The following is a 72,089-nucleotide window of genomic DNA, read 5'->3' on the forward strand; positions in this document are numbered from 1 at the left end:
AAGTCGTAAAAAATAATAATATAAAAGAAAACATTAACTAGTTTTTATTACAATTTTAAGCCTATTCAATGTCTAATAGTTAGCTGCGAATGTATAATCCATAACTTTTCTGTAATCCTTAAATCTTAATGTTATGATTACGAATAAAAAAATCGATCATTGCACAGTATATTAAACAATTTTTATCTACAATTAGGAGTAATTGTGTATTTAAAAGTTGAAGTTTAAGATAATTTTTTTCAATATATGAAAAAAGTTAATAACAACCATTATTTATACTTGTTACATTATTACAGCTCAGTGTTCTCTTTTTTTTTAATGTTTAACCACCACAATTCTTTATTTGACTCCTCGAGTACTTCCACGATGAAAACAGTTATCATAGTATCTCAACTACATTTATTCCGCCATACCCATTACCGAAATACATTTTCCTTCACTTGAGATTCTACTTGTAAAAATAAACTTCGATACTTCCTTGTTTTATCATAACTATGTCGCTTCACCAGGAGACAGCGTTCCCACAATAAGTTTTACGATGATGCTGCCATCTCGCGTAAGCAAATAACAGCATACAGTTTCACATCTCGGTACGTTTTATTTCGTACGAGTAAAATGTGTACAACTTCTTTATTCCAGCAGAGGGCGTCGTACACCTGCTTTGTGAGATCATTCTCATGAAAGTTACCTTTGAACAATATTACCGATTTGAATACTCCATGCCTTTACTTCAACTTATAATACGACATAAGATAGTGTTTTAGATAAAGACTTTACGATTGTCACTGGGCAAATTTATCAAATTGTGCTTCAAAATCCATCAAAATAATTTAAAACTCATATTTAATTTTCAGCGTGATTTAGTCTTATCTGGTTTTTAAATATCAACAGTAATACTAACATAAAGTTATGAATAATCATTGTGTCCTATCACACGATCTAAAGTGCAACATTAAAAATAATGCAACTACGTAAAAATACATATGAATAATAACTTAATACGAGCAATTACGTCGTCCAATAATTTTAAACTTATTAACTTGCATTATTTATACTTTGTACACAGACTATTTGTAAGCTACAATAAATTTTTTTAATTCACAAAATTTCTTTACCCTGTAAAACAAAAACATGAACTTACAGGTATTAAAGCTTCCGTTTCGTTAGTTGTATACTGTATAAAGATAGGAGTTTTTTGGAAAGTTGTCTTTTAAGTTGTTACTTTTTTCATCATTGGGAATATATGTTAATATGAACAACGTATTGTCATCTTCAAAGCTGAGGTCTCGTAGTGAAATGAAATACTTCTGCAGATTATGCAATGGTCTTTCCAAAATATGTGTAACACTGCTTAGTAATATTTATGTATTTACTGAGATAAATAAGTAATCCCTTGTGCTGCTTTTTATGTAGAATTGTAGAGCATACGATACGTTGTCATACTAATAAGATCATTCATTTTGTTGCTGGTGCACCATTATACGAATCATTTAACTCAAATACACTAGATAAGTACAATTTTACAGAAATTATTTTTTAAAAAAATCTTTCTTGTTCAACCTTAAAAATATGTACAAATTTACTCAATTGTAAATAAATTGTATCTACTGTCTCAACATTTAGCATTCAATAGAATATTCTGAGAATCCTTAACACAAATTATCAGATAAAGTTCATGAATTATTTTACTGAAGTATATTATGCAACTGAAAACAAACATTTTATGCTCTATTTATGAATTTTAGGTTTAAATTAATTTCTTATCTTGTTAATAATTGTACTAATGCAGTTACTGAGATAACCCTCTTAGTTTTAACTTTTTTAACCATTTCTGTTAGGCTTAACTTCGTTTATGAAATTATCAAGTAATTACTAATTTGTAAACCGCTTAATAAGTACGATTTTTATGTCAATGTATTTTTCTCCATTTCAAACTGATGTTAAAATTATTCAACATTATACAAATACATTAAAGCGAGTGTAAAAAATTCTTAGGAATAACACACAGGCCTATTTCGTTCACAAATAAGTGTTTACCTCAATTGACTCTAATTAGAAGTAAATGTACTTCGTATTTGCGAACTTACATTTGTAGTCAACAAAACTATCAGCTTCAGCAACATAATGCTAGAGTATGAAAATGATAGTGACTTTTAAATATCCATTTATTAAATGTATTTTACGAATTTTTATTTAGAATTTAATAATCTTTCACATAAGTCAAATACGAAACAAAAAAATGAACTTAATAAGATATTTATCAAATTGTATGACGGGAAACGCCATCGCAGTGCAAACTTTAGAAGAACCTTGTGTTGTTTGTAATGTAAAGTCATTAATTGTGAAGTAACAAGAGGGGGAAATTTTTAAATTACTGGATGAAGAAGAACTTTTTTTTTGTAATTTATTACTGATTAGTATAACAGATATGCTAGAGTTGGCATTTATTGGAATGTTGATTATTGTTTGATGGAAGACTAAGCCTGGCTGTGACACTGAAACAGTGAAAAGAGAATCTTATCTTTGAAGTTTGAAGATTCGTCGAATCTCAAAAGAACTGATCTGCATGATTTTGCAAAGTGGATAGTTGCATAGGAATAGTATATTTGTTTTGTTTTAGAATTTTAATGCATAATTACAAAATTCAGATCGTGGTTATCATTTCAGTACCATAGAGTCGACTTTCCAGGTTAAATTCTTGAAGTAAAACCCACAGTGATACTAATACGATACTCGTGATGTGAGAACTCTGAAGAATTATTGACTTTGGAAATATTATTTTTAATGTATCATACTTCTACTCTTTGGAAATAGGGTTCGAGAGAAATTTTTTGGAAAACTTGTATCCTTCAGTGTATTGAATGCAATACATTCATCAGGCTTATAACATGAAGTTACTATTATTTCTATTCACCTGCTCATAAAATTGTTTTCATCAGAAGAATTGGAGGCAACAAAAATATTGTAGCAAGGATAGTTTGTAAAATGAAGTGAAGAATAATTTGCTTTGAGTATGTTGTTTACGAAGTGGAAAATCTGGAACCAAAACTGGTCTTGCTGTAGAATAAACAAATACAGTAAATCTTCAATTTAGCTCCTTGAAGTTGTGACAGAGAGTGATCTTCAAGGTGTCACATCTCCAGATCTTCATACCAGTATATTTACCTGATCCATGGGACACAATTTTATTGAAAATGAATTCAATCAAAAATTGCCTATAAGTTTTATGAGCAAAACTTACTGAGTCAAAAATGTCTTCAAAAAGTGGTAATTGTAGTTTTCATAAAAACTGTAAGGAGAATAATTTTTGACCAAAAAAAATTGAGACTTCTAGTTTAATAATTAGATCACCATGCATTTACTCATGGACTAATAAATGTACGAGAAAATGTGACACGCTCAATGATGATCTTGACAGTTTGTGGTTGTTACAGTATTCTTAATATTTATTACATACTTAAGTAGGTGATGGTTATTTAATCATTTTTGTAATATTCTGAGATCATCAAAATTAGCCCTAAGTGACAATGGGAGAGAACGTGCCATAAGTTCTTGCACATATTCTTTCACCCTTGGATGCTAAATTTTAAGTATTAGAATAATTTTGTGATGACTTATTTCATTGATCTTATGCAAGTTATTTTTGTAATACATTGACTTATTAATAGATTGCTACAAGACTTGTACAATGGTACAATATTTGAAAATATTAATTGTTAAATTTTAGTTCTGTTTAACAAAGTGAAAATTAGCTTTAAAATTTTTTATTGTATTTCAGAGCATTAATTTTATGTATTAAGTTGTGTTTTAAAGATAAGTTTTAAAAAAATAAGTATATATTTTCAAGTCATATGTATCAATTCCTCAAAGGGTGTATTTTTTATCAGAGTAGCTTTTATTCAATATTGTGCTGTTGCAGCACATAATTGGATGTTACATACGTTTTCCAGTGTGGCACCTAAAGATATGTGCAAGAAAGTGCGATGTATTTGTTTAACACGTTAACTTGTTGTTAAATTTTGAATGAACTTATGAATTCAGCACCTTGAAGTGTCTTGAAGTGTCTTTTGGCTGTAGCCACTGTTACAGACATCAGAAAATTGAAAATTTATTGATATGTTTTTGTTCTATGGGTGCTGTAAGTATGGAATAAAAAAGCAAATTGTCCTGCATGCACTTGGACCTTGATATTTCTGTTTGTAAAATATAAAGTTTCTTCAATCTCACAAACAATATAGCAGCAGTAGAATGCAGAGTTGCTAGCATGTAGAACCTTCAGCTGTTATGGTCTTAAACCCATTCCTAGAATATCATAGGTTTTTTTGCACTTTATGATCTTATTATGAACTGTAAAAAAAATAATCCTAATTTAGTAGATACCCTCAGTAATTCAGTACACTGATGCAGATTTTTTTTCTATTTATTAATGGTACTTGTATGCTCCAGTTAGTGATACATGCATTTTGGAAATGTTGAAAATATTCTGACTAAATTGAAAATCTGAGTGGCTTGTCTGTATCATTGTAAACATCAGATTATTTAAAAAAGAAAATAGTCTTAGCACAGTTAATGGGAAGGAATATGTGTCAAGCTTCACTCCCTGTAATATTAGTGTTGATCGTTATTTGAAAAAAACAACATAATTGTCTTTAAGAAACTTGTAAATTTTTTATTTCTTAAAAAAGGAAGTTCCTATAATTTTTTGTCATAAATTATTGAAAAATTAAATACTTAAAAACCTGTATAATATATTCCTAATGTAAATATTGGTTTATAATTATTATTTTTTTAAACATGTTTTATGATAGCATGTGGTAAATATTAGGAGTGCATATCTCATCATAGTAGTGAATACGATACGTATCTAGATATCCAAGTCTTCCCAACTGTTTAAGTTTACCAATTGTATGTAGTTTATTATCTATATAACTAATATTGTCTCCTTTAAGTACTCCACACTTTATGGTGCTTTTTCAAATTCTTGGTTTGGTCAACTAAATGAGAACTAGAAAGAGGAGTTAACTACAAATAACTTAATATTTGTACCTGTTTTATTATAAATTTCTTGCTTTGTAATGTGTTTCATAAAATATATGAAGACAACATTCAGTAATCAGTATTCATCTTTATTTATTGAATCGTTAATTTTTAATAAAAATACTTTATTAGAAATTATTTTTTTCCTGTACAAAAGACTTGTTTACTGATAGTCGGTCATATTTTGTGAAGTCACATAAGTCATATCGTATTGGATGATGTATCGATACAATTGTATCATGGCTTCGTAGTACAATACTTTTATTGCTGTATTATAACATTTTTAGTAGATACTATTTCACAAAATACTGTTAAACTTGTATTTTAAAGGTTTTGTGTAATTACATATATAGTTTTTGTTGTAGTTTTTTTGTTTTATTAAGTTGTTTTATCTATATATTATTACTTATTGATGTACCTTTTATTCCATATTGGTGCAGCAATGAATGGGATCCGACCTTTACCTCCAGAGTTTTCTGGTGGAGAAAGAAAAAAGCGTAATTACAAACTTTTGGTAGATCCAGCTCTGAAGAAAGGCAGTGTAAAAGTATACAGATATGAGGGTGTGGTACCAGGGGTATGTGAGATGTTGCTTATTTTAAGTGAATTTAGTGGCCAAGTTTAATAATTGATGAAAGTATGTTTGTTTTTATTCCTGATTGTAGACTTAATTTTGTGTTTCATAACAATAACAAAAATAATTTATTCTGAAAGTTTACATGCCATTAAGTTAAACAAAAATTGATAGAAATGCACCCAGATCTTCTGATATTCTACCTACAATGGCAGTGTATGTATGATGTGGTTTTGCAAGTATGAGGATTTGTTTTTCCTATTGCTGGTGGTGTTTGGGTTTATGCTGGGATACAAAATGAATGAATAAATGGATATTTAAAATATGACTTTTTTTTTGTATTATCAATATTGCCCAATATCAAGATATAAGAATCGGCTTTCGTCAAAAACGTGGTGTCAGCACGTTACCATTTTTGAGTCATTGTTACTTTAAAAACAGTAAGTGCAAACAACTTTTGTGAGCTCCGCTTGATACTAATGTATGTCGTTATGTAAATGTACATTTGTTGGTGTTTATTAGATAAAAGTCTCTTGGAAAAAAGTGAGTTTGTAAACTAAAATGAACCTTAAGGTATTTTTGTCTAATAATACAGAAGTAAGAATCACATCTTTCCATAACTTAGACGTAAAGTGTGTAAATATGAACTTGATTGTGAAAACTATTAAGTTTAGGCTTTGAAAATCCATATACAAATTTGCACTTTGATGGAACCATGTTCTGGATGTAGTAATGTGGAATAATATTTCTGGTTATGTTAAAAAAAAAATCTTGGATATATTCAGGTATGAAATATTAGTGGCTACATTTGATTTAATTTTACAGTACAACCTTGTTAAACATGCTTGGATAACACAGTCAATGTTTGAACTCAAATTTTCCTTTGCTAATTTTGTAAGTAATTGTAAATATTTTGTAGCAAAATTTAATTATCTTGCTAATTTTTCTTTAAAAGGATGAAACTTCTAACATTTGTTTTTGTCAGGATCATTTTTAGTGACATGACCAAAGCCTGCTGCTTCCAAGATGACAGTTAAGCGTATAACAGTTGAACAAAGTAATTCTTATGCAGCCTATTTATCTTCTGGCTTTTTGAGGTGTTTTCCTTAAAACTGTGTGTAGACTTTGATTTTCATAATTTAATCAATACTTTTATTGCATGTGACAGATGTATCCTTTTGTAAATGCACATTGTTTGCTGTTAAAAATAAACTGTATCAAATTTAAAAAATGGCAAATACCAAACTCATATTGCTCATAATCTTGGGATTAGTAAATTTATCCTACTATGTGTTTTAGAAGAAACATCTGGTCTTTAACACAAGATGTTAAAACAGCTGCTGACAAAACTCTGGATTTTGCTTTGTTCCGATGGTTGTTCAGGCATGCTCAGGAGGACATCCCATTTGTGGCATAATTGCTAAGCAGAGGCTGAGAAGTTTAATCTTAACATCCATGGGTAAAGCTCTCAGTTCAAAGCCAGCAACTTCTGGTTGGATAGGTTCAGAAAAACAATACACTATTAGCTAAGATCTTGTGTCAGGCTAACTTCACTTGGAAGATAATTAACAAACACAATAGTGTGGTAATGTTGACATAGGGATATGTTGCTGGGATATAAGAAAAAAGTTATGGTAGAAAGTATGTATACCAAGAACTAGTCAGTATCTTGGGTGTCTTCAAGTGGATGAGAAAACATCTAATGAATAGAGATGCAATACATATTGAAAATGATTTGTGGATATCCCCGAAATAAGGTGACCTCACATTTAATGCATTTCATAGACCCCAACTGTTGTGTTATAATGGATTTGAACAGTATTATGGATTGTTTTTATTACTTTTGTATGTTATGCCAATGTGCCTTACTAGTTTTTTCTGATCTTCCCAAAAGGCAGGTAATGGTTTGAAGGTAATGGAAAAAAGTGAATTAATCACATTCAGAATAACTGGGGCTTCCAATCTTTGTTATACTTCTGATACTCGTGTGTGTGTGTTTTCTACATTACAACCTCGTTTATATTACAATTTTTTTATTTTCGTTATGAGGTGGTTCAACATTCATTCAAAGTGAACATTTGTGGACATCTTTTCATAAAAATCTAATCAAGCTTACTTTTTCAGTTGCCATAATTATATGTTCCCTACGTAATAAACATTGTTGAATAGGCATATTGAGTGTTGTGATGGAAATAATAAATATCAACTTATGATTTATTGATGCTGTAACTCAGTAGTAATGTGAGTTGCTTAATGTCAACATTACATGTCAAAAAGTACTTCTTAGATACGTTTATTTTACAAATATATGAGACGCTTGTGATGAATCAACTTCTGGTCTTCAATATCGGGATGAAACTGATGAGTTAAAAGGAGAAAGTAGAACAAAACATTCCAAATGGAATACAACTAAATGTCTTCATACAGCCATAGAGCCGAGATATTTATGGGTTTTTTCAGTCCTTTCTATTTCACCATATCTAAATTAAATTACATATGTGAATAATATTACTACATTGTGTATGATTTGTTATTCAGTATTATACAGCAGACCAACTGTTTAATTATTTAATTTGTTACCGATTTCTCTTCTTTTTCAGTAGATTCTCTTTTCACTTTCATCTTTGGGATAAAAGAATTCTTTAATTTTTAAATAGTTGGTCTACTATATAGTTTCAAATAATAAATTAGGTGCAATGTCATAACATTATTCACACACCTAAATTTTTCAGGTTACTGTATTGTGAGGTAAAAAGGACTCGGAAACCTCTCAAGTTTTACCTACACATTACCATGGTCTAACTGTATTTCTTTTGTTTGCTGACCCAAGATGTGGCGACAAGCCTTGAGTTGCCAAAACTACAGTCTACAGCATAGGGTACAAGTCAATAAAACCTGTATGCATTAGGTCTCTACATCACAGATTCTCTTTTCAATTTCAGCTTTGATGAAAAAGAGCTGAGTTATTAATGGAATTGCATAGAGTGGTCAAAACAGTAGTAATAAAAAATGCACCTTTCAGTGTGGATTCCTGTACGTGGTGAGGGGACCTGCCAGGGAAGGTTCTGTTCTTTCAGTTTACCTCCTCTGAGATCTAAACATCCACCCACGTGTTTGCTGTGCATGGTGACCTGTGAAGGGGAGGAGAGGATCCTGGTGGTTGAGGGGTCCAATCCTAACACACCACTTTGGCCTTGAATTCCTGTTGACGGGCAACTTGGGGGTGGCCCCCTTGGGTCAGTCGACTGGTCCACTCGGGCTAGGGTCAACCAAGTATTAATGTTGGATGTTCTCAACAGGTGTTGTGGACATTATATCTGATGCTGGTGTTTGGGTTTAGTGCTCACAAAATCCTGACATTGCTGTAATGTCCTTGTTTGACATTGTAGTGCACCCCCTCATAGGGCTTCATGGTGGATGGGGTCAGTGGGTACCAAAATTTCCCTTTCTTTATTATGGATACTCCAATTAAAAATCTTAATAAAAACTGAAAAAACAGTCTATAGGTAAACGACCACATCTTGAAGATTCTAAGCAGCAATCCTCACCATCTGTACCACCTGTTGTACCTCATTTTCTTATATTGCATTAACTTTCAGACAAACTTTTAGGGCAAATGTCTCCCTTTTTCATTCAGAAGGGACTAGAGAGACTTGCTGGCTCTCCAAAGTCAGTAAAGAAGCTTCAATTTGGTGTCATATTGGTGGAAACATCCACGTCTTAACCCAGTGAACTCCTCCTGCATTCAAAGGCAATTGGGGATATGCCTATTGAGGTTACACCTCATGCTACTTTTAATTCATCATGAAGAGTTATTATTGAGAGGGATTTGAACATCTCTGAGTCAGAGATTCTCGCTGGTTTCTCTGCTCAAGGAGTTTCTGCAGTGAGGCATATCTCCACTTGCAAAGATGGAATTACAGTGCCAACCAGTATCTTCATTCTGACATTTAAATCACTACGTTTACTTGCCACCATCAAGGCAGGTTGTCTTAATTGCAGAGTACAACCATACATTCCAAACCCTCTGATGTTTCCAGTGTTAGTGGTTCGGTCACTCAAAGATGTCATTTTGTGGCTCCTTGACTGTTCTTGTTTAGGTGGCAAGGGCCATGATGAGTATGATTGTGAAACAGATCCTCATTGCATCAATTGCAATGGCTCTTACTCGTCCTTTCATTCTTGGCCTAAATGGTTGGAAGAAAAAGAGGTGCAGCATTTGAAAACAATTCATAACATTACTTATCCTAAGGCTCGAAAGTTGCTGTCCACCACTTCATTTCGGACGTATGCTGCTCCACTTTTTCCCACTACTACAGTGAAAGTGCAGACAGATCTCTCCGTGCCTCCAAAAGAATCGTTCTAAAAACAAATGAAAAGTCTTGTGACCTTCATGATCAATAAGTTGATGAATCAACTTCAACACCTATCTCTGTCCCTTATATACATTCCAACAAATTCCAAGATCCACTTCCTTTGGTTCTGGGTACAGGCATTTCTTCAGATACATCTTCTTCTCCAACCCCAAGATGCAAAACGATCATTAGTTCACGTCCTCAGTTACTGGAATCCTCTTCCAACAGCAAAGACCTGCCAATTCAACCCAGGGCAGGATTCATAGAGGTTGATAGTCCTCCTTTAAATAAAGGCAGTAAAGAAAAAAGACATGGTCGAAAACGGAAGGGTTCTCCACCCAGTTTGCCTACACATGAGTAAAAATGGCCTCCTTGATACAATGGAACTGTCATGGTTTACATTATAAACTGGATAACATCAAAACACTGATTGCTTCCTACCATTCTGTATGTCTTTCATTACAAGAAACATTTCTGAAACCTGCCAATACAGTCACCTTTCAGCAGTTTTTTTTTTTTTCTATAGAAATGGCAGGCTGTGTGATGGATGAGTGCATGGAGGGGTGGCACTGTTGGATGATAAGCATGTGCCCACCCTGTCTTTGCAAATCGACAAACCCTTGGAGGCTGTAGCCATCCATGTTTCCTTGGGTCACACCATCACTGTTTGTTCTTTCTACCTGTTGCCTGGAGAGACCTATAATCAGTGAGACCTTGATGCTCTCATTGAACAGTTGCTGCCTCCCTCTTTAATCCTGGGGGACTTTAATTGATATCATCCCCTCTAGGGAAGTGCTGATATTGATGGGAGGGATTGCTCTGTAGAGCATATGCTCTCTGATCACAACCTTTCTCTTTTCAAAAGTGGTTCTTATACTTATTTTCATGCATCTTGCCAATCCTTTACTGCTATTGATCTTTCAGAGTTCTACCCTTTACTATTTTGCCACTTTTCATGGAGAGCTGACAATAACTCACGAGTCAGTGATTATTTTCCTCTAATTTTGAGAGAGACTGGTTGTGGTCATTGCCACTCAACCCACATGATCTGGTGGAAAACTGGCCTTCTTTCATTGCTCTTGCAGAACTTGATCCTGCCATCAATAGAAGATTGTGTGGCAGCAGTAACTGACTATATTATACAGGCAGCTACTCAATATATTTCTAAAACCTCAACATGTTTTCCCCAACATCCTCGTCCGTGGTGGAATCCTTGCTGCCAGTTGGCACAGAAGGCACAAAAACGGGCCTGGGATACTTTTCATAGGTATTCGACACTCGCACCACATCGCTTTCCAGCAGGCCTGTTGAGTAAGACATCAAAGCTAGAAGGAATCTTGGATCAAGTTCACAACCAGCATATCATGTACCACCAGTTCTAAAGTCATATGGGACAAGATTCGAAAGGTCAGTCTGCAGTATAATTCTGTACCCTTCTTGATCTTGCTCTCTGATGGCCAAGAAGTAGGTGATACCCAGAGCACTGTCTATACTCTAGATGAAAGCTTTTGCTGGGTATCTAGCACCTCTGTTTCATTCCCCACAATCTTAGCCATCAAGACTCGGGCAGAGCGTTCACCTCTTTCCTTTCGAGCTGATTGTCTGAATGATTATAATCATCCCTTTACACTGGTGGAACTCAAACTGGCCCTTCATCGGTCTGGCAGTATATTGGTTGGACCTGATGGTATGCACTATGATGTGCTGTGCCATCTATCTCTTTCTTCTCTTGCTATCCTTCTGATTGTTTTTAATGGATCTGGCAGGAGAATGTTTTTCCTTATGCTTGGTGCCAGGCTATTGTCCTACATTTCTCTAAGCCTGGGAAGGATCCCAAGATTCCTTTAAACTACTGTCCAATTGCTTTGACAAGCTGTCTTTGTAAGACCTTAGAGAGGATGGTTAATGCACATCTTGTTTCGTTCCTCGAATCAACCAACCTCCTCCTTCCAACTCAGTGTGGGTTCCAACAACAGCGCTCCACCATGGATCACCTAATTTAACTTGAAACGTCAGTTAAAGAAGCCTTTTTCAAACAACATCATCTTTTATCAATATTCTTTGACATTGAGAATACTCAAATTGCACTATTTATTACTGACTTGCTTAGTTCTCTACTGGCCCTGGAATCGTTTCATGTTAGTTCTCAGCTTGTTCTCGCTGATATTTAAAACTGACTGGCCCATTTCTCTAACATCTACTTCTATCCAGATTTTCTGGATACCAGGCTTCGTTGGTATACACGGGAATGGACTCTCCAATACTGCAGCTAAACCTGTCTGCTCTAGCACTATCGCCACTGTGCCTATTTCAATCATGGACTATGGTACTGTATTCAAGACTCGGCTCTGTGCCAGTTTGCAGTCGACTTGGAGTGAGTAACACGAAGACAAGCTTTGGACTTTGGCCATCTTGCTTCTGTAAGGATTGGAAAGAGGAAGTTGTTCTAACTAGACTACACCTTGGTCACAGTTTTTTAACTCATCATTTTATTTTATCTGGGACTGATGCATCAATGTGTTGTCTGTGTAACACTTAGGTCTCAATAAACCACATTTTACTGTCTTGCCGTTGTTACGACTCTCAACGATGGCACCATTTTAAACATGTTTTGTCCCAAGGTTTATCCGTAACTTTAGTGTTATTGGCGACTGTAACACCGTCCACCTTGGAGATGTTTTTAGTTCTTTAAAGGTCAATAATCTTTTTAATTCTATTTAAGTTTTTAATTTATACATTAGACCTTTTTTAATGTGATTCTCTTTTAAGAATCAAAGTACACGTAGTTCTATTTGACATCTGAAAATGGCCGTAATGTCAAATAACTCAAAACCAGGACTGGAAAGACCAACTTCAGGTGACTAACACTGCTGTTTGAACCACCCATTAGTCATTCTGGCAAGTTATGATAATTACAGTTATACTACAGAAAGTCCTTTACAACTTGTGTTACTGTAGTTTTTCTCTTACTGCTGTAAACTAGATATAAAAATTTGATTTAATGATATTTATGTTTTTAATTCAAAAATTAAACTTTGCCTTGTTTCACCTTGATTTCATTTTATGAATTTTACTAAATTTACTTTAATTTTACATTTTTACTGAATGTTTGGTGCAGACAGCCTAGTTGCTTTGCACCATAAAACATCAAACCAACCAACCAACAAACAAAAATGCCAGTTTTAATTTAAAGCCATGCTTCAAAGTGCTGACTGATTGGAGTAACTTAGATATTAATTGATTAAACTGAACAACCTTGAATTATTCAAAAAAACAATAATGATAAATCATTAGATAGTGCTTGTATTGCTTATATTTTTGAAATAATTGGGTATACTGATTTTGATTAATTATTTTGTGGGACACTCATGGATGCTTATAAACTAGTTAATCAGCTCTGTACATCAGTACAGATTTAAGAAAGAGTAATGTAGCATGTGAGCTTACAGAAAAAAACTCATTTCATGGGATTTAAATTTATGAGAATGGTATAAGTTCAATAGGGGAGGAGTTTGAAGGTTCTTTTTTAGGTTCCCCTTAGTGGCTTTATCAGATAACCTGATGTGGCTTTGCTATAAGAAGACACACACATGTGCACTTTTTCAGGTCTAGTGTTACGTGCAAAAATTATATGGTCATTAAACTTGTTCAGTTGGATTATCCAGTTATGTGTTGTGATGAAATTGTCAGCATTTGCATGGATATGTGTTTGACTGAAGTATTTGAAAAGAGTTGTCTTACATGTGATTTGCCTTTTCTGTTGATGGTTATTTTGTTAGCCCATTCTCAAGACATATCACACCATGTGATCTTAAAAATAATTAATGAATCTTATCTTTCAAAACAGCTGTCGAAATCATTCAAATTTTACTGGATAGAGCATGTTCTGAACTGTTGATGTTGGGTTTCCAGAGATTAAATGGTTTGAGCATTAATTTAAGGTTTTTTGTATAAGGTTTCTAGCTGAAGCTCCTGTAGGAATCTGATGGGAAGTTTAGAAGATTTAGGTACATATCACATATTTGGAAATTTGTTAATTTCTATAGATGTTTATCACAGGATGAAGTTCTTTGTCTGTAGATGATTTAAGTATAAAATAAACACGCTTTGTTTTGTTGCCAATGCTGCTGTAATCTTTCTTGCTCTGAATATCTAACCATTTTCATTTTTGCAACAAAAGTCACAACTGGTTATGTTGTTATTTTGTTATGTGCAACTGAGTTTGTAATAAATTGATTAGTCATATATGTATGTAAATTGTTTGAGTACGATTCCTGCTTGTAATATGTAAAGTTAAATTCTGATATTGCAAGTTGTCCAAAATAGCTCAGTATACATCTAAGGACATATACAACCCCAGAACTATTGGGGTCTACCTGGAATTTTAGACCCCATGGCCATTACATGTGTTACATGAATTTGTTTAGATATGTCTGTCAGAGCTGCTGAAAGTTTCTTACATGATAAAAAATCAGTTAAGCTAAAATAGGGTTGGCAACAACATATTTCAACTTCTTATTTGTTGAACATTTTTGTTATGTTTCTTATATTCAAGCAATGAACACAAAATAACTTATTGAAGAGAAGCCATATTTATTAGGTATCTGAAATGCAGCTATCTGATTAACAATAAAACAAAAAGTGAAGATTTTAAGACAAAATGAAGAGTTTTTAGCATTGTGTGTGTGTGTGTTTTTCAAAACACTTTTACAACATTTTTGGGACTTTACAACCAGTGAAGTAATTAAAAATACAAAATGAAATATTAACGTTTTTAAGCCAAAATTTTATGCAATTTTTTAAGTTTGTGCAAAGTTCCAATATAATGTGACTAAGTATTTATACTGTGAAAATGGGGAAAAAACTGGGTAATATCACTCCACCATGCAAAAAAAATGGTCAATGGATATTTTTCTCTGATTTTAGCAAGAAGGTCTTCCTCCGGTTCAGGTTTGGGACCCTCGTTCTCGTTTGGCAATGCTATGGGCCAAACCTGAGGTTGCTGACTTGCCAATTCCCAAGTTCAAGGTATTTGAGCCATTGTTTAATGTAATTTAACTTGTTTCTTTGGATTTTGTTAGAACTCTAGCAGATTTTTATGGTTTAATGTTTTTGTGTGTAAGTCAATATGCTCTATGATAAAGTGCTTTATTACATAAGCTTTTCTTTATCTGTTAAGCAAAAATGGGAATCTTTTTTTTGAGGTTGGGGATTCCATACATTTGTAATCTTCAGGAAGTAATATTCCAACCAACCTTTCCTGGTCATTCTTATAGTATGTGACAGCTATGCTATAGTGTATGCAGTTCCAAAGAACACTGACTAACTCATTAACATTTTGTATTCATTTTTTTTAAATCTTAAAAGCAGAAAGAATGTGATTGATGATGATGAGAAATCCCACTTCTAGAGAAAAATATATTTGTAAAAGTGGCTGGTATGGGTAGAGAAAGCACTATGTAGAGGAGCAAACAACGTTTCGACCTTCTTTGGTCATTGTCAGGTTCACAAAGAAAGGGTTACCAACCGATAGCAGACCACATGTTTGAAGGCAGTTGTGTAATTAGTGTGGAAATGTAGAGGGCATGCTTAGATGTTGGATATATTAATAATAGGTATAAAGCTGTTCCTTTGTATTGGTTTATTTTAGGTTTAAGTTGTTGTATAAGTAAGGCTTCTTTAATTTTGCTTTTGTTTATGTTTGTTTCTTTATTTAGTATTTGGATATTTTCTATGTAAAAACTACACTGACACAAAATATGACACTCAATTATTACCAAATTTATTCAAAAACCAGGCACAAAACTAAGGTCTGTACTGACAAACACAACACCAACATTATGTATAAAATACAATGTGATAACTGCCACGACTTCTATATTGGAGAAATAAGTAGAAAAATGGAAACCAGATTCAAAGAACACAAAAAGTCACCTTCACACATTTTCCAACACTGCAAATAAAACAAACACAACCACAGAAAACACTGAAATACTAAATAAAGAAACAAACATAAACAAATGCAAAATTAAAGAAGCCTTACTTATACAACAACTCAAGCCCAAAATAAACCAATACAAAGGAACACCTTTTTTCCCATATTAATAAATATATCCAGCATCTGAGCATGCCCTCTACATTCCTACACTCAATTACACAACTGCCTTCAAACATGTGGCCAGCTATCAGTCAGTAGTCTTTTCTTTTTTTGTGAACCTGACAATGACTGAAGAAGGTCGAAATGTTGTTTGCTCCTCTACATACCAACCGTTTTTATGTACGAGGGCTGTTCAAAAAATATGCGGACTGACGTCATAAAACAAAATGTACTTTATTTAGAAGTTACAGGTCTGGGACCCCTTCAAAGTATTCTCCTCCCCAACGCACACACTTATCCCAACGGTGTTTCCACTTGTTGAAACAGTCCTGGTACGCTTCTTTTGTAATGTCTTCCAGCTCCTTCGTCGCATTTGCCTTAATCTCAGGAATCGTCTCAAATCTTCTTCCTTTCAAGGGTCTTTTGAGTTTGGGGAACAAGAAAAAATCGCAAGGAGCAAGGTCAGGTGAGTAGGGGGGGTGGAGAAGAACAGTGATCGAGTGTTTGGCCAGAAACTCACGAGTTCTGAGGGCTGAATTTCGCAGCAACGCGGTGCATCTTCAATTTTTCGGTCAAAATCTCGTAACAAGATCCAACTGATATCCCACACTCTTCAGCAAGCTCCTGACAGTCAGACATCGATTTGCTCGCACCAGGGTGTTGATTTTGTCGGCGTGTGGGTCGTCAGTTGGCGTGGAAGGGCGTCCAGGGCGCTCATCATCTTCAATGGACTGTCGACCATCCTTAAAACGTTCATGCCACTTGAAACATGCCGTACGCTTAATAGCAACATCACCGTAAGCCATGTTAAGCATAGCAAAAGTTTCAGTCGCAGATTTTCCAAGTTTAACACAAAATTTCACAGCAAGTCATTGCTCCTTCAGGTCATTCATTCTGAAATCTGCCAAACAAAAAAATGACACTTCACTTAAAACCGCGTAGCTAATACACAAATGAAGATATCTGCAATCGAGAAATGGCGTCGTAATCAGCTGATTTGTGCAAACCTAGCGACACCAAGCAGATTCCCCTGGAACCAACTGGAGCCGCACAATTCAAACAGTCCACATATTTTTTGAACAGACCTCGTATATAACAAAGAACGTGTTTAAGTTTGAACATTTGCACATTAGCATTTCCATCATGACTATGTTTAAATGTTTTATCAATCTTCACTTCAGATTTAGGATGCCAACAAAACTGAGTCATTTCTCAACTGAAAGTTATCAGTATGAAATCTATGTATTGTAAACAGAATAAAAGATGTAATTCTGTTTTGTTAAAAAAAAAGTAATATGAGGTAAAAGAAAATGGTTATTTTCACATCATGTGGAACATCATTCCTTTTATGCTTTCAGTTAATATTAACACCTAATCCAAAAAGCTGAGGAGAACCTTTTAACCAAAAAAAATGTTCCGATAAATAATGTCAAAAATAATAAACTCACAATGTTAATATAAAAGTTGTGTTAACTTCTGAATGAGTTAAACCACCCATGTAATAAAAATTAATTCAGTAACTAAAAATGCTAATTTTATTAACCTTTCTTGTTTATATTACTTGTATTGCATTCTTTCATCAGTTTGGTATCTTCCTTGTTGGTAATATTTTTTACCATTTCAAGTTTTCGTAGTAATGAGGGGAGCTGCTGATGGGTGAAAACAATGAAAATTTGTACCCACTGTTTTGTATCATCTAAGACAAGTTAGTTAAAATGCTGCCTCTAAAATGGTTTTGAGGTATTTTTTAAACAAATAAAATATTGAAAAAGGAGGGGGGATTAATACAAGTGTACAGGTGATGAAGTATTTTTTGTTGTTTTAAAATTTCTTTAGTGTTTTTTGTTTTTGTTATACCCAGAAAGAGTCAGCATTAAAAAGAAATATTATAGCTGCTCTTACATGATAATAGTACATTTGTCCCCAAAGTATGTTCTCTTATGTCAGGTTTTAAGTATGTACCATAAGGTTATAGTGATCATATCCTAGTTATTGTCACAGTTGTTAGCCTATGCAAGCATACAAGTCTAATTATTACTCAGTTACTATTTTTTTAGATTACTAAATACTAATTAGTTTGTTTCTTATATATGTTTCAACTTGTAATCTGCTCCTGTGTACAATTAAGAGTTGAGAAGGACTGTGTGGTTGCAGAAAGTTAGAATTCCACAGTGGGTCTTGTTAAAAAGGCTGGTGTATTATTCATTATTCTGGATCTCATGGACTGTTTTAATAATTAGACTTGAATATATGGGTTACTAACCCTAACAGACACTTCATTAAAGATGAAATATTTTGCAGGCTTTTGAATTTTTTAAGTATTTTTTTTGTGTAGTCAATAAAATAATTTACTGTACAGTTATGATACATTATAAGACACATTCGTATGGGGGTCTGTCTGGAAGAGAATTTCTTTTTATGTTTCTTCCTTAAACACAAAGTGAAAAACATATTTTGAAAAAAATAATTCTATTCTTTGAAGAATAAAACAAATTTTGTGTAAGGTTTGTGTTATACATTTTCCAGAAAAAAAATAGGCTTAACTGATCTTTGTGCTTTAGTTACTCTACTTTTCTTGTATGATATGGAAGTCTTATTAGAAGATTTGAATATTCTTTTAACTAGGGATTCCTATGTTATTACCTTGTATAAATCCACCCAACTTAAAATGCTTTAGGGGAAGATGGAGTCATGAATCCTCAAAAAACAAACAAACTACACTTTCAAAAGTATCTCTCCTACCCCCAGTAAAAACTGTAATTGTTTTTAGCCATGCAAGACATTGTGTGTAGTTTATTATCAAACAGCTATCTTGTGAGACCAACAAAAGTTCAGGATAGTGTTACTAAGATGGCTGATTTTGAATATTCAGAAACAGTGTTGAAATATTTCATCAAATTATCTGAAAACAGGTTTTGATGGGAATGATTGCTGAAAAGAAATGAAAGAGGGTTTCAAAATGCTAAAAATCATCCTAACCCTTCCCACTGGGGACATTATCCTTGAGGTGATGGCAAAATTTTCAGAGGGTTTCACTAATATTGTTTATATAGTTACTGGAGGTTATTCTCAATATAGTCTTTTTTTTTTTAATAATTGTTAAACATTTTTTTCATGAAGTTGTGAAAAACTCAGAAATGCATGGTTCACAGTAATGTTTTTTTTCTTTTGTTATGGTAGTGAATGTGAGGTTGTTACTTATAAAAGCTAGTTCTCAATTATTGTAATTTCATTATTAGTTTCAGAATAAACTTGTCTGTTCCTAGGACCTTTAGATTTATTTAGTGATACCAGTAAATACTGGCCAGAATCCCTGATGTAAGGATGTGTGCTCTCATGTTTTCAGTCAGGATTGATTCCGTTAATCATAATTAGTCATTCTTTTTCTGAATTTAGTAACAGACACTAAAGCATGCAGAAGTAAAAGTTTGTTTAATAACATTGAAACTTCATGATTAAAAAATTAAGTTACTCAGTATCTTTCTTGAATTGGGTGTGAGTTTGTTGTTTGTGATATCTATCGTTGTGTTAAAGAACTACCAATAATATGTCACCTTCTAATGCAGTGGTTCCCAACCAGGGGTGCTTGCATCCCTTGGGGTTGTGAGATAACATTTCATTTTTTTTTTTGTATAAAGGGTACTGTCCTATATATTCAAAAATTACGTTCAATTTTATTTTTCTTGTTAGAAGCATAGCTTTTTACCATGTTATGATAAACTATCGTTTGTACCATCACCGCCGCAGACCAAAATCTTAATGTACAACTGTAAGCAAACAACACACGAAATGTAAACGTGACCTAAATACTTGGCACAACAAATTAGGTTACATTTGTAAACATCATCTTAAAGTGTCTATTTTTTATGTTATGTATTCATGTGATTGTGACTTGAGAAACTTCCAGAAGTATCCAGAATTAATCGATGACATCATGTGACGTATATTCGAGAATGTTCTAGAAATTTTTGCAGAGTATATAAACCCATATAGCATAACCGGCAAGGACATGAGAATAAAACAAGTCGAAAGCTTCAAATATCTTGGATATACTATAACATCAAATGCAAAGAGTGACACAAATAAAGAAAAGAATTGCAATGTCCAAGGATACTTTCAATAAAATGAAGTCCATATTCACAAACAGGAACATAACAAATGTCACTAAAATTAACACCTTGAAATCATATATATGGTCTGTTCTCTTATATGGCTGTGAGAGCTGGACACTGAACAAAGATACAGAGAAGAGATTAGAAGCTGCTGAAATGTGGTTCCTTAGAAGGATGCTAAAATATCATGGACTGAAAGAAAAACAAATGTGGAAGTCATGGAACTGGCAGGATACAAAAGGTCCCTCATGAAAACTATAAGAAAGAGACAAATGGAATTTCTAGGACACATCTGTAGGAAGAATGGGATAGAGAAACAGATGCTATGTGGAAAAATAGAAGGGAGGAAAAGCAGAGGGTGTCAGAGAACTAAATATATCGACAGCCTCAATAACTATGTCACCAAGAACTCAATGAGCAACATCGAGTTGATAAGGAGGATTGACAACAGACAAGTCTGGCATGCCATGGTCGTCGATATCTGCCGCAGATTTCACACATGAAGAAGATGATAAACCCATACATGATGCTGTGGTAGTCAGTGCATTGTTGATTCTGTGTTTGTGCAAAAAAACTTCATGATGTCAAAGAAAAGGATATGGAATGATGATTATGTGAAGTTTGGTTTTACTTGCATCGGAACAACTGAGGATTTGCAAAAATCTCAGTGCAAGCTTTGTGATGCTGTCCTTTCAAATGCAAATTTGAAGCCATCTAAGCTGCAGGAACACTTCAACAACTGACATGGTGGAGCAGCTGTTGCAGGCCATGATGTTGAATCGTTGAAAGGTAGAAGGGCCTGCTTTAATTCTCGAGCAGCCCTTCCAAAATTAGGTTTTATATCTGCTGACAAACTACTCCTGATGGCTTCATACCACATGGCGTATAAAGTAGCCAAACCAAAGAAGCCCCATACAATTGCAGAAGAGGTGATAAAACTGCGTCCATTAGAAATGGCAACAATTGTTCTGGGAAAAGAAGCCTCAAACAAGCTTAAATTAATGCCGTTATCAAATAATGTTATTCAAAACCGAATTGGTGATTTGAGTTTGGACATTTTGAACTAAGATATTGTAGATATCAGGGCTTGTCCCTTGAAAATCTCTTTCCAATTGGATGAAACAATTGATGTTGCAAATTACAGTCAACTCATCACACTAGTGAGGTATGTCCATGATGGTGCCATAATGGAAGATTTCCTGTTCTGTGAAGATCAGAGAACAACCACAAAAGGGAAAGATGTCTTCCAGTTTGTGAAGGACTTCTTTGCAAAATATGATTTAGATATCCAAATTATTGGTTCTCTGTGTACCAATGGTGTCCCTGCTATGCGAGGAAATAAATCAGGATTTTTTGCACTGATGAAACAAGAGATTCCGCACTTGCAAGGTACTCACTGTTTTCTTCATTGACATGCTTTGGAATCAAAAACATTGCCTCCAAAGTTGAAAAAGGTCCTTGACAGTAAGGACCATCAACTGGATTAGGGGTCACGTTCTGAACCACCAGTGGCCTCTTCAAGTCACTTTGTGAAGATTTTGGAAGTGAGCATTCAGTTTTGCTTTCCAAACAGAAGTCTGCTGACTGTCACATGGGAGAACTTTAATGCACTTCTTTGAACTGCAAGAAGAAATCAAAACTTTTCTGAAGGAACGTGACTATGATCTGCCCAGAGAAATAGAATCACAAGAATTCAACCAAATGCTAGCCTATTTGAGTGATATTTTCACTCGTATAAATGGCCTGAGTGTATCTCTTCAAGAGAAAAACATAAACATATTGAAATGCCATGAAAAGTTAAATGCTTTCAAAGAAAAGTTATATCTTTGTGTCGACGAGTTAAAAGAGGGAATCTTTCAAATTTTCCATCACTCGAAGAAATGGTAGGTGAGGATGAGTCCCTATTTCCATGTGTATGTGAAGAAATTGTGGATTATTTGGAAATACTATCAAAGCTATTTGATGTATATTTTGGAGGAGAACTTGAATCTTCTGAAGAATGGATTATGAATCCATACTCCTTCAATTTGGAGAATGTGTTGGATGATGAAGAACTGAAGGAAGATCTTATTGAATTGTGCACCAATCAAGTTCTTGAAATGCAGTTTGAAAGCAAAACTTTGGAACAATATTGATGTTAGGCAATGGACATGTTTCCAAGACTTTGTGAAAAAGCACTAAATGTACTCATCCCATTCGTGACGACATACTTGTGAGTTTGGATTTAGTGCCGTTTTGTCAATCAAGACAAAATCTAGAAATTGCTTGGGTGCACAGGCAGACTTGCAGGTTGCTATCAGCAACAAAGTGCCACGCTTTGAAAAACTCATAAGAAATAAACAGGAACAAAAGAGTCATTAAATTTAAATTAACTTATGAACATTTGAACATTTCAAATTCAAAGAAATTTCATTTCATGCATGGATGAAAATTTATTTTTTTGTAGGCCATGTAAGGTTTATGCAACTTTTAGTTTGTTGCAATATTTTTTTCTTTTCCAAATATTTCGTTTTTGTTTACATATCATTAAAAACTAAATATGAAAATTTGTTTTGGCCACCTTCATCTTTATTCTTAAATAAATAATTACTGTGAGGGGTGCGAGAATATATTAAAGTTTTTTAGGGGTGTGGGGCATGAAAAAGGTTGGGAACTACTGTTCTAATGAAACCTGTTTCCTACACTGTGTAGTGTGATGCTTATAGAGCTTTTATGTGATGTCTACAAGGCATGTCGTTATGAATTACATGAGAATTACCACCAGGACATTCCTATATTCTGCCCATTTTTCAAATTCATGTTTATATATCATTCACTGGTACTTAGTTTCTTTAATTGCAATAATTGGTTGAAATGTTATTAACTATGGAAACCTCCCTGGCAGTGGTTTTGTTGCTGTGTCATCTGTGTGCAATTGAAACAGCTTTAAGGGCAGCACTTGAAAAAAATTGTGATATGCAATACTTATTTTAATGAACAACAGTTATCTATTTGATGTTTAACAGATATAAACGTGTATTTGACAAAACCAAGAGCATTAGTTTTCCTATCTTTATCTGTCTAACATCTTCAGAATTATCCTGTACTATTAATTTTTTCTAAATTTATTTACTTTCAGATTGATAACAATTACGTGGGTGTCCCACCGCCCGTGGAGGTCACCATAACAAACTTAAATGACAATATAAATAAAAGTTTCTTGGATGATCTGTTGAAGAAATGTGGTAATGTGGAAGAGTCTTATGTCTATTATCACCCTGCAACCCAAAAACACCTTGGGCTTGCTAGAGTAACGTTTACTTCAGTGAAAGCTGCAAGAAATTGTGTTGAAAGGTTAAACAAGTCTTCAGTGATGGGAAACATCTTAGGAGTGTTTTTTGACCCTTTCTGTAAGTTGTTTAATATTTTTTGTAACTTTTATTTCACTTTGTTATTGTTTGGTTTTTATTGGACTAACATTAGGTCCCATTCATCTTAGATGTGAAAATTACATACTCAGTAGAACCATTCAATACCTACTGTTTTTGTTCAAAAAAATAATGGTTTCTTGTCCTTGGAGTTCCATTGCACTGATACATTAATATTGTTAAGTGTTATCTTTATTTAGTAAGGATCATGATGTGATTTCATGACTGGACAGTGACCAGGATAATTGTAGATTATTGTGCATGGTTTGAAACTGGCTCCATGTGCAGCAGTGGCACTTATTAGCAACCACTGAGCCTGGCTGTATAGCTGTAATTCTTGTTGTTTCTGTTGTAGACTGAAGCAATATGACAGCATTAACCCTTTCACTAATATATGGTTAGGCCAAAATATGCATGTCACAATTTTTTTTTTTTTTTATAGAGTTGCATTTAAAATTTAATAAAACTACTGTAATATCAATGTATACAATTGAAACATCAAAACATACAAAATCAAATTTTAATGTTAAAGTTTTAATGCAATGAGGAAATACTTAAAACGAATTATTAGTTTATCCCTAGCATAAGGAATGTGATGTTTGTTTTCTTGGTATTTCCTCTTCTCTAACTTTTTTACCATACCTTCTGAGAAAAACAACTTTTAATGTAAATTGCTTGTTATAACATAGATATTTCTTAGGCAAAGTACAATTTCTATAGCCTATTTTACAGAGTTATAATCATCATATCTTTCCCTAATTGCTGATAGTTCTTTTTGACATTTAATGCTACATTATTTATAACCAATATAAAGTCAAGATTTTAAACTGTCAATGAATCTATTATCTTGTGTCGTTTTCAATACAGAATATTGCTTATTTCATCTCTGGTGGAATGCTTCTTTTGTGACATTGAACCTGACAGGCTTAGCTAAATTTTTAAGATTCTTATGCCACAGTTAGAAATCCAAATTAATTAGGATAATTGTGCACAGACTTTGAACTTGGTTTACATACCTTTGCCTCCAAATACACTCCCCCACTTTCAGACCATGAATGTTAACTTAGGTAACTGTCAAATCCCACTGTTTAGTCAGGTGACAGTAACTCAACAGGTAGTGGTGGGTATTGTTGACTAGCTGCCTTCCTTCTGGTCTGCCTGTTAAAAGTTAAGGATAGCTATTGTATTGTTGGTTTTTCATTAGCTTTGTGTGAAATTTAAGAAAAACAAACAAAAAGGCTAAACAAACTTCCTTTTATTATTTATATTTCTGCAACAAAATTAACACCAAACCAGCTTTTGAACTGATCACTTCTTATAAAGCTAATTTTGATATTTAAAAATTACTGAAACTTCTAGTAACAATTTTATATGCAAGTTAGTTTATATATATATGGTTTCTGAAGTGTTTTTTAAAAAAGAAACTGTAATCATTAGGTGGACTAGATAGCCCATCTTTGGAATTTGAACAGAAAGATTTATCTTCTTTTTGATTGATTTACAAACTGTTAACATTAAACAAAATGAAAATTACACATAATCGGAAGATTTCTAAATTATTATAACATTAAAGAATAACAGCTTTGACCAAAATAGTGGATGTGTGTTGAATGTATGCCAGTCTACAGTTAACTCTAATTCCATTTAATGACAAGTGGATATTAATTTTGTTATTGTATATTCTCACCTCGAGTTTTTAATTTTCATTAGCCAAAGAATGTCTTCGTATGTATCAAGAACTGATATCGGGATGTCCAAGAACAGTCTTTCAGATAGAACCGGAGAAAAGAAGGCAACCTCCAAGTTTTGACCCTAGATGTAGGAATAATGAACAACGCTCATCTAGTGAACGTGGTTTGCAAGGAAGAGGTGGACGTACAAAAACTCAGGCAACTTTTTCCGGAATGGGTGGTGATCACCTAACACCTCATTCATCAGAACGTAGCTATGGATCTGAGAGTGGGTTTTACAGTGGGGGGACATCAGATAGATGCTACTCTGTTCAATCAGAATGTAGTGGTTATCCATCAGATCATTCCACTCCTTTGAGTTCTGAGAGTGGAAACTTGTTACAACATGGTAATCTTGTGGCTCCTCCTCCTGCCTCTTCATTTGTTCCTCATGGAATGAGACAACTTGTACCACCCCAATGGGAAATCAACCCCACCCACATGGTGAAACCTTCTTGGGGGAGAAACACTTTTGGTCATCCTGGTGCTGAATGGGGTATGTCTTCACTACATTTTCAATCAAGAAAAAACAGTCAAGTGACCCCACCAAACACTCCCCAATCATTACCGCCCAAACAAAGTCCTGCACGTGAGAGTTTGGACTCTAGAATTGAACTTCTGTTGAAGCAAACTGAAGGAAAAACACCTGGATTCTTAGCATTAGGTGGACTAGGTAGCCCATCTTTGGAATCTGAACAGAAAGATTCATCTTCTAAGACCATTAGTTCTCAGTTGATGGAGAAGAAAACTTCTTTACCTATTTCTCTTGGTAATGAAAACCCCCCTTTACACAGTTCTGTCAGTAATGATGCACCAGTGCCTCCTGATTATTCTCCTCTTCCTCCACTTCCTGAAAATGATGAAAAGCCTCCTCCTCCACCTGATGATGATGATAATTTTGAAGTTCTTTCAACACCCCCATCCCCTTTCCTTTCATCAGCAATGTATTATAAATGGGCCCAAATTACTAAGGACATTGAAAGTGATAAGAGTACATCTTATTTTGTGGGAGATACCAGTTACTTGCCAGAAAACGCTATCCTTGAACCTTCTAGTGCACTCAGAAATTTGACATTATCTAATGTTGATCCCTTTATGAAAGACCCCAGAACTTGTGCATACAACCAGGACAGTAAGGCTTCAGATGAACAAGAGGCTAATGGAGGAATAGGGGAAGATCTAGATTCTACACCCGTGAGAGACGAAAGGCCCGAGCCACCATCTCCATCGGATATTGATAATCAAGATAAAGATGAAGAGGATGATGATGATAGAATGTCTTTATCATCCCTTAGTAGTGGGGGAGAAAAATTGGAGGTAAATCCTCACCTTCCTCCTGACAATGCACCATCAAACCCTGGCATTGGTTTTCCACAAGCACCAGTTGGAGCTGGTCCTTTTGCTATGTACAATGGAAACCAAATGTCAGCAACTTCTGCTTTGCCTCACCCCTGTATGCCTCGAGGACCTCCACCTGAACCATATCCCAATCATCCAATGTACCCTAGTGAACATGTACAAATGATGGCCCGTATGGGTATCTGGAGGCCTGGAATGGGTTCAGGGATGTATGGGTCAAATCACAGACCAAATTTTCCCAGACCACCACATTATGGGGAGCCAGAATCTGGGCTGGGACCAGGTCAACCTGGTTATATTGTAAGAAATTCTTACCCTGGCCCAAGACCTAACATAAGGCCCCAAATGATGCCAAACTCCTTGCCTCCATATCCCCCAAATGTACCCCCACATCATTTTCCAGGTAACAGATGTTACAGACCTCCAATTCAAGGTAATTTTGGTGGTCATATGCCTCCTTACCCACCCCCTGCACCGTATCAACATCAACTTCCTCCACGTCCTTGTCCTCCGGAAGACCCTAATGCCCCTACTGTCCAGGGAGTGCTTGAAGCTGTGGTCCAAGAGCTAAAGCAGATAATGAAAAAGGACTTGTGTAAGAAGACAGTGGAAAGTTCAGGCTTTAAAAGTTTTGAGCAGTGGTGGGATGAGCATGAAACAAAGTCAAAGGTATGAGTGTTTATTTTATTTTCTTCATTTTAAGTTTATAAAACTCAATACAGTTTCTGTTGTTTTGTATGAAAAATTTGTGGTACCATTTTGTATTAAAGAATTTGCAAATAATTTTTGATTGTGATGTAGGAAATGAGCTGTAACGTACACACAAAATGCAGATTATGTGTCAGATGAAGCCACAGAAGACGGTAATGGGTTATTGGTGTTAATTTAGATATAATAGACATATACAGTGGAAACCCTCTAAAGCAGCCACCTTTGGGACTGAGACAAACTGGCCTGATTAGGGGGGTTCCACTGTACATTAATAGGGATTATGTAAACAAAAAAAGGGACTGTGATTGAATGACCTCTTTCAAGGGGTAGCTGCTTAGAGGGGTTCTACTGTAGTGTGATATGTAAATAGGGGCTAGAATTAAGTCAGGTTAATTTTTAACATTTTAAAATGCTTTGGAACAAATGTTAGGGCACATTTGAGGATGGTACTGAGTAACATAGGTTTTGGAAAATCTGCAAGTTCAATAGTCTATTACAAACCCAGTAGTAAATATATCTTATGTAGTATATATTTTTTTTACATTCTAAAATATATATAATCAGAAATTTTGTGCTTTGAGGTGTATGTTAAAATGGTGCTAATTGATACAAATTTCTGCTACGTTAACCCTTTCTCAATGGGCTCCTTATACACGAGTTTGTATACATGTTTGCACATGTTAAGTATTTATACTGTGATTTTTGATACAGTATATGTATCTTCACAAAATTTAGTAGACTTTTAGTAAATATTACACAAAAAATCAGATTTCTTAATGAAGTGCTTTTACTAAAAATTTATTTTTGAAAATATCGAGTCTGTTTCTTTACTAGTTTGAGTGCACAGCGATTTCATTTTATGATTGAAAGATTGTTTTTCGTCCCCAAAATCTCAAACCTCCTAAATACATTTCATGTGTGTTTTTTCTGTATGACTGTTATTTTCTTTACCCTAACTATCTGTGATCTGCCAATTTGACTGACCTGTAACCGTCACAAAGAGATTAAGATATCAATATAAATTATACTTTTTTTCATGCTAGAATGACTTACAGATTATAACATGAAAATACAAATGTTTAATTTCAGTAGCTTAAGTCTTATAACATTGTATATTTGTATGTATTTTTCTTTTTTTTTTATTATATTAACCTTCCAGTGGTGCTTGGCTAACATTACATAACTTGCATTGATGCAGTACATGTGAAATTGTTACTATATCCAGTAACATAAAACTGACCTTTAGTCTTTAAAAATTACCCTATCTTGGTCATGTTTTATTGGACTAGTATTTTGTAATATACAGTCACATTTCAACTATTATGTATTATATATTTATATAATTATTACTATTTAAAAGTTATTAACCATATTTTTCTTAAATGAATATATTTTTAGATTTTACAGAAAAACAATACTGATGGAGTTAAGTAAATTAAATTTAAACATTTATATTTTATATACACAGTTGAATAACTAAAAAATCATAAATTACTAAATCAATACTCTAGAATTCCACTATAATTTATTAAGTTTAATAACTAAGTTGTATTTTGATCTAAAAATATATGAAACTTTGAGCAGACTAAAGACACAACATACCTTCTTGAAGTGTTTGTTAAAAAAATATGGCTGAAAACCATTAGGAGGACATTCTAAGCTGTCAGTTGGTTACATGTCATATATTGAAGTAAATGTATATAAGGGATAGTTTTCAAAAATGGAAAGAGGTGAACAGGACCACAATCTGTTTGATTCAGTACATAAGCCATACCTCAGCCAAAAAGTAATGAGGTTTTTATTTGGTATTCTAGCTTGCCAGTATTGGAAAACTCAGTTCCTAATTTGTACAAAACTAAAGACGTGGTATTTTGACAATACAAACATTTAATTTTAACCAGTTCTTCATTTGATGTAACATTTGATTCATTAAAATCTATATTTAGATGTGTTCTTTTAATATTTACTTTCAAATTAAGAAATTAACATACATATAATATTAAAGTTTGAATTATAATATATTATTTAATATCAAACTTGACAAAAATTCTAAAATTGTATTTCAATCACATTTTGAATGCAAGTTCACAATTACAGTGACATTGCCTTTGACCTTTGACCCATTGCAAAAGAGTTAATCTTTAAGAGTCAGATTTACATTTTTTTTATTTCTGTAATCTATTTTGTATATTGGAATAAAACTGTCAATGTTGTGAAAGAAGGTTTTTTTGTTTTTCTTAAGTCCACAAAGCTTGAAGGAAATGGTATTAACTTGAGTCTTGAGAAGAGCGATCTAGAAGAAAAACCTAAACAAGAAATATCCACCTGGTCAACTTTGTTTGATTCTACTGGGAATGAAAGTGGTTTTGGTTTTGGACTGGATAGTATGGGCTTGGGTCGAAGTCTACGAGCTGCAATACCGAAGATGCCTTCTTTCAAAGTAAGAGCCATCTAACACATGGCTGTTTACATTTTGTCTTAATGCTTAAAACATAGTTAAAGATAATAAAAGAGGTTAATAAGGAGAACTTGTTACTTTAGTAAATATTATGTTATTGTGATGAAAATAGCTATTTTCTCCATTGGCTGCATTGTTAGATGCTATAGAACTGTTTTTCCTCGTATCTATCCATCAATCCTCCTTCACAAAATCATTTGCAGTTTTTATAAATTTCCAACCAACATAATGTAAAGATTGGACTGTCAAGAAATGTTAATCATCTGCATTTTGATATTTTGTTGTCAGTGCTGTACTTCGTTAGCTGTATTGGACAATGTTTGGTAATAATTAATGAAAATTCATGTATTATATACCTGCATGAAAATCTGAAACTTTTTGTCAGTGATGGCTAATACAGAAACTAAATCGGATCGTTATTAACAGTGATGTTTTACTGTTTTATACACAGATTAAATATCTGGAACAAGTATTAAATAATCTACTGCACTTAATTATCTTTTGGCTGTGTATTGTTTTTGTCTTAAAGTTTTAACATATTCATTATGTTGCATATTAAAGTTTTAATATATTCATTATGTTGCATATTAAAGCTGTGCATAAATGATAAAATTAACAATTTGCTTATTTTGATGTTTTCTAACATTTCAAGTTAAAACTCAACTACAAGAGCAGTGGGTGAGGTAAAATTTTTTTGTTTAGGGTCATTTGTTGAAAAGGCTGTAACCCATTCATTAGTTTACAAGTGTAAACTTTTGTAGCAACACTAAACATCAGCCTTTGTTTTTATTATGCTACAAAAACAAACTTGTACAGTAGTTTTTTTCTGAAACTGTGGTACTAATTTTAATTACAACTTTACAGTTTGAGGCTCTTTCATGAAAAAGCTTTGGGTTTGTTTATGTAATGTATAAAACTGTGTAACAGCACTGATTGTTGGGAAAATCGTGTGTATCAAAAGAATTTACTTAAACAATAATTTGTTGTACTTATTCAAACAGCAAGTTCTTTGTGAGCTAAAGTCTAAGATTTCACATAATAATTATTCAGTTCTTTATGGACTGAAGTCTAAGGTTTCATACTATAATTACTCAGTTCTTTGTGGACTGAAGTCTTAAGGTTTCATACTGTGATTACTTAGTTCTTTATGGACTGAAGTCTAAGGTTTCATACTATAATTACTCAGTTCTTTGTGGACTGAAGTCTTAAGGTTTCATACTGTGATTACTTAGTTCTTTGTGGACTGAAGTCTACATACTGTAAGTTCTTTGTGGACTGAAGTCTTAAGGTTTCATACTGTGATTACTTAGTTCTTTGTGGACTGAAGTCTTAAGGTTTCATACTATAATTACTCAGTTCTTTGTGGACTGAAGTCTAAGGTTTCACACTATAATTGCTTAGTTCCTATTTGGCTAAAGTCTAAGGTTTTAGGTGACAAGTACCGATACCCATTTTTGTGTTTCATGTAGTAAATTTGTACTTAACCAAAAGTATAGAAATTAAAGTTAATTCACTTAACTTGTACATATTTTCACAGATATTTATTACTAATTTCAGTAGATAAAGGTCTCCTAACTTCCATGCAAGGTTCTAACTTTATATAAAAGGGTTTGTAACATGAAGTTTTGTGTTGACTCCATTTTTCCTTCCAGAGGAAACGAAAACTTCCATCACCTCCACCATTAGATGATGAAGACAGCAAAAAGCCAGATGAATCAGGTTGGGCTCTTAGTTTCTATATTTCTTTTAGTTCATTTGTCTTCACATTTAAAAAAAAATTCATAAATTAAATTGTATTGTTGAGATGTGTTTATTAATTTTTCATGATAGTTTTTTTTAATTTGGTGAAATAGATTAAGTAAAGTTTCACCACTTTTTTCAAAAACAAAATCAGATGCTCCAATTAAAAAACTTCCATTTATGATGTTTTTTTAAGAAAAACAAACAAACCAGGTGCAGGTGGTTATGTAGAATTTTCAAATGGTGGAATAATGATGTGAGGCAGTTTTGATATATTTACATATTCATGATGTTCTAGAAACATGTAGATCCAAGAAGTCTCGATAAAAATAAAATAGAAACCCTATAATTCAAGCACTTTCGAAAGGTGGACCTCTCTTCTTCAAGGACAAACTGAGAATACATAATCACTGTATTCTTTTAGCCTAAACCTGCTTAACAAATAAAATGATAAAATCTACTTTAAACCTTTCACTGCAACTGGGATGTATACATTCCAACCATGGTGAATGGGCTAGGAAAACTGTTTTGGATAGATTTCAGCCAACATCTCATGGCTTGTTCTTGCTAAACTTGCAAACTCTCTTTAGTAACCTACAGATGATCTGAGAAGGTCGAAACATCATTCTGTACTGTATTTTAATTAAAGTTTCAAAACCCATACCAGCTGTCTCAAGAATATGTTTAGACTTTTAAATCTGATATGTGATCTCCTATGGTGGACAGTGCAGGTAGTCTGTTGTGTAACTTTTATCTTTATGCTAAAATAATATTTTTTTGATTTTCAAAACTGGATGGAGCTTTTGTGATTTAAAAGAATGGAAGAAAACATGCATCAGTCAGAATATTCTAGTAAATTGCAACTTGATAAATTTTCCTTTAGCAAGCATGCAAGTCATTGTATTAAGTATTAATCAGTCAGGGTAACGAAAGACGTTTTAACTCTTCATAAGACTGACCGTAATTGTTTAAGCAACATGGTAATAAGATATTATGGTTTTTTTCTAAAACGCCAACAGATGGAGAACAGGAGCAAAAGCTTTCTGATTCCGAGAGTGACATTACTAGCAGGAGGAAGGAGCCATCTTTGTTTCCTTCAACAGAAGAAGAACCAAGTACACAAGAGAGTGAGAGTGAAAAAGCTGACACTGGTGAGTGAGAGGAGAATAAAACCACCATGATGAGACATGATGAGATTTTGTTGTTAAAATTGATCACGTAAAGATTTCAAATCAATGTTTGCAGTTGAGCATGCATGGGTGCTGGTAAGTTGGTGCAACTTAACCCAAGATATTTGTTTGATCCACTGTATTTCTGAATTATTAGACCATAGTTTTAAAAAGGGCTAGAGCATCAGTTAATGGTTAACATATTGGACTTGGGATCCAAAAACCTTGGTTTTGAAACATGGTGCTACCAAATGCGTCACACTTTCAGCAATGGGTGCATTATGAAACTTACTGTCACTACCACAGTTTTATCAATAGTAACTCTTTTTTTCTGCCACCTTGGCAACAGTTTAAAATTATGGATGGCTTTGCCTAAATTATAAAGGTCACTGACCTGGCCATGTAGCCTGCTGGTGCTTAAAGAGCTTTTTGTTTAAAAATAAAAGTGTCAATAAAATTATCATTTTTATTACTTTAATTCTGTTGTATTTTTTTAGTAATTTTTGTAAGTAAATGTTACTCAGTTGATAACATGATGTTATAAAAGTAGCCTTCATGGTGCTAAACTAGTAAAGAATTGCTTTCACTCATGTAATGTGTTTGATTATAATGAAACTTGTGTTAACCTGGCAGAATCAGAGTCAGAAGAAAGTTCTGCAGAGGAAGAAAGTAGCTCAGTTGCCTCAGATTCAGACTCTGATTATGAAGAACAGTCTCAGTCTGAATCTGAGCAAGATGAAGAAAAATTCACAGATACAGAAATGTCCCAGTCAGAGGTTGATGCAACTGATGACGAGATAAGCAAAATCAAGAAAGCTCTACACGTATCTGAAGAGAGTAGAGAAACATCTCTGGTGCAAGATGATGGGTAAACTCTGTTTAGTACAAAGTAAATTGTAAGATATTGAACAAAGAAAGTCCTAAGTCTTGTATAGTATGTAGTACAACACAAGTTGCCTGAAGAATATATTTCACCAATAATGTTTTGTAGAGCCACATGTACTTTTGCAGCATTGAAACTGTTTTGTTACACAATGATTATTTCATTTGCTCTTATTAATTGGTTTCTAAGGTAATAATATATTTGAAAGTAAGTAGTTCATTGGTTGAAACTTTTTAGACTGGCATTAAACTTGTATTGAATAAGTGAATAGATTTACCTTTAACATGTTGGTAGTTGAATGAACATTTTCATGTTACTGGCTTGCTGAGAAACACTTGAATTTTATCAAATAACCAAATTATTAACCTATATATATGACTTGTTGTTTTTACCTTTTAAACTGTTTGCAGACAAGTAGTAGTTTCTTGGGTTCAAATACTAAAGTAGGAATTTAAACTGTGTTGTTTTTCTCACTCTACAGAGAAGAGGCAGTTTCTCAAGTGGAAATTCAAAAATATTTTCATGAAACCGATGGACAGGAAGCTGAAGAAGAGGAATTAAAAGAAAATGTTTGCCAAGAGGCAGAAAAGAAAGAAATTAAAGAAAAAGTGACTGAACAAATCAGTGAGAAGGTAACTGAGATTTTGCCAAAGCCAACTGTGGAATTGTCTTCATCACCATCTTCAGAATCAGATGAAGAAGAAGCATTTGACACATCTAGTACCACTGATGTCACTGACAAAGAAGTGCCAAAACATGGTTTTATAGTATTACCTAAATCAGAAGACCATAAGGCTGAGAATAATAAAGATGTTTTGGAAGTAGATAATAAAGGTTTGGAAATGTCCAAGAAAGATATTTCATCCTCTTCTGAAAGGGTTCCTTCTCCTTACAAGGCAAGCACTCGAGAGGTTGAAGCTTCAGAAGCTCTAGTAGCCTTAGCAACAGGATTCACTGAGTTTTCTTCTCCAGAAAGATCCACTAGTGAATCTGTATCAGGGTTATCCTCTGAGAAGTTGGAACCTGTTTCAAGAACCTCTCAGAATGATTCCTCCTTAGTAGAAGAATTAGAACCTACTGTTGTGGTAAATGGAGTTGTACATCATAAGGAAATAGGTAAGGATAAAGATATTTTGAGTCCAGAGAAGGCGAAGGATTTCTCGTCCAAAGCAGATATCAAACTAGTCAAAGATGAGTCTCCTGAGGAGGATGGACTTTCCACCCATCTCATATATGAACACAGTTATTGTATGCCCCAGTCAGACTTGCAAGCTTCAAGAACCACATCCACACTTGAATCTGTCATTGACTCAGTTGCTCGGGGCTTCACTGCACCTCATCCCATTCAAGATCATGAGTACACCCGGGTACGGACTCCATCTCCACCACTGTTGTCCAAGGTTAGATCTAAACAAAAGCAGAAAGAAAAGTCTTTGAAGCCTAAACAGTTGAAGATGCTACCACCAGATATTGTAGACTCTACAGAAGATGAGATGAAGAGCTTCTTCAGTAAAAGAGACCTGGTAGAGGAAATGAACATTCTCTATGAGTTCTTGAAAACAGGCATTGATGCCGAAGACGTGCAATATTTGAAGCGAAGTTATGATGCATTACTTCAGGATGACATCCAGGGATACTGGCTTAGTGACACTCACTGGGTTGATCATCCTCATATCCTTTTGATGTTGAGAATTAGTGTCGTTTTTAGAAATATATATATTAAATTCTGGTTACCATGAGGTATAAAAGAAAATAGCACAATGTTTGAGAATTTTTATTGAATTTTTTTGTCATTTGAAAAAGTGTAATTTTTTTATATATACAGTAATATCCGTAATATATTTAAATATCACAGTAAAAGTTGATGTAAGATTTGAACTTATAATTGATATTAAGGAAGAGTAAGGAGGTCTAAAGCTGATAGAATTGTGTAAAAGCATCAGTACTTTTGACACTTGACTGCCAATGTATAAACATATGTATATGGGTGGATAAGCCTTTGATTGTTGAGACACATTAGTAATGTTTGGTGCCATAATTTTACTGTGCATGGAAAAATTGTCAAGATTGGTTCACTTTTCAAAGGTTTGTCAAGGAATTTAAAATGAACTTTTAGAAGAAAAAAACTTTAAAATTTTATTTATATCAAATGTATTGTTTGCAAAAAATGTTTCCAATTGAACCATAAAGCTCGTGGAACAGTTTGTTGATAAACTCCTCTTGCCCCCCCCCCCCCCCCCCCCCAGAGGTTGCTGATAACTTAGTTATTGTTATCTCATTATTTAAGTCAAAGTAATGGCAATGACCATTTCTAATTTACCTCATTTTTCAATTGTATTTCTGATTGTTTTCTTTTGGATAGTGTCCTGTAAGAATATTTATATATAATATGATGGAAATTCTCTACATAGTATTTTAATGCACTGCAAATTTAATGTGATAAATGTTGTAAATGTGTTTGAATACTTAAACAATAGGGCCATAACTAGATTGTGTTTTAGGGATTTTCCTTAGCTTTTATTACCAACAAATATTCCTTCGCCCCCGAAAAAGAAACGTGAAGAGGGAACGAGGGTACATGCGACAGGATGTGCTCGTACAGAGGGTTACTACAAGATGGACCAGAAAGAAAAGGCTGTACAAAAGAGATGTCTTGATCTTATGAACCCTGCAATGGATGTGGAAACTCAAGTTTGTAGCATTCTTTTTGTTTTACCTTTTTTTGTATTCAGGCCAAGAGATGTTATAGTTTATTACAAGTAAAATGATGTATCTTGTAGTTCAGTGTAACATGTAGATCTTATTATATCATGTAGTTTATTATTTATTATAAGTAGAATGGTGAATCGTGTAGTTCATTGTAAAAAGAAAGATGGATCTTCTAGTTCAATACAAGTGACATGTAGATCTTGATATACCTTGTAGTTTATTATTTATTATAAGTAGAATGGTGAATATTGTAGTTCATTGTAAAAATGGTGAATCTGTTAACTTATTATAAGCATAACAACGTGTATACGTGTTTATGTAGACATATATAAGTCCTGTAAAAATTAATTGTAACATTAAATAGCATATTGTGGTGACAAGAATAAAAAGTGGACCTGTGACCTTGTGATTTAGAGTATTAATATTGTCTTATACCATAAGTGTTTACTTCACATACAAACAGCCTTTCCCCTCCCGTTTCAAGTAGTGACCCGACTGGCTAGTGAAACACATTTTTAAACTGTTTATGCACTAGTTACAGGATTCTTTGTCATGTACAAGTCACACAAAGAAATACAAACAAATTTGCTTTTGGTGTTTTACACCATCCTTGTAGCTGTCAGCATTTTTGTACTGTAATTTTTAATATGGTACAACTACCTTCACAAAATTTGGCAAGCTGTCAATAAATGTTTTGTCTTTTTTATATAAAAAATCAATTTTTAATTTGGTAATCTTACTAAAAATTTGACAGTGAATATATGAAGTCAGTATACTGAAAACTCGGAGTCTAAAATTATTTTTGTGTTAAAATTAAAAATACTTCATTTAAAATACTTCAAATTTTATTTGTATAACATATAAAACCTTCCAAATAAAAATTAAACACTTATTTTTCTTTAAACTGTACATTCTATTTATTTTCAATGCCCCTAACCGTATATAGACTTGGTCAACCTCATAATCATCATAAAAATGTAAAATAAATATTAGTGACTTTTTTTCTTTTTAACATTATTGTAAACTATAAAAGGAAACTACATGTGTTTATCCTAGTTAGCTTAAGACTCATAACAGTATACATCTGTTTGTACTAAATTTTGATATTTGGACTGTGTATGACTTTTATTCTTGCTATCTAAGTTTTAAATCAGTTTGTGAATACTTATTTAGAGACTTAAGTTACTGTATTGAATGACACAAAAACAAGCGTAACTTGTGAATTATTCATTATCTTACTCAATCTTTCATAATAAGTTTAATTTTTATATTTTACTTCCTTTTATAAATATAAATAAAGAATATACATTGAAAACAAGAAATGTATTTACTTTTAATCTCTTGTTTTTCTGGTGGCTGTTGACAATGAAATTTCAGCCATAGTTTTGTTGTTTTTTCTTAATATAATGATGGTACTTGTACAGTAACTAGATTTTTACTTTTTAAACTGAAGATGAAATGGACAATACTGAAAATAATGTAATATAATGTGTCACTTGATGTAAAACTCTGCATTGAGATTGGTTGAAAATGTGGCAGAGAGAATTGTTGATGATTTGTTAGAGACAACGTGAAAGGTGGGCATGACAAGAGGGGTCTGACTTTCTAGTTTATGTCTTCATAAACAAAAATGATTTAAAGCCATAAAAATTTCACTTTGACTATACCTTAGTAATATCAATGTTACAATAAGTAAGTTATCGTAAATTCAGAGAGGGGTGATAAATAAAGCCAAGAAGGGGGGGAAGACCTGGAAAACAAGTCATGATTCATATACAAGGGAAGATTGAGGAGTTCAATATTTTTTTTACCAGTTTAAGAACTTAAAACTTAAAATGACATAAAAGTTGATTTCTTTGCTATGATTAATGCCAGATTTATTTATATGTGATGATTATAAAGTAGTTTAATTACACTTTGAATGTAACATTAAAAAATCGTTACATGCATACTTTAACCTACCATGGTTTTACATGGAGGAGTGATTTACACTCAGTAGTATGACTTGGTGTAATGCAACATGTGAACACTGTTCTGTTACTTACCAGCAAAATAAATTTCCCAAGTAAAACTTTACCATTAACTGGGACTTTAACTTGATATACAGTCTCTGCAGTAAAAAAAAATGTAGTTTGATTTTGTATTGCTATTCCATACAGTCTCCATAAAGTAGAGAAAAACTGGATAGGATTTTAGCTTGCTATATCTTAGTCTCTGTAAAGTGACATAATGATGGCATAATTTATTAGAGTAAATGTATGAAATGTCTGTCGGAACTCTATGGGGGTATCGACTTTATCGAGTAGTATTTGATCTTACCAGTTCCTTAGTGTTTCACAGCTGTAGATTGAAATTAAGTATGTCTAAATCAACTCATGAAATACCAAGTATTCACTGATTCCTGATTTTATCCACTCATAATGATGGCATAATTTATTAGAGTAAATGTATGAAATGTCTGTCGGAACTCTATGGGGGTATCGACTTTATCGAGTAGTATTTGATCTTACCAGTTCCTTAGTGTTTCACAGCTGTAGATTGAAATTAAGTATGTCTAAATCAACTCATGAAATACCAAGTATTCACTGATTCCTGATTTTATCCACTCATGGAACTGTACATCAAACAAATGAAACATTAATGTCAGCTTTGACATTTTGTAAGTTATTTCAGTCTAGTAGTAAATGGATCATTGTTATTATAGGACCCATTCAGTAAAGCTCGGGTAGCAGCTCAGTCCACCAGAGAGGCAAGATCAAATCAGAGGCGTCTTCTGACTTCACTTGGTGAAGTTGACGTCACTAAGAGTGATCTCCTAAAGTTCAACCAGCTCAAGGTATGTATTTTGGGAGTTCACCCAGCTTGAGATGTGTATTATAAAAGTTTATCCAGCTGATGAAAAAATCCTTCTTATTCATAACTGAAAGGAAAAAAAAAATCCCAACATGTTTTAGCACTTCACAAGTTTTTTTTATTTTTATTAATAAAGAATTGGGTCTATTTTCCACTAATATTTAAACCTCATCTATTTTAACAATACCCCTAAAACCACAGAAAATACAAATAATTTAAGTTCAAGCCATATTGAACAAAGTCCTTGGCATGATCATGTTCTTAGAATTTATTAAATGATAGGTCCACTCTTTGTTTATGCAAGACACTGATATAACCGTTATTGATTAAGTGGCTATTGCATGTTGAATGTGAGTGATACAGTTTTGCTAAGGTTTGTGTAGTAGATGATGATGATTAAAAAAAAATTAATGAACCTCAACGTTGATGAACTTGCAACTGATAAAAATTTGGTTTAGTGAAATTCTTTTTAAAAAAATGTTTGCCTCTCGTAAAGTTGACTGTTTTTGTTCAGATTTAATATTCCATGTTAAGAATAACACACATGGACTGTGAAATAAATTGTGACTGAATATACTGAGAGAGAAACTTGAAATTTCTTTCTGCTGTAGTGAGTGAGATACTTAACGTGGCCATTATTTGTCCGTTGTACTACAAAACTGACTGTAACTTTGAAACTTATCTACAGTTCCGTAAGAAGCAGTTGAAGTTTGCCAGAAGTAGAATCCATGACTGGGGATTGTTTGCCTTGGAACCTATTGCAGCAGATGAAATGGTAATAGAATATGTTGGCCAAATGGTCCGTAAAGAGGTGGCGGAGCTTCGAGAAAAGAAGTACACAGAACTTGGTATTGGCAGTTCCTACCTGTTCAGGGTGGACCAGGAGATCATTGATGCTACTAAGTGTGGAAACCTAGCTAGGTTTATTAACCACAGTTGTAATGTAAGTTCCATGGCTAGGTTTATTCAGAACAATGGTAGATTTCAGTGATTGTTGTTATAACTAAAATCTTAATGTGAATTGTTAGCTTTTGTTCACATTATCTGTCACAGTAAATTCGTTAAAGGTAGTTGTGTAAGTTATTATCACATGATTATAGTTGTGTTTGAAAAAAAAATGTATAATTTTAATGGTCACCTATTTTGTGATATGTTTAAACACTCATGGTGCCAGGCAACTTTTTTTTGTGTTTAGAAGTGTTAGGCTTGAGTGCATGACATCCGTTCTTTATAGTTACAATCAGAATTGAGTATGACCATTCTGTAAAGTCTTTCATATTAATTGAAGGGTATGTGATGATAGTTTTTATAATTATCTTAAAGTGAAAGAAATATAAGAGTTTTCAGTACAAAAACAAAAAGGAATGTTTTTTTCTCTAATAGATTTTCTGTTATTTTGGGTACTTTTAGCCAAACTGTTATGCCAAGATTATCACAGTGGAAGGCCAGAAGAAAATAGTCATTTACTCCAAACAACCCATCAATGTGAATGAAGAGATAACATACGACTACAAGTTCCCCATCGAGGAAGAAAAAATTCCATGTGATTGTGGTGCCCCTCAGTGTAGAGGTTACCTCAACTAAAAATACCATATCACTAATCCAGACCACTTCACTCGGCATTTTAGTCGGATTTAGTTAAACTCTCGTCTGTCTTTAATGTTCAGTTGCTTTCAATGTGGTTTTGTTTGGGGGGGGGGTGACACAAACTTCTAAACTTTTTTTCTGATGTACATTTGTAGTAAATGTTACAATCTCACCTATTTCAATGTTGATGTTTTTCTATTATGAAATGAAAGTAGATATTCGTTAAAATTGTTTTAAACTGAATTTTAGCACACGTATGCAGTATATGATTGTAGTGGATAACAAACTTTTAGCAAAAATATGATAATGCAAAGGATATTTGATGCAGAGCAGAACAAGGCGATTGTGTATAAAATGTAAATATTTTCATTAACTGGTTTTTGTTTTTGTTTTTTTTTAATATTCACTGAATCAAATTAGTTTTCCATTCATTTGCTAACTTTGTAAGTATTTTCCTATAGTATGGTAAGAGGAATGGTCAATGAAATTTTATTTGAAAATTTGTGGCTTTGTAAAGAACTCTGAAGCACTGAAAGGACTTTTGAGAAAAAAATTCAGGTTGTGATAACAAACCTTTTAGCAGTTTTTTATTATTATTGTTGTGTATAATTTTCATAGAAAAATCACTTTAATATAAGTGAATTTATGGCATAGGGAATAGCAATGTAGCTGTTAATATAATCATCTGGTCCACGTGTACATAACTCATGCTGCTGTTCAGTGTCGGGTTTTACTACTGTTGTGAGCATTATCTTTGTAACCGTTTTGTGTCTCTTAAATGAAGCCATTAAAACAACTTGGATAGATTCATAAACCAGGGAATCTTGTTTCAACTAATAAACAACACATAATGTTAGTTGTGGCTATCTTAAACAATTTTTACTCTGTTCAAGGAATTATTATAGAACTACTGATAATTTTGTATTACTAAAACAAGCTGTACTATTTGTTTCAATTTTTAAGGCATTTTGGAAACAATGCTATTCAGAAGGAAGTGTGAATACTGAAATATGGTGAAACAAATGCATAGGATTAATACAGTGATCAGAGCAATCTTACAACCATATAATACATTGATACACGTTACTTAATTTATGTAAATTTCATTCTGGGTTACAACAGACAGCAGTGAATATTCACATTAAGATGTTCATTGGTTTAATTATGATTTAAATTGCTTTGCGATCAATACTACATTTACTGGGAAAGTGACACCGTGTTAATCTAAACTGACCTACCCCTTTCCTTGCCTTTTTTTCTTTTATTCCAGGCACATTCAATCCTGTGAACTAAGAAAAAGTTACCAGAATTTATAAAACCTAGAATTTCTCTATGGTATGCTGCAACTTCTCATTTAAGTGGACCTCTTGCTTTTTCATCTGGAATAAATCACGATGGTATCATTTTTGATGACTGGATTCCTCCCATAAGTTTGGTGGGCGGAATAAACAAAGTAATGAAGCCATTGTGCATATTACATTTAAATAAACATCCTTTAGCTCTGCAAATGGATGCTTGTGGTTAAAGCTCAGTCAATAAATGCAAACACCTTAACAATGCTGCTAACTGCACCTTAAATGCTTTCAATTATCCAATTCCCCTCCTGATCAAGGGTAAAAGCTTTGTGAGGACTGTCAAGTTATTTCAGTCACTTGGGAAAGCCAGACATGTAGTTGTTGGGGTCTTATGCATTATAATACTATCCTGTTTGAAATAAGAATTTTTGAGGAATTGAGAAATCAGATCACTAGTGGATCCTCTAAAGATGTCCCAATTTATAGCTGCTGGTTGGGAGGTTCAACTCCTCTCATAGAGCATGCTTATCTGTTTCTGCAGTGGGGACATTTATGTGGTTTAGTATCCCAGTGTTTGTGGTGGTGCTCATTAGCTGTCTTTTCTGAAGTCTACGACTTCTGAATTATGAAACATGAGAGGAGATAACCCTTAAGTGTCTTTGTGGAGAATTCAAGAAAAGTTATTTTACCTTATTTTAATTTAACAAAATTAAGACATTTTTGAATAATGCAGATGTACCAAAATCATACAATAAGGATATTATTCAAAAGACATTTTTGCTTATATGCAATATCTAGTATTTCATTTAACACCTTTTCAAAGTTGAAATAAAAAGTTATTTTGTCACTGATTGCTCTCCTCATGTACTGTTTTACAATATTACACGACTAGATTATAATTTGAAATTACAAATTCACAGTTGTAGTGTTACATTTTTAAGCTTCACAATAGTTTGACTGTTCTTATCTATTATCTTTAAACATTCAGGTTAATTGACAGAAAATGCATATCTGAAAGGTGAAGGCCAGAAGCTGGACCTCATTAACTTGGTAAATTTAGTATTGTTTTAATTATAATTTAAGAATAAGTAAAATTTTCTAGCAAACTTAAACATTTACTGTGTTGGTGGATGTAAAGTTTGTTGTTTGGCCAATTAAAATTTTATCTGTTAATATTCCACATCAATTCATATCCAAAATGACCATCTAAAGACTTCAACCCTTGCATCACAGGGTTGTCACATTCCTTCCTGCTCACAGTGGGTCATGCTCTATCACTTGGAAAGAAAAAATAATTATATGGATAACAGAGAAACCCAAGCCCAACTATTTTAAAGTAGCCTGCTGGTGCTAGTTTGTTTTGTATTTTGTGCAAAGCTACACGAGGGCCATCTGCACTGTCCTTCTCTAATTTAGCAGTGCACGATTCGAGAAAAGGCAGCAAGTCCTTGTCAACTCTTAGGCTACTCTTTTACCAACCCATAGTGGGACTGACCATTGCATTATAATGCCACCACATGTTTGGTGCAACTGGGATTCAAACCCACAACCCTCAGATTACAAGTTACTTAAACCCCCTGGCCATACCAATCCTACTGACATTGATTGATTAGTAGTAGCAGCCTTCCCTGTTACTTATGAACTGGGATGGCTAGGACAAATTATCCCTCAAGCAACTTTACCAAATGGACAACAGTCAATAAGAAATTATACAAAACAGTAAACTTGTCCTTTATATTTAAATCAAACTACTGATATTTTCATCTTTAAGAAGTTCTAGTAATTGATCCTCAGATTAAAAAATTATTCACATATTTAAACCACCATACAAGTGAGAAGTGACTTCCATTTTTATATGACAATAAATCCCAGAATGTACAAGTTACCACAGTAAGAGCTCCAATATGTTACAAAGGATTTAGTCTTTAATTAAGATTAGCTTGCGTCAAGACTTTTTTCCTGATGCGATTCTGTGGATCACCTTCACTGAAGGAAGACTGTCCGTGGTAGTCAAAGCATGTCTCATGAAATTTGGGTACTCATGTCAGTAAAGAATGTTAAAAGCTCAGACTTGAGGCTTTATACACCTCTAGTTTCACTAAATGTTGACTAACAGTATGTAGAATATAGACAAAATTAATATTTTATTATACAGTTGTCTTAAATTATAAGTTTATTTTAAGGAAATAACATCAAAATTAGGGCTAACTTTTCAGAAGTTTATTAATACCAATGGTTGATAGCCTTAACCTCTTAAAAAATAATTTTCAGTTAAGCAAGGCACTTGATTTACACTTTGAATTTACATACTTAACTTACAGAAATGTTTTTTTTCTCAGCATAAGTTCTGCTGTACATAATTAGCCTACCATGCAGACAAACATCCTGTAAACAGTATTAATTTTTCTTGTCTGATCTTTGAAGCCCAACATAAGACCACTTTATAGAAATTAAAACCGAATGTTCTAGCTACCCTGAAAAAAAAAATGGATCACCCAACACACTATGAAAACAAACTCTTTACCCTGATTGTAGAATCAGCTATTTGTTTACTGCTAATACTTCCACTACATAGTCAGAATTATGAAGATTGCTAAAAAGAAATTTAACTCGTTATAACCAGTTTTTACTCTGTGCCATTTTCACAAAAAGAATTTTTGTTTCAAATTCCCAAATGTATTGTTTGTGAAAAAAAATTGTAGATTAAACAAAATTTTTAAACATTAAAAACAATTATTCTAAAATTGAAATTAGTACACCAATTTTGAAGTAACTTTGATAACAAAGTAACGCATGAAATCACACTTGAAATAAATGTCTTAATATTTTGTAGAAAAACATTACATTGGAAAGCAAGTAAATTCCACACTTACACAGAAAATTAATCAAATCATTAAAACAATTTTCATTAGTCACAGCCAACTAGTTTTGATAACAGTTACCATAATCAGAGCTATCTTATTGCTGAAACTAGTTGATAATCTTGTATTGATTTTGTATCTTCATTGTGCAAAATTCTTTTAACAATTAATACAGTAGAACAAAATAAAAATGCCCAAGAAGAAATTATGTTTAAACAATATTTTGTGGTAGTTCATAATAATGGTTGTAAGCTCTTCAAAACATCTGGCTGGATGAAACTGGTTACAGTGCCCAAAATTTTAAACTTCATTAATGTAGAGAATATCTTCTAATCATCAAAAAGAATACTATTTATTAAAGTACCTATCTAAAATTACTATTTATTAAAGTACCTATCTAAAATCTCATAAACATACTATTTGGTCCCACAAAGATATTTTTCTTTCTCCTTTAAAGAAATTAACTTGATACCAAAGAGGTTTAACTTGCTTGTAGCACCATCCTCAATGGAACAAGGCTTAAAAATCTAATTTTTAAAAACAGATTTTTATGGATAAAAAAAAAGTTTAACAACATTTCAACAGTGATCCTACTACAACTTATCCCAAATAATTACCTCAGCATTGTCATGTAAATTTAATTGTTTTTTGTTTGGACAAGGTAAATAAATGGCAAGTCCAATGAGATAATAGAAGCAGGTGCATAAAAAACATGCATAAGCTATTTGTGATTTATAAAAATAAAAAGTGAGAAAAATTGTCTCGCTAAAACAATAAATACAAATAACTTCTACCTCAGTTTCTGATAGGTAATTGGATCAAGTATTACAAGACAAGGAAAAACCATCTCTTTAGTAGGACTAACTACAACAAATTATTAAAAAATTACAGACATTTACTTTCACATCACAACCTGTATTTTTACAGTTATTTTTATCAGCCTGTTAAGAATGAGTGAAATCACAAAATTAAATTGTTTTTGTGTGTACACCTTTAAGTTCCACATAATGAGAAGAATAGCAATTATCTCCAAAAGTTAGTATGTTAATTTGATGTGCTTTAGATTTCCTAGGTTGTGCAGATTCAGCACTAACTTTATAAATAGTACAGCTGAAGGATTATATGGAGTATTCGTTAACAGGACAAATGTTTTGCTTTTTTTTAAAAAAAAAAAAGATGCTCGTTCCACAACAACTCAGCTCCATACATCAGCAGAATAACGACGCTGGGACTCCATTCGTTTCAAATAGTCTTCTGCTTCTTGTCTGGATTTTCCACCTTTTTCCTGAATCACTTCCAATATTATATTGTGCACGTCTCTTGCCATATTACGAGCATCTCTATGAAAAATAAAAATGATGCATCTTATAACCAAATTATGTTTTTTTGTTGTTTTTTTTAAATAGAAACCAGCAAAAAACATTTGATTAAAACTGTTTTTTTTTTGGTACAGTATTTTATGCCTTGCAAAACATTACATTGTTGAAGACACACCCTAATTTTGAATGACGATTTTATGAAAAAATATTTTGACTATGCAGCCAACAGAGCTTTATGTAACTTACTGAGTAAATACAGTCAAATATGTTATATTATTCATGCTATATCAACAATATTAGTTAAAATGAATGTTTTGTGCTATTGAAAATACTCATAATTGGAAAGTAACAAGATTATGGTCTGTATGAAATGCTGTTTTGAGTAGACCCTGAGCTAATCTCTTGCCTTAACCCATAACTTGTCTTATGTGGATTTTTCAAAAAAGTTTTAAAAGAAAAAAATGCATCTTACTAAGCACAAAATACAGTAAATAATATTCAAAAATAATCATCTTGTATTCATCACTTCTACCAACAAAGCTTAAAAAACTCTGAAAATTACTGAAGATTCAAATGAGTACCCTTTACCAATCAAACAAATAAGAAAATTGCCAATTAAACAGATTGCTCTTCAAAACACCCTAGGTATGTATTCGAAGCAAAGAAATGGTTACTGTCTTAGAAACAGTACTTACCCACACACATAGATGTGCCCGTTCTTTTCTCCAATCACATCCCACACTTCTTCTTTGTTCTGTCTTAACAAATGGGTAACATATACTTTCTGCAGCTGGTCTCGAGAGAATGCCAGATAGCGTTTTGTTAACGTTCCATTCTCCACATATTCCTCAAGCTCTTCTTCATACATGAAGTCCTCTGCTCTTTTCCTGCACCCAAAGTAGAGGATCGTCTCTCCAACAGGCTTAGCTAAATGTTTCAAAACAAACATTAAAAGTTCACAATGACATCTCTCAAAAAAGTAACTTTTAACTGGCTTTCTAACATGAAGTTTTTCTGTACATAAAAACAATGCTCATTTCTAGCTCAAATTGTGAAATATGAGGACTATGTAATTACAGAAAAATGTTCCCTTTTCATACAGCTTGAAAATTACACAAACCACAAAAACAGCAATTTATTTGTTTGAAAACTCAACTACGTTCTAGATTTATACAAATCAGAAGTCAAGTTCAATGAATATGTTCACATTCTGAATCCCCATCCCAAGACCTTTCTCAGATTAACTGATTGTAAAGCTGTGATCAAAAGCATTATTAAGAGACTACTAGAACTTTCCACGTGTCAACTGTGTACTTTCATAGTAAACTCATATTCAATTATGCCTTTTTGTTTTGTTCAGTAAACTAATTATTCCCTAAACCTGAGAACATTCTTTTTATTTATTAAATGTCATATAATAATCCTCTGTAATGAACAGTTTTATCTTAAGAGTTCATAATAAAATTTTTTTTCTTCCTCAAAATTACTTCAAAGAATGCAATAAAGTTAAATGAAAAAAAATTATATAGTTCAGATGAAGTTTGTTAAAAATTAGTTATAGGGGGGAAAAAGCCTAAAACTCTTACTCATAAAAAAAAAAAAGACAAAAAACATAGCCAACCTTCCTTCTTCTGACAATGTCTCTCCTGAATAAAACCACGGAAAGGAGCCAGACCTGTACCTGGACCAATCATTATCACTGGCGTTTGAGGCTTACTTGGAAGATGAAACTGGGATCGTCGAACATACATTGGTACAGTTGGACAATTTCCGTTGTCCACAGTCTTAGTTTTCAACCAACTGGTTGCAACCCCACGATTTATTCTCCCAGTAGGCGTGTCATATTCTACTAACACTGCCGTGAGGTGGATGGAGTCTGGGTACATCTAAACAAAAACCTTTAGTTAAATAAAAGGTACAAAGAACCAATCAGAAATGAGTATAATGTTTAAGGCTTGTACAGATTGGGTTTGTTTTCACAACTTGAAAAAATCTACAATTTACAATACAAGTAGTTAGAGTATGCAGTGTTGCTGGAAAATGATTACAGAAAGTTGATATTTCTTTGTTTAATTAATCTAATTTGTTTATATTTTTATCTTAAGATTAATTTTATTATTGAGCTGATGTGGAAAACAGCTGGGAAAGACAGAATAAGACTTATTTATTTAAAAGTTGTAACTTCTGTTGGTGAACAGTCAATAAATGTACAGAAAACAAAGTTAGTCTTATCATATTTTACAATTTCTCACATTTTAAAATATAACTATTAAGATATTGAAACATAAAATAACACTACTTTTCAATCTCTTTGGTTCTGATATTCACACAAAGTTATGCAAGAACCACCTGCTCTAGTGGTCCCTGATTATGAACCCATTCACATTGGTAACCAATCAAATAATCCAATCCTGCTATCATTCTTGGCTCCAAAGAATAAAATAAGAATTTTCTTTTTAAGCCACAGGACATGAAAAGTGGAACACACTCCAGCATATTGACCATGAGACCACATCAGGACTTTTTAACCAGTAATGACTTTTTCCCAGCTTTTAGAGACATCCATTTCAAGTTTGTTGTTTTTGTTTTCTTCTTGCAATGACTGAACTAGTGGATTAACATCAAAGCTTTAATTATACACTAATTTATTTTTTCATTGGCAAGGGTTACAAGTCTGTAAACTTTGAAGTACTGCAAAGCCAAACTTGGTTTTAGAAAAGAATCAGTAGACAACATTCTCTTAATTTATTTCTAAAGAGAATCTAAATTAAATAATTAGTTCAAAACAAACGTTCACATACTAATCTATATACAGAATGTGGGTGGATGAATTGCACTATCATAAAATGATAGTTTTTATACAAGTTGCTGAAGAATCAAATAAAAACAATGATATTATCAAAGGGTAGACATTCCTTTTTTTTATTATTATTATTATTACTGAGGTTGATGCTCTATGTACGCATCTTTTGGCTCTAACTGGAGCCAATACAGTCCACATTACTTCTGACACACAAGTACACCACATCCAGAGAATAGTGAAAGGAAGGTTGAATATGTTAGGTTTATTTATGTCACTTTGTGTTAAGCAGACTTAAAATATCTGTAGAACATATCACAAGTTTGCCCAGATCTAGATTCAAATCTTAAGGCTGAGTGGGATAAAAACAAGTGTAGTAGTGGTTGAGAAACCCTTTATATATACAAATTAGGTAAGTATGTAATGCACACTAAATTACAAAGCTATAAAGAATCAGGAAAGCTTAGTTACCTTTGGTGAGGAGGAAATAGAATAGTAGCGAGCCTGAAGTTTAGGAAGCAACTCCAACAAGTGATCAAGTGGTGGTTTTGCTGTTGGAAAGTCCTCCAAAATGTGGATGATACTACGACAGTTGAGGACTACCCATTCCAGGTACAAATTCTGATAATAAATAATATACTTCAATACACACAAATATATAGGAAATGAAAATAGGTAAATTTAATTATTTGGCTCTATCTCTCTCTCTCCCTCTCCAATTCACAAGTAAAAAACATGAATCTATAAATTACTTTTTTGTGCTTAAAAATTAGTGTGTTTAACCCAATAAAAGTACTTTATACTATTGGCTAATGAATGTTTGGAAACAGAAGCCATACAAAAAGAGTCTAAGGCTCACAAAATATTTGTTGAAATAAAGCATAAAGAAACAAACAAGGTTTGTAATAAAAAACAGTGTTACTTTTGAAGATTTGCTGAAGAATGGTGTATACAAGATATGGTGTTCCTGAAAAGGAACATTTATAAAATAACCTGAAAATCTGTAATAAGCAAAAAAATTTAGTTACAAATTTGCTGTAGGGAGAAGCAGCAATTGTAATAAAACCCACTTTCACCTCTATTTTATTGTACCACCACCCATATACTCTAGCTTAAACAAAATACAGCTAGTTTTTTAAAGGTGATTTTATATTATAACCAATACAGCACTAACTGTAAATTTGTGTAGTGAAAAAAATGAAGTGTACCATATCAGTTCTTAGTTTATTACCAACACTGAGATAAGCTATTATAATTAAAAAAACATTTAAATAAATAACTTTTAATGTAAAATAAGGTTTATCTTACCAAGTTACCCAAACATCACTAAGCATGGTAGTACCCAGTGTATATAGATGGGCCAAGAAAAATAAAGGCTGCCACATTCAATCTGTTACTCTATGATACTTACAAACAATTGCTACAGTTGAGTTCCAACCTTATTTGAGCAGCTAACTGTTGTTATCATCACTGAATGTTTCAAAGCATCTGAGACTAGCAATATCAATGAAAAGTGTTGTTAAGATGGTGAACTGGGAGCTAGCTAAAGGAACAAAGTGTTTAATCTTTTTTCTTCTCCCACAAAAAAAAAATAAATAAAAAAAAAAATAAGTTTTTGCAATAGCTTTAGTGTGACAAAAAAGAATTTTAAAAGCACCTAGGAACAAGGTAACACTATGCACACTGTTGCTTATTATTATTTCACAAAATCTAGTGTTCGTTTAAAAAAAAATTGAGTACAGGGTGAAATTGGTATTACCACTCACTATATAACTGGTATCTTTCGAGTTAAACCCTGTATTACATAACAAGGAGTTTTACCACCTAACAGTGGTTAATAACCACAAGTCTGTAAAGTTGACTTGATACATACTGGCCACTTCTGAAGTGATTTTTGTGTATTCATCTCAACCTTCTGTACTTTACCATCTCTCCAATCATTCTGAATTTTTGCAAAATGTTTTTTTTTTAATATTACTTGATTTCACGTTATTTTTGTTTCATCTATAGTCTAGCATTATGCAAATAGAATTCCTGAAATAGTTTACACAGAAGCTCATTTGTTGCAAAGATAGAATACGTTAAGACAATCTGTACAAAATATAACTTCATTGTTTCATTTTAAGACTAAAAAGTGCTCAGAATTTTCAGATAGCAATTACTTTAATTAAAACATATACCATAAAATTTATAACATGAACAGAACAACAATCTATTGCTTAAAGTATATTTGAATTAATTTTGTCTTAAGTTCACCCTCTATTTGTTAAAGTTGTCATTAGAGCAAGGCTTAACAAAATAAATCTTTCTTTTAGTATCAGAAAGTAAGTTTGCTTCACAGTAAAGCCACATTAGGCTATATGCTGTGTCCACTACAGAGAATCAAAGTCACAATTTTATCATTTTAAGTCCACAGATTTACCACTGTCCCACCAGGGGACAAAATTATAGCAGATTTTGAAAGGCAAGCTTTTAGAAATTAGTGGTACAAATAAAAAGTGCAGTATTAAAAATTAACACACCAAGAGTGATTTGTTTTTAAGTTACAAGTAACATTAAATAAAAGCAAGTATTTAATTACAATATAACATTTCTTACTACATAAGAACCAAGCATAACAACACATCAACCACACTATCTGTTACATACTATATCAATATGGCTTTTCATTTCAGATCACAACTATTCAAGTCTACTAAATAAAATAGACGTAGCTGTGAATGTAATTGAGAAGTTATTTATAATAGCAAATTAGTTGATAACTTATACAAATTGAACTATAAGTAACTACAGAGCTAACAATATCCTTACTTTTCCCTCTTCTGAAGAAGAGCCCATTAGTTTTAGCTTTTGCTTTTCTTCCTCGTCTGTTGTGTATTCTGCAATTTCCTTTAACACGTGAGTACGAGGTGGACTGGTGATGTCGATATAATGCAGTAGAGCTGTACGATAGCTACAGGGACAAGGGAAAGGATACTTTTTGCTGCTATCCTCTAGCAATAGAAAACAAAATAAATTATCCCAAAGACTCTGCAAATTCTCTTTGTTTATCACCACTGACTAAAAGTTGAATTAAACCCAAGATGAGTTCTCTGAACTTATATAAATATTTAAGGAAAGCAACAAACAGTTTCAAAACAAAGTAAAACATGGAAATGGCAATATCTGAAGCATCAACAACTTCACTGGAACAAGAAATATTTCCTTCTAATGGAAAACAATGTACATAATTAATGTTTCAAATATAATTGTTCTTTTCATCCATTAGTAGCTAACTGACAAATAACAAACAACATTCAAATAACACCAATGTATTATATTTTAAAATTATTAAAGAAACTCATTGAAGAAATCTATATGAAAAGAACAGAACTCAGGGTAAACAGCTTAGTGTTGTCGAGAGGGATAGCATTGCTGTCAAGTACTACTGGAGTAAATTAACATCATGAGATTATAAAAGTTCCAAAACAACCCAGAGGATCAAAAAATGATTGAAATGTTTGTTGTTGTTTTTGGTTTTTTTCTCTTTTAATCAGGACCTCTGAATGAGGGGGAAACCTCTAAGAGCACCCTTTGAGATTGCTTAAGTTACTGTATATGTTCCTCAAAGCTTATTTGAGATGCATACCTGTAGTATGTATTTTACTTAAATGAAGAATCTCAAAAGGTATAAAAGTTTAGGGAAGGAAAAAAAACCAAAAAACTACACAGTTCTGCCAATGATATTACTCAGGATCCACATTAAAAAAAAACGTCAGAACAAATAACTCACCATCAAGGTTTTTGAGGGAGATAACAGTGTCCAAATTGATGTTAAGCAACTTTCCTAACTGCTCCACAAGTTTAGGGTTATTTGTCGGATAAACAGCAACATGGTCCCCAGCTTCATACCTAGAAGAGTGAATAGAATCTCAGTGAATTACCTTCTGCACAAAACTGATTTACCTTCATTACTGAGTCGACAATCTACTTTTTCATGAAATGTATCAAACAGTCACGATTAACTTGTGTGAACATAATGCTACAGAAAGAGCACTAGAGATCATGCATATTCCATGCAAGATTTTAGATGCCCTTTGATATTTGTTAGGCTTAACAGAATGAAATGTGCATCATGAGAGAAAAATAAACAAAATTACCAAACATACAAATTTACTCTTTCACAGACAACATACAAATTTATATTGATTAAAGTACACTGAGTATTAACACAAATACAATACAATAAAGCCCAAAGCACTTTCAGAAGGTGGTCCTTTTTTACTTCTTCAGATGCAAACTAACTAAATAGTTCCTAAAAAACATCTTTGTGTACATGCTGATTACTTATGCAGAACCAGAGATGCCAACTATTTCAAATGACTGAGCATAATGATTGTAGACAGATCCCTTTCACAGTTTTAGATTTACCAGAAACAAGACAATCTGGCAAATGAGGCCTCTTTTTTTCCATCTTGTGAACGATGTTTCTATGCCGCTTAGAAAACGAGAAATACCCATCTACGCGAGCGCTGATTGGCTGACAAGCACTGATGACGTAACTATAAATTCCTCCACGTACCCAGTATGGAGAAGCACCGCACTCAAATTATTGGTAGCCGTCGGAGATAAATATTTTTTTTATTATTTCAAGCACAAACATGATTATCGCAAGTAGCCATTTGGATTATGTCTTATTTATTATCAAAATTTATTTGTATCTCACTAGAAATTTTCTTTTCACCCCTTTTAAGCCCTCAGGGAACAATTTATCACTTTATTGTATAGGCCTATACAATATATAATAATTTGGGAGTTGCAACAAGTTGTAATATCTGTCTGTATGATCGTATAGTCATAATGTATATACCAAAATCGTAATGGTTGACATCCCTGCAGAACTAAAGAAATTAATTGAGGAAAAGAAAACCAATAACTTACCTTATTTTTGAATTAGCTATGTTTAATTCAACATGCATACAAGATCTGGATCCTTTGTACAGTTCCCTGTTGATTTTCACTGGTGCCAGGTAAGGGTTCTTTGCATCATAAGGGCTAAAAAGAAAAGTTATGTTAATCCCTTAATTTTCTTAACAATAATCATAAAAACAAATAGTAGTCTTACAGCAAAAACAAGAAAAAACAACAAAACACTTTTCTGTTTACATAAATGGTTCATTATTCATGAAATATGCACGATATTCTTTTTACAAATTTATAATGGCAAATGATTTGCTTTATCCTAAACATTATGCACCCCTAGTAGAAGATTGCAGTCCAAACTCAATGGGTATTTTTTTTTTTTTTTAAACAGGGTGAAAGCAAAGGAAATTCCAGGGTGCATGCCACCAAATGGACCTACGAAAAGTCTGGAGACCCACATAATGCTAAAAAAAACAACTGGTTTTCAATTCCCATGGTGGGCATAATACAAACACTCCATTGTGAGACTTTGCACTTAAACATTATCCTTACATTTTCAGTTTGGGTAGCAAATATGCACGATCTATTTTAAAATGGCTTTGCAAAATATACTGCAATTCATTGTTATTCACTCCAAGAGTAATAAAAGCATGCAGAGAGCAGTATTGAACATTATACTGAGCCATTGTATTTGTTTTGTTTTTAAATTTCACACAGTTACATGAAGGTTATCTGCTCTAGCTGTCCCTACTTTAGCAATGTTAAGACTAACAGCAAGGCAGCTAGTGATCACCACCCACCACCAACTCATGGTTACTCTTTTACCAACAAAGAGTGGGACTGATCATCTCATTATAAATGTTTCCACAGCTGAAAAGGTAAGCATATTTGGTGTGATGGGAATTCAAACCCTCGAGCCTCAGATTACGAGTCGAGTGCCCTAACCACCTGGCTATGCGAGGCCAATCCTCTGAAACAGAAGAATGCAGGTACCATAAGCCAGCATATTCTTAGTACATACACACTTATTACAAGACAAGACTATTAATAGTCATCTTAACACTAGTGGCTTAAAGCAAGATATTCAATCTCATCTACTTAGCTGAGACAGTTAAATACTCTTCAATCATGAGCATTTATTCTTGAAGTCACGTCAGAGCAAGTGAGAATATTAATAAGAAAAATACTCCCCTTACCCTTCATCCAATTACTCGCATTTTTGGAGTTCATTTCGCATAGAAACTTGGAACAAGTGTGACACTGGAACTTCTAGATATTTCTCGCATGTCATTATTAAACCTATTGCAATATCCAATCCTGTGTAATCCACTAGATAATGTTTGCAATTCTAGCAATACCTTGATCCACACAATTATTCCCAATATAGTGACTTCCCTTTCATAAATCTAGTTAAACAGTAATGATTATATTAACTGTCTAGTGTTAATGTAACACAGATACATCTAAGAACATTTGGGTGAAAAAAAAAACGTTTGCTTTAGCTTAAATAGTAGTATCTCAAACACAACAAGACTGAGCAACTCCATATTACTGATGTTGCACCATTTTATTCATGTCCCCTGAAACTGAATTTGTATCCAATGTGGCTACTTATGTACTTAACAATCAGAGTTTCACTGAACAAAATCTGATGCAGTGAATTACAAGATAAGCTATAGTTATTTTTTTCTTCCACAATCATACTTTCATTAGACATGAAGATCAAAAAAGTAACCCATGAAGTTATTTTGATATGGAACATTGAGCCAATTGTAGAACCTCATTGATAGGGAAAATAATTTCAATTAATTTTATGTTAAAGAAATTTTAAAACTCTTAATATTAAGTAACAGCAAGGTTTAAAAAATAAAATAAGAAGGGTTAAAAAGTTAGTTCTTAGTAGCAGGTCTTAATAATGCACATACGTTATGGAAAAACGATGCAGAAATTGGAACACCGTCATAAAAATAAAATAAAATAACTTTTGTTTGTTATGTTTGTTTTTATTTTTCATAAGAGCAAACTGCATATGTTATAAATTTGAAACCTATCTATTTAACCTACGGCTTTTGAGTCTTGAAGGAATTCAGACGAGACACTTCTCCCGTAAAGATTTTATTTTCTGGAAGGTCAGTATGAACAATAAGCTGGTACTGGCGGACACTAATATCTTCACCGAATTTCTCAATGTTGAAGTGCTCGCAAACTGCTGCCCAAAATTTATCCTTCCATGTAATAAAATCCTCTTCAATGCTAATAATATAAAGAAAAAAATTGCCTTCAGTCTGAGCTACAATTTTTCAGTATTAAAATCTAAGAATACTGACAAGTTTATTGAAGAATATACCAGATGATAACTGAATTTCATTTAACTTTAAATATTAAGCACAAGATAATATAATTGTAATCACACAACCAAACCAACTGATGGTGTTATGTATTGCAAGCTTAAACTCAAAAGACAACCACAAAATAAAAGGTCATGTACAATTATAAATCTTAAACCTAACAATGAAAACTGTGTTAGTGTTTCATCTTTGATAAACATAACCAAAACTGATAGGTTTTTGACCAACTCCTTTCATATAAACACTAATTTAAAACATCCACACTGCACTAGAAATGTCATCCATAACATACACCTTATAGTTCACATAATTTCAAAATCAAGACTCCAATTCTGACCATTCAAATTAACTGATATTAGAAGAAACCAACTCAGCTGTGTGACAAGTCATCTGATGCACCAAATCTCAGGTTCAAAAATTATATATTTAGAAACTGAGCTGACACTTCAAAAATCATGTAGATAGCTTAAAACCTGTATATTTAGCTAAGTAATGAAACTTTTAAAATGTTTCATTTAATTTGATAAAGATACACCCATAATAAATAAATTTGTTACTAAAAAACACTTACTCTTTCCAATTCTCTAATTATCACACTCCAAGCTGACATCAAATCAAATGATCTTAGATACGAAACATGTTTAATTGACATTAACATTATAGTCATCTAGGCTAATGAAGGGATACTTTTATTCAGTTGCTTACAGTTAGACAGCAAAGATAAACTAAAAACATAGTTCCTAACTAGTAAAACAAATAGTGGATATTGTATTAATACTGGAACTTTTCACTAAACATCATGTTTTTAACTCATTATACACACTTTTTTGTAACTTATAGTGACTTACTTAGAATCATCATCACCCATTCCTAGTTCACAAATCCTAGTAGCTCCCATTTCTTCCAGCTTCTTGTCAACAAATATCCCCATGGCATTATAATGTTCATACGTTTTATTGCCAAGACCAAAAACCTCATGGGAAAAAAAAAGTAAAATTTAAAACTTAGATTAATTTTAAAATTAATTGGGCTAAATTTAAAAAAAAAAACACAAAAAACCTTTGTTTAAAATTAAATATGATTCTTCAGAAAAAAAAATTAAAGCTAACCCAAGATATGAATCTTCTACAACTGACAATTATTCTACATGGGAAGATATTTCTTACAACAAATTACAAAATGTGTCATGGTGGAATAACCAAGGCAGTGCCTATTTAGTAGTAATTGGTATTAATTAAATTTAATTTTGCAAAATATGCAAAAAGAAGAGAAGCATTATAATCTTCATTTTCACTTGAGTGATTTAAAAATACAGTAAAGCTAAGCCTAAAATGAAAAAGGTGTTGACAAAAACACCATCTAAAAAATTAAAATTAAGTAAAATCCAAACAATATGAACCCATTAATCAAATTGCTTTAGTTTTAAGTGGTCGAGCTTCTGATACTAGTGTTTACTTGCTACTTTCTAAATGTTTTTAAACTGTCTTAAAGTGGAACTATCTTCACAACATAAATTAATTTATTAAGGAAAAACAAAATTAACAACAAGGAATGCATGAAATGCTTCAAAACAAACTCTAGAAACAAAAGTATGTTTTCAATAAATAATGTTTATAAAAAATTACTCCAAATGTCAAAAATATTTTGCACATTAAGTCAAAAGAATGGACAAGAATGTAAAGAAGCAAAACATTAGATGATTCAATCACCAGCTATGGAGAGTGATATTAATTAAAATAGCTTCACACTAAAAATTACTGTTGAATGGCTTTTATTGAAAACCAAACACCTATGGCATTATTAATCCAACACATAATCCACTTTTATTACCACAATTTTGATTTGAAAAAAACAAACAAAAAACACATTTATTAGCACTGAAACCAAGAAATCACATATGAAAAAAATCAAATCTAGAACTGCATAAATACTACAATTAGTAGCCCTCCCCATATAGTTTGTAACACAGTATAGGTTGTAGCAACAATAAAATGATTTTAAATTTGTATATGCACAACTTACAGCATAACGGAGACCAGTAAGATCAGCTGCTCCCTCTTGAAGCCACTGATAGAACTCTTGAGCATTATCTGTAGGATCTCCTTCTCCATATGTCGCCATACAAAACACTGCTAATGATCGGTCAATTTCTGAACATTTTGTTAATTCCTCCTGCAGAGTAACAAAAATGTTACATGAGAAATAGTAAAAAAAATAAAAATAAAAAAGGCGGATGTATCCGAGACTTTCAGCCACGTTACACACCAGGATTTGTTATATCTGAAGTGGTTACGAGAGCATTCCTTCAATGAAACAAATGTTTAAACAATCAGAGATACTAGAAACATGCACAATTCATGCTAAACATGTATCAAATTTTGCAATTTAACATGTTTGCATAAAATCCTAATAATGGCTGAATAAACTTGTGATAACACCAGATTATTCGCTCCCATAACAAATTTTAATTCCACATACACTACCTATGGCCAATAACTAATTTTTTTCTAGGTGCACTGTACAACAAACAAACGAATTGTAAAATTTACTCAAACACTACCTAAATTGAGAGTAGCAGCTCAGTAGTTTAATGTTTAGTTTCGGCTTCTGTTAAAAATTTAGCAGTATTCTTCTATTACATTATCTCTTTTTCAGCTCCAAGTACATTTAAGGTAATCTAAAAATTATTCTTTTAAATATACTGACAGCTGAACACAAGACACTAGAACAAATCAACATCAGAAGCTGATGCAACACCCCACACACACACAAAATGACAATAGAGAGAATCAAGCCTCAGCAAGATAAAGTAACATGTGGATTGTGGTTGGTTTTTGTTATTGTTTTTAAATACAAACTTAAGAACTGTGGATAACAATTTTCTTAGCAATAGATAAAAAAAGTTTGAAAATAGACTTGTTGTACAACTAAAATTTCATTTTTAATCTTACTAACCATCTCACATTCTTCAGGATCAGAAACCATGGCTTTCATAGCATATCGACCCGCTTCCTTGGCTATTCTAGCTGCAAATTCTTCTGCTGTACCAGTCTGAGATCCATAGAAAACCACCATGTTCCTACCCTGTAATATAGCAAAGAGTATTGTTAAAAATAGTAAAAGAATGTGAAATTATCAAATAGAATAATAACCTGGGAAAACCATCTTCACTCTTTTAATCCTATATGAACAGACTCAATCCACTGGACTTGATCCTTATCAGAGAATCAGATATTGTGATTCCAAATTTACCCAGTATAACTCAAAAATTTTAGAGAACTTAAGTATGTTGTATATAAGTATTTCTATTAGATTTCTTTCTCTTTATGAATTTAGTTAAGACAGTCTAGTCTTGAGTGAAAGAAGTTGTTCAATTTAGAATTAAAGTCAGTCTTCCATTTTAGAGCTTTCACATTTTTGTTGCATAGCCTCTAGGACCATCTAAACAAACACAAAAGTGTTTCAAAAAAAACTGTATTTCATCTGCTATTTACTGTGCTCTTACACTACACAAGTTCATGCTGTTTTGCTAACATGGTAAACAACAGAAACACAGAAAGAAAAGATATTTCAATTATACTTTTAGCCTTACTGAAGGAACTAGATTTAAACAGAAAATAATTATTTATCCGAAATAGCTACAGACTCATAATCTATATCTTTTCTTTTGACTTATTTTAAATTACTCTTTGAACCTTACCTAACTACCACAACTAACAATAAATCATCTAGCAGGTGTGAAAATAGTTCAGCATAAACAAAGTTAAGTTACATTATGTTATATCCAACTACATACAAAACTTGTGCAATGCTCAAGATGAAAAACTTTTTGTCAAATATTTTTTGTATGTCACCTAACATTTTTAATTTTAGCACATTTTAGTTATTTTTGTCAAAAATAAAGTAACACAAATCCACAAATACAAAAATATACATAAAAAACAGATAATTTAGTATTAATTTTCGGACCAAAGACTTGCTCTCAGAAACTGATCTTCATTACTCAAATTTTTCTTAGCTAGCTGATCCAAAACTGGTTTTTGTAGCTTTCAAATATTCAGTTTAAAACAGTATATGAAAAAATTTAAAAAATGTCCTAAATCTACTCTAACCTTTCTTGGTGACCAAAAAAAATTAACATTTCATTACTCATGCTGCTTACAGAAACACACTTCAATCTTCAACCAATAAAATGTGTTTGGAAAATATTGCCTTTACTGAAATAAATTAACATAAAGGCATTACAGTAATGTAGATCACAAAATGGCCTTTCTATTGGTCATTAACAAGTATAAGTAATAGGTAGTTTCAAAAAGAAAGGACCTTTTGTGGCAGGTGTAACAAATTCACTCAAAATTATTAGAAAATAAAGATGGTGGGAGGCTAAATTTGGACCCATCAATAAATACAGTTGTTTTTTTGCTAACTGGTGAACATTCTGTAAGCCACAGAAGATTAGAAAGAAAATCTAAAACAGTTAATTCAGATCAGTAGTTAATATCATAAATTTAGTTAATTTTTTAAAACTAATAAAAATTAAAAGCATAATAACATTAAATGTTCAATTATAAAATACATTTTGATGTTAAATTTACCAACATCTTGATAATAAAAACTGTTTGAAGTACACAACATGTATGTTTGTAACTTCAACTCTATGACACAGGGTTAAAAACTGAAGTTTCATTATTTGTTCAACTATGTAATATGAAACTAAAGAAAATACATCAGCTAATGAAAGAAAGACATTAGACACATTTAAAGTCAACTAACTTTGACAACTTTCACTAAATTAAAGAAAAAAAAAGTTTTGGGACTTTAAAGACCATCCTACTGGTCACTTCCAGTCTATTAATTGTTACATAAATTACCACAGAATTTGGATTAAGTGCACAATTTTCAAACAAGGCCTACAGCCCTTTCTAATTGACAAGATCAATCATGCATCTTCAAAACTTGGAAAATCTTAGTTTAGTAAGGTCAAATAGAAGTTACACTTCTGCTACAAATGTTTTCTACAAGAAACAACTGAAATGTGGATTTCTGAGAAATTAAAAAATTGTTTTCAAGTGGACGTAACTACTGTTAACATTTTATTTTTAAACTTGAATTGAGGTCAGAATAAAAGATAAACATGGCCTTTACTGGACAGTGTTGAAATAAATGTATAAATACGTAATTTTCTGGAAATAAAAGTTTTGACAACAATTGGAAACAAGATTTCATCTCTACCATTTTTAATTATTCACATTTGTTCTCTTTTTTTAATGATAAAGTTTTGTTTTTCAACTTACCGATGACTTTAACTTACTGATGAACCCTGTTTCTGATACTGATCTTGTAAATGCTGGCCTGGAAACAAATAATTCATTATGAAACATCTATAGAATTATAAAAGAACATTAACCAAAGAATGCAAAAAAAAATCTACAAGCATGAGGCAAAATAAAACAAAACTTAGAAGAATATAGGTTAGCTCATACACAAACTCCATTATGAAGATTAAAAAGTCTCACTTGATAGGAATTTATGGGTACTTTACCCTTTGGTAGGCTTAAATGTATAGCATGTTTGAGTTCCCATAACAAATGATTTACATATTTGACCTCTTCATTTTTAGTTTGACATCAGGTTTACAAGTAGTCTCACAATATTTTGTATGTGTGTATGTGAGGGGGTATGCATTTCTGTTATAAATAAACTATATTAATGAAAAATAATCATCCAAATATGTTATAAAATTAATTAATTGAATTTAAAGATAAAACAATAAAAATAATATAAATAAAATTTATTGAAATAAATACAATTTTGCCACTGAAAGAACAATAGCAGTTCATTGCTATGTTCATGTAAATAATTTCCAGTGAGAGGTTTATTTTTAGATTATTTGTATCTATCTTGCTTATTATGTTTCACACAAAGATGAAACTTTGAGATACACACCAAAATTTTTTTAATTGATTTCTCAAAACTAATAAATTAAAATACAAAATTTATAATTTATTAATTATAAAATTAGTTTCACTGCCTGAAAGCTTCTTGGAACACTTACCTTTCATGAACACTTACGAACAAAACAAAAACAAAGGTTACAAAGTGTTATATGATGCATGTAATCATTTACACACACAAAGAGGAGAGAGAGAGAAAAAATAAGTTGTCTTAATACTTATATAATTATCTTGATATCCACAATGAAACTAGAGCATTCTTTAACAATATCATGAATATAAATGTAGTGTTCATGAATCACTTTACATTTATCATTACCATAGCTACAGTTGCTACTACTTCTATTCTTACATATTTAGGACTTAAAACAAGGAGGAAAACAAGTCACACTGTCCATGTTACTTGATAACAGGAGAAAATAATAAACACTTCATTGTACGAGTAGTCTTTACATCTGTAAAAAAGAAAGAAAGAAAGGAGGAAAACGAATACTCAAAGAATATCTTATACAATCTTTTATTACTGTAGTGGGATGACCTTGACTGAGTAAGTCACTAGTGTTGCTTCAAGCCTATCTGATTAAAGGAATATTTATTTTCAGTTGTAGTAAACTCCAAGAAAATCATTTCTTAATACTTCCTGCAGGAAGAGTTGTTAGTTAGAACTATCTTCCTTAACATTCACATCAGGTAGAAAGAAAAAAGTCTTAAACCTGATAGCCTTTTATCAAACTAACTAATTCTGAAAAGTGTTTGTATGCAAATACAAAAAAAATTAAACAAATTAGTTTGTCAAAAAACCATGAAGTTCAGAAACTGTATTAAAACAATTTTATTGTAGTGTTTCAAGTGAAATGCTGCTAATTTCAGTGTTGCACAGTTGAAAAATTATTCGAGTGAAGTTTTAGTTTTTTCAAACTTAAGTCTCATGCACATTATATAATCTTCTCCTCAAGAAGTTGAATTCTCAGATTGTAAAATTACCTCTTAGTTTTGTTGTCTTTCAACAAGCTTAATATGTTGCTACTGTACCCTTTTTTTAGTTCCCCCCCCCCACAAGTTTTGTCATTAGCATAAATATTATTACACATAATGTCTGCTGACTGATTCACTCAGGGATGAGGAATTAGTGGATCTTACACAGCTGATTAATCAGGACAATTAATCAATTACATTCAACTAATCTATTATTCTCACAAATTGACTCAAAAAACTACTTGCAGTTTTATAAATTTGGTTTTGACACCAACACTAAGCAGAGCAAACAGTCTATTGTGTATTTTTCTTTACAACAAAACAAAAACATTATGGCAACATTTCAATTACTTGCCTACTGAAAACCAAAGACAATAACCTGAGGCCCCAATTTTGACAACTTTTTCTGACAAAGTTAATTGTAATTTTAATTACTAGATAGCTTTAATTGAAAAACCGTAATCTTGAACTTGGTGTTCTAATTCAACACTTTACAGGACAATAAAATAATGTATTTTGGAAAACATGGCAGCTTGTAAAGAAAGTGCATAACCTACATAAAATAAAACAACCAAATCAACCTCTATCATTTCACACCCAACTCCAATGTAGAACTTCCTCTCTGTCAAGGTCAACTGACTTGAACAGACTGTTTCATAAAGTTAAGGACTAGAAAATTGAAATAACAACACCAACAAGTCACTTCCTTCAGCAATTCCCTCCCGCAATAGTTATATAAAGCAAAAAACTTACTAATGGTTTTCACTCTTAAATTTCACTGTAACTGCTAATTACTAAAACATTTACATTCATATTAAGTCTGATAAAACAAGTCACATAAAGTAAAAAGGTAAAGTATACCAGACCTAAAACACTTAATGTTTGTTGATTTGATAAAACAGAAAAAAATTCAAATAACCTAGAAGTGGCTAATAATGTATGCAATCTAGTGACCTCATAAACTAATTTTTCTACCTATGTGTAGATAGAATGAGGTCATCTTTACTCTCTATGTGCTCTAGCAGAAGTATGTCACACTTGACATGATCACTCGTACTAATACTTTCAACTGTAAACTAGCAAAGTAACATTTTTTATTTCTGCAACTGAATTAAAGTTTCACGACCAAAAGAATTACAAAACTTGCATTTACCACTAGAACATGCATGTACACACTGCATTCTGTGAACCATTAAATGGTTTTGTTTTTTTAATATTCTTGATTGATAAAATGTTTAGTTTCTGTCAAAAGTAAATTGCAAGTATCAAAATTCAGGAGTGAAATTTATTAATCACAAAAATATGAAATTATACTTTGTTTCAGTTACTATGGGTTCCCCCCCCCACAAGCTTTTTAACTAACACATGTTACTACTAAATATAACAAGGCCTACATGTTCAGCCATTTCATAACACCCTGGAGCAAAGTATAATCGTGGCTCAGCCAGTCCCCAACGCCCTGGAGCAAAATGTTAGCGTGGCTCAGCCAGTCCCCAACGCCCTGGAGCAAAATGTTAGCATGGCTCAGCCAGTCCCCAACTCCCTGGAGCAAAATGTTAGCATGGCTCAGCCACTCCCCAACGCCTTGGAGCAATGGATATGCGATTTAGCAAATTTTGACACTGGCATACCCTGTATTTGCGACTGCTGGTTCATAATTAGAAAAATGTAGTTAAAATTCAACTAGTTCATAACAATAGCAATGAGGCTGATCTATCCAATTTATAGCTTTGGAGCAATATATTTACTTGATCATACTTTTTATGTCCTAGATAATCCATTGATGTAGTAAACTCCCAATTTGGCATCAGTACAGACTTGAAGAAACAAACAGAAAATTATTTGGCACAATTAAACATGCTAATGAAAGATTGGAAAGCTTCCTAACTTGAACACAATAGACAATAATCCAATCTCTTAGGCTTATTATCACAAATAAGATATCAATCAAATAAAAATCTAAAAGTTTTGTAAACTATCTTCTGTTCTCAGCTACAAGTAAAAAAAAAAATACAATTATTATCCAGAAATGAAAGAATGCATTAAAAAATTAATAAAAATTGGACAGAGAAGGTAAGACAAAAAGATTACGAGGTGATGTTAGGTCAATAAGATGCTAAAGAAACCAAAAGTAATTGAAAAATTGCCTTCAGAATTTTTAACTTCATGAAAAATATTAATGTATTTTAGAAAGATATGCTTACAGTCAGGAAAAACAGGCTGCTTCTAATACTTCCTTTGACATTTGTGTTTTCATGAAGAAATAATTCCACAAGAGATGCAGTAAATTTGACAAATTGAAAAGATTTATAAACCAGTAGATGAGTTTGTCTTTTTTCAGTTATTAGTTCTAGATGAACATTAAAACAACTTACTGTCGTTTACTTTATAAAATTATTTATAGAGAACACAATACTTGCATTAACACAGTTTTCTAAATATACAACACCAACTTTCACCATAATTTTTTTTAACATATACCAAGTGACTTTACTCCTTTCCACATAAATTACATTCCTTCAATTTCAAAAGTTTGAGGTTTAATTATTCAGTCCCTCGTTTTCCTTTTACATCCAGAAAATTATAAAGCAACAAGGACTGAAATCATTAGATCAAAATCTAAATGAAATTCTTCCAAAATTCAGAGATATTTCCATAGTGATTGGAAATTTTTGTATAATTAGAATCTATTGTGATCATATTAAAGTATGTGTAGTGAATCATAAAACAGCTAAATATTAGTGACCACTACCCAAGAATACAGTAATGATAAAATGGGAATGTTGAACTAATTATGATAAGGTTAAAACTTTTTTGACTGGAAATCACCAAATGTCCAGAAGCTAAAGGATTATATTTTGAGGAGCTAAGGAAAATCTCATTTTCATCGTTTAGGCTTAAATATTAAGCAGACCTCCCTACTACAGGTAAATCTGTAATAACTTGATAGCAATTAAATCACACGGGTGTTTCCAAGCTCATAGTTTGTTTTGTTTTTTTACGTTTATTTCATTATACACCCATTGTATAAACTATTGGTATTGTAAGTTTTCATATAAAAAACATATATAATAAAGTTACATAAATCATGTTAAAAAAGATCTGAAAATCTTGCTTCCGACTTCATTTGGAGTGAAGTTGACCAAACACTGAAACATTTGCTTCCATCTCAAGTTGTGCTCACATTTTAAGTTTCATTTCATCATTCTGCATTATACCTCAGTGAAGTCAGATCAACTGGTTAACATAAAAAATTTTATCAGGTTTCTTAATGTACATGACCAGTTTTGTTTGTTCAAATGAACACAGTTGTGTGTTGCCTTTCTATCTCTCTCAGTCTTGGTTTACAAGAGAAACACGTACACTATTTTCTAATAGAAGTCTCTTAACAGCATTTGATGAGAGAAAGACATCAGTTTCAGATGACCTTCAGAGGTGTTGAGGTTTAGGAACCTTTGGAGTACCAAACTTTTCACTCTGTTCTTTTAGACAGAATATCTTGTTGGTGAAATGAGTTGAAAATCAGATATGACTTGCAGAACATAAAGTGTATATTTGAAACAATCAAACAAATGAGATTTTCTTTTGTAGGATCAACAGTGACTATATAGTAATTTTATTTTTATGTTAATAGTTTTGGGATATTTATAAACAACATTAAAACTTATTTTTAGCCATTTTTCTAAATTCACAGCATTAGAATGGAAGTTGACACTTTTTTTTTTTATGGTTCTATTCCTGACAAAATGTATTACCTGCCTTTTGATGTGCATGTTTGGTGAAATCTCAGAACACTGACTGACTGTCTGTCTGTTATCAAGATTCAAATGATTAATTCTAAAAAGATATTTGTGTGTGAAAATCATTGAAATTATAGTTGATGTCTTTGCTTTTTTTTTTTTTATTAATTGTGCAACCATAAAATAGTTAACATAGCTGAAATGGTTTGTTGGTATCTATAGTTACTAAGAACAGATATTGTTTCTGCCTTAGTTATGCAAATGTACAAAAATGGGAGCAAACTAATGGTTTTCCCATTTAAGCTTAACAATAAACATATGGGAATCTGGAGAAATCATGTTTTCAGATCCAGTTTAGGAAGCTGTGGTGGATCTAGGGTCCAATCTTGGAGAGAGAGAGAAAGGGGGTTGCCAATTGGGGATGAATGAACAAAATATTGGTACTATCATTCATCTGAAATCTTTGGGTAATGCAGATAAAAATAAGTATTTGTTAGGTTGTAAAAATAAAACTATTTAAACCCAGTCTCAGAAGAAAATCAACACCATTATTCTTGATTTACAAAAATATTCTTTGAAACAAGTTGATCAAGTATCCAATTTTTAGTTTGATTTTTCATTCAAAATTACTGAATAATAAGAAAATGAAAACAGACAGCATATAACTTCCCTTTAAATGAACATTTAAAATGAACTGGACAAATATAATTTATACAAAAAACATACATGTAAAAAATAAGATTTATTCAGAATGGAGAATATTATTATATCATGATGTTACAATAAGGAATTTTACCAGACCATTAAAAAAAACAAAAAAACACCAGTATTATTCATTTTCGCCATGTAGTAATTGATAACTTGTGTGTAATACCACTCAAGTAATCGTTCACATTATTTGTTGGTCAAAACGCATTGATGAGTCACATTAACCTCTCTGCATGGTAATGATGCTTTGTCCAACCAATAAATAATTCCTGACCACTCAAGTTAAAACTCAGCTCAGACTTTGTTTCTTCTTTGTCACAGAATTGAACTTCCATGTACTTGAATGATTTGCAGAAACTTGTTCAAACAAGCCATGGTGTCATCCTTCTATGGAATTGTTAGTTGGAAAGTCCTGTTATATGCCTTTATAGCAGTCCCACATCTCTAGCTTAAATGCAAGTGGTTGGCATCATTGTCTTTGATCAAGACATTCAATCCAGGTGTCCTTAAAATAATCAACCAGCATTGAGCTTCAGGTGGAAATGTTTTCATCAGCAAAAAAGATTAACATATTTGACACATTGTCTGTGAAAGCAAGTGTTAGTGCATATTACACGCAAATCTTCAAGTAAAAGTCTACATTTGTGTTGTATATTTGATCAAGGTCATTTTGATTAATTTTACAATAAATACACTTACTTGAAAGTAAAAAGCACCTACCATTAACTGTACATATAAATTCAATGTCAACTGCATTTATCATTGCAAGTTTCAGATCTGTAAGTATAGACATGTGAATTAAGGTTGGTACAACTCCTTTACTTATTTATATATCTGTATTCATTTTTATTCAGCAACAACACACAAACTAAAGGGAAAGAAATGCTTCCTTGCTGTCTGTTAATCATTTGTAATTCTTCAAAAATATTTGGAACAGTCTTAAATGTTCTATCAGCATACAAACAATCACAACTTGCTAGCAACTATCAGTTCCTTTTACAGAAAATCCATATTTGATCATCTGTTGTAGCATAGTCAAACATTAAAAACTGTTCTCCATTTCCAATTTTAATATATTCTTCTAGAAAAACAATATCTTTATACTTTGTGGTAACAAACCCCAGGCTTTATTTCCCACATAAATTATGAATAGATTTTATGTTGTTTACAGATAGCAGCTTAAGATTTCGCAGCTTGGCCAAGTCCAACAGATCGCGTAATCAACTACTGAGCTGTCATGTTATAATAGAGGTCACTGACATTACAGGAAATTATTGCTCAACCTAAATTGTGACCTTTCATGTTTCTGCTTTTAAATGAATTAAAAATAAAACAAACATCATACAGCCAGTAAAAATTAGTAGTGGGAAAGTAATGCTGGTGAATGCATGTTTAAAGAACTGTCATCAAATAATTTACCAAATTTGCCATGATTCCTAGACAACTTTATGTGGGTGTTACTTGGACCACCTTGTAGAGGTTGAAGAACCAACAGAGGTTCCAGCTTCTGTCATAGTACTTCTTATAATAATTCACATAATTTCAACTTTTGCATTAAGTTATGCAGAATTGAAAATCAAGTTGCCAATATAAATTCCATGATTTGTCTTAATAAATTATTTTCAACATTTTCACTCTGGAGAGAAACAGATGGATCAGCACATGAGGTGGGATTTTAATTTCCTTCTGGGGTGAACCTGTTGTTTCATAGATTGGTAGGTTTTAAAAAAATGTTAAAACTGGCCACCTTTCCTTCATTTAATTTAGTTTTTTGTTTTTATATTACTGATGAAGTGTGTTGTTCCAAATAGGTGATGTTGAAAAATTTTCTTAAAGTTCATGATGATGGGCATTATTCTAACTAGATGGATAACAAGCAGATGGTCTTACACTGGAAATGTCTAAGAAGGCAACTATCTTCATGTATTTTAGGCAGCCAACACGACAGAGAAGAATTAGCCTGTTTAAGGAGGTTAAAAAATCTTGATAACCAGCTCAATCTTTTGATACTTTCTTGGAGAGTTGTTCAACCTTAGATCTCTCAAATATTTTCACCTTACAGCAAGTCCTTCATTTTTGTTTCATAAATAGATTTAAGCAAAATAACCATTTGTTTTGATTTATCAAATTTAGTTACTAGTACACCGTTATTCTTTTATTATTATTAGTTTTCTTGACACTTCCGTAAAATCACAAGAATTTGACAAGCCCTCAGTTAAAAAAGTTTAAATCATTGACACATTTAATCAATTTAATAAAAACTAGTAAAGCTCAGATCCACGTTTCTGAAAGAAAATGACCGTCCACAAACTAACATTACTTCTACATCTGTAACCCAACAGATTCATTATATTCTATCTGCTTAGGATGCTTTATACTTTAATTTCTTTCTAACAAAAGTTCTCACCATCTTGAAATACCATTTCCTTTGGACCATAGAAGCATGCACTTCCAACAGCTTTTTTCAGCAACCACAAGACTTCATTAATCTCAAATTTTATCTGTCCAACCTGCTGGGTCATAATTGAGTTTTCCCATTACAAAATGGTAATTATTGATCCTTGGAATACAGCTTTAGTAGCTGTACAGATGATTCTATTTTGTAAACAGTTTATCACACATTATTACTCTAACTTTTTGTCTTGTAATGAATAATACTGCTTCATATATTACGTAATGGTCAATTTCCCTGTGGTTCTTTAAAATATCTTTAATAATTTTTGCTCCTTTGTTGTTACCATTCTAACAGTAGATAAATATACAAGATAAAGTAATCTAAAGTGTAGATCTACTGCTATGAAATAACACTAAACTTATATGGATACAAGACAACACTGTTAGGTGTCATCATCATCCAATATCCATCTGAGAAAGGATATACAAAAGGATAGTGCTATATAAAAGAGGGTATTAGAACCATATTGTTTTATTAAAGTAAAAAATTAGGGAAAAAGGTGTACAAAAACAACTGCCACCTCCCATTTTGTCTCACACACAGAAAAGTACCACTTTTTACAGGTTACCAACTGATGAGCTGTAGATAAAACTAATGAGAATGATGCACATGAAAACATGATGCAATTTAAAACATGAAAAGGATGTTTAAATACACTTCACACTTCTTAAATGGCAATAAGCTGTACGAGGCAAAGGATTTTTCAATATTTCTATGGAAGCAGAAGAAATAGTCAAGAGTTTGGTACCAATTTAACAAAAAAAGTAACAGTAAAGTTAAGGGTTAAAATACACAAATCAAAAACACTAAAATAGGTTCCAATGAAGAAAGTAGTGCAATAAATCCTCTATGATTTAAATACTACACCAGATCTTCAAGACTATTTTTTCTTTTTACTATGATGCCAAATCAAACATCTCTGAAACATATTCTCATAATACTTATTCATCCTTGTTGCACTTATCTAACCATCAAGCCCACAATGCAACTGAACAAGAACTACCTGAAGTAATGTCTATTTATAACTGGTACATTGGCTAGATGGCTTGACTCACACCATCGAATTTCTACAATGGTGTGTTTGCTGGTAGAATTGTTAAGAGATACTGTGCTCTAGTGGTCGCTTATTGAAGGTAACAGTAAAAACAACTTCAAACTACAAATGTCAGTCCTACCAACTTTTCCAGCTTTCTGCATTTAAACTATAGCTTTTAATAAAATAATAATAATAGTTTGTAAGTATAAGATGGCAGTCAGCAGCAGAAAACTTTTAGAAAGTTAATCCTGTTTCTGTTCCAGTAGAATGTTAACAATAATAGTAGTAATAAACAATTATAAATAACCCGTATCATAATTCCATACTGATTTCGATTTTAAATACAATTAAGTTTAACATTAATGTTATTAACTCCAAAGAGGTAAAAACTATGGGGTTAATTATAATTTCTATTGTACCGTACTTATAAAACAAGTCCATGTACGTCAAGAACTAAGAAAAAAATTGATTACCAAAAACATAAAAAGTAATTAAAATGATATTTGTGAAATATCTGTAAACACGACAGAAGCTTTGTACCAATGGAATAACATACTTATATATTAACATTACATAATTATGACACAGTTACATTTAATTTAATGAAGAAAAATGTTGTTAGTAGGAACAAAAAAAAAAAAAAGCAAACATTTAGCAGTATCTATAAAAGTTAAGATCACAACATGTAGATGAATCGAAAAACAAACATTTTCCTTACTTAACATTGGACATGTTTATTTAACCTGTATTACTGAAACAAATCTCCACTGAGGCACTAAACCTAACAGACAACTTTTAATCACCACAATCTGATAATTTATTTAAGACGTACTGACCTACATCCATGTAGTTATCTGCTACATCTGGACACACCAAACCACCAACATATGTAAATTATTCCAAGAAAAGCTACAT

General features: G+C 32.5%; 2 protein-coding genes across 5 annotated transcripts in view; one reads left to right on the plus strand and one right to left on the minus strand.

The window, feature by feature from the left end:
- The first annotated feature begins 2,274 nt into the window (after nucleotides 1-2,274).
- On the plus strand, nucleotides 2,275-41,595 carry Set1 (SET domain containing 1). 2 transcript variants are annotated; one of them, XM_076508485.1, is made up of 14 exons: nucleotides 2,275-3,267; nucleotides 5,478-5,614; nucleotides 14,893-14,994; nucleotides 23,294-23,564; nucleotides 25,293-27,340; nucleotides 29,625-29,822; nucleotides 31,493-31,559; nucleotides 32,600-32,731; nucleotides 33,383-33,617; nucleotides 34,114-35,302; nucleotides 36,156-36,323; nucleotides 39,046-39,177; nucleotides 39,883-40,137; nucleotides 40,605-41,595. In XM_076508485.1, the coding sequence occupies exons 1-14, from the start codon at nucleotides 3,252-3,254 to the stop codon at nucleotides 40,776-40,778; spliced, it is 5,124 nt and encodes a 1,707-aa protein (XP_076364600.1). In that variant the 5' UTR covers nucleotides 2,275-3,251; the 3' UTR covers nucleotides 40,779-41,595. The 2 variants fall into 2 exon arrangements, with proteins under 2 accessions (XP_076364600.1, XP_076364601.1); XM_076508486.1 differs by lacking the exon at nucleotides 2,275-3,267 and adding an exon at nucleotides 3,441-3,461.
- Nucleotides 41,596-44,196: 2,601 nt separating this feature from the next.
- The window catches only part of Cpr (Cytochrome P450 reductase), a 36,239-nt gene continuing 8,346 nt past the window's right edge, over nucleotides 44,197-72,089 (minus strand). For 2 of the 3 annotated variants that reach the window (XM_076508487.1, XM_076508488.1), the window contains exons 3-14: nucleotides 61,601-61,658; nucleotides 59,262-59,390; nucleotides 58,329-58,478; nucleotides 57,155-57,279; nucleotides 56,023-56,211; nucleotides 53,977-54,090; nucleotides 52,829-52,947; nucleotides 51,868-52,049; nucleotides 49,528-49,677; nucleotides 47,878-48,142; nucleotides 46,952-47,183; nucleotides 44,197-46,277 (exon numbers count right to left, since the gene is read on the minus strand). In XM_076508487.1, coding sequence (XP_076364602.1) covers nucleotides 46,133-46,277; nucleotides 46,952-47,183; nucleotides 47,878-48,142; nucleotides 49,528-49,677; nucleotides 51,868-52,049; nucleotides 52,829-52,947; nucleotides 53,977-54,090; nucleotides 56,023-56,211; nucleotides 57,155-57,279; nucleotides 58,329-58,478; nucleotides 59,262-59,390; nucleotides 61,601-61,658 — 1,858 coding nt within the window. In that variant the 3' untranslated portion in view covers nucleotides 44,197-46,132. Of the gene's footprint in view, nucleotides 46,278-46,951; nucleotides 47,184-47,877; nucleotides 48,143-49,527; nucleotides 49,678-51,867; nucleotides 52,050-52,828; nucleotides 52,948-53,976; nucleotides 54,091-56,022; nucleotides 56,212-57,154; nucleotides 57,280-58,328; nucleotides 58,479-59,261; nucleotides 59,391-61,600; nucleotides 61,659-62,612; nucleotides 62,631-72,089 lie in introns of those variants that run through there. The other variant, XM_076508489.1, reaches the window with a different exon arrangement.

Source organism: Tachypleus tridentatus, chromosome 6, assembly GCF_004210375.1.
Source record: "Tachypleus tridentatus isolate NWPU-2018 chromosome 6, ASM421037v1, whole genome shotgun sequence".
NCBI lineage: Eukaryota > Metazoa > Arthropoda > Merostomata > Xiphosura > Limulidae > Tachypleus > Tachypleus tridentatus.

Coding starts and splice junctions, on each gene's coding strand:
- Set1 (XM_076508485.1), top strand. Junction 29,823..31,492: donor CGAAGATGCCTTCTTTCAAA/GTAAGAGCCATC, acceptor TTTTCCTTCCAG/AGGAAACGAAAACTTCCATC. Junction 36,324..39,045: donor CAATGGATGTGGAAACTCAA/GTTTGTAGCATT, acceptor TTGTTATTATAG/GACCCATTCAGTAAAGCTCG.